Genomic DNA, 62,724 nt, shown 5'->3' with positions numbered 1-62,724 from the left:
AAAAGACGCAAACGAACAAACAAGAAACACAGCTTATCCTCCCTACGACCTAATAAATTCTTGTTAATATTATTAATTGCAGGTGTGTTAAGTGGTTTTTTTCATTTTTGAGGGTGCTTTAAGAACTTGGATATCTCCTTAGTAATGTGGAGCGCAATACTTTAAGAAGCTTTTGTCCTGGCTATAAAACCTTTAATTTTAGGGTGAACTGTCTTGACATTACTTAGAATAAATACAATGCTCCCTAATATTAAAATGTGACTAATTAAATAGTGATCAAGATCAAGATGAAGTCTTCCTCGTTGACGGTTTAATATCTATGGTATTGTTTTTAAGCCAGGACAAAACAGACATGTTTCCAGAATTCAGAAGATCTATAATTCTGCAGGAGAAAAGTAAAAGCTCGCGATCGATGGATTGTGCTTCTTCTTGACAGAAAATACAGCTAGGAGAATCAGTGATGCCGAGGCGATATTAAGTTTCGCGTTTGCACAGAGAAAGCAGTTAAGGATTTTGTACTGGAATTCCCTGATCTTAGAATCTTGAGTAGTATTGCGCATATAGGATTTGCCACGAATTTATGATTTAAAAAAAGATTGATAGTTCCTTCATCGCAGATGACATGAAAATTATGAACGTTGAACCATCTGAAGCTCAGGCATCGTGTTAAGCAGGAAGACATAAAGACCATTGAGCTGAACAAGAAACACTCTAGAAAAGAGCTATCGTGACAAATAGAACTCCATAAAAATGACCTTTGATCACGAGAGTTTCGCCCTTCGTATTTGCTCTTTGCCCTTTACCGGTCGCTCAAGGCCTAGATACATATATCCGGATATTCTTTTTGTGAGAAACGTACTGAATATTGAGAAAAAGTGTAATCTCAGGAGACAATCTGTCTCTCTGTGACCCTTGCAAAGGGACAAATATATAGGCAATGTTAGGGCACGGAAAGTATTTTATTATAGTGCCTTTGTACCACGGAAATACTTGTGTCTTAAGGCAATGTTACGGCTGCTGCATGCAAATATACTTTTTTTTTTATCGGAAAGAATATTTATGGCTGGCAACTCTTCTTTTTCAAGCCAATGAATTTCTTTCATCGCAGTGATAATACCTAGGGCGTGATCGCTAACAGCTGTACGGTGACGCACAGTGAATGTTTGCCGTTGTGGTTGTGCTTTTCTCGTGGCAACCCGCTGCTCACGCCAATTCATATGCCTGCTTTTAAAAAGACGACTTTAAAAGGTCGTCGTTCCAAGATTTGTGCAACATTTATTGTTCAAAGTGTTTTCGACTTTTTTGGTAGCCGGCAAAAGGGACAAAACATGACATTATTTTAGTACCATAAACCCTTGTCATCATTCGACCATTCCGTCTGGAAATTTCGAGTTTTCAAATTCGAATGCTGAGTAAGGGTCTTCATCGTGAAATTCGTTTCCATTTTTCTAAAGTTGCTCGTTCGTTTTATTACTTGTACCTGCAAAACAACTGAAGATTTTCCTTCCCCGAAATTGTTCCAAACAATTACTAGAAATAGCTGTTGACAGATCTAATATTGCGTTCGCTCTATCACCGTATCATCTTTAGAGTAAACATGTTTATAAGAGACACGTTTCCTCAAAAGATGTTTGTAACTGCATTGTTTACATTAGTTTTGTTACCAAACACGTCCACGCCATTGTTCTATATGAATTTATGCGGTTTTATGGCACTCGCATGAAATCCTTATAATTACACTTAAACCCAAGATTGCTCTGACTTGTATTTATTTGCTTTTATTAAGTGCTTCAATTGACAAGCCCTTCGGAAACTTCCTTCCCTTTCACTCTCAGCCGCCAAGGTTGACGCTGTTTATTTGATTGAGTTCGAAACTACCCTGTAAGGTCCTCAGAATAAACGTGTTTCGATCATGATTCGCGTAATGCACGGCAAAATGTCAACAGTTTTCCTAATGAAACCTGTTTCATTCGTGACCAGACTAATCATGTTTCGGCCTAGTGTGAACGCAGCTTAAGTCGCTGTTAATTACATACACATACTTTGTTAAAGCTCCCTAATTGTATTTTTCAGCATCAATGGAAAATATAAGATAATTCAACCCCTATTAATTTGTAATACGCGCAGTGAACACAACTGGTTCATTTTACTGTAACTAAAGACAGTTCTGTTTTTATTTGCCTTATTTCTTTCATTTTTCTCGTCAGTGATTTCGAGTGGTCGTATTGAAGGGGTAAATTTATAAAGCAAATAAAGGTAATTGGGGGACGCCAGGAGGAGGTAATTGGTCGCATTTAAAAGCGACCAACAAAGGACCAATGAAGAGAACGAACAAAAAATTTGATGAAAACAAATGACAACGAATCTCACGGTGAAGACGATACTCAGTCTTCGAATTCGTTGACTCGAAATTTCCTGACGAAATGGTCGAATGATGAGAAGCGGTTATGGTACAAAAATAATGCCATGTTTTGTCGTCTACCACAAAAAACAAAAAACTCTTTCTAAAGGGAAAAAAAAAAAAAAGTAAAAGTATCTTTGCATGCAGCAGTCGCGGTATCTCGAGCCGCACAAAGACACAAATATTTTGATAGTACAATGTACTATTTTCTGTCCTTTGATATTACCTATTTGTCTCTTTGCAAGGGCCACATAGAGACAGATTGTCTCAGCTTGAAGTTAAATTTTGTCTGAAAAGTACCCGGATATTTAGTCCAGGCCTGGAGCGACCCCTAAATGAGAGAAAGCAAATAAGGCTCTCGGAAACACTCGCCTGATTAATGGTTATTTTTATGGAGTTCTGTTTGTCACGGCAGCTCTTTTCTGGAGTATTTTTCGTTCAATTCAATGGTCTTTATGTCTTCCTGTTTAACACGATGCCCGAGTCTCAGCGGGTTTAACTTTCACTTGATTAATTTCTATGACATCCGCGACAAAAGAACTAACAAGGTTTATTTCATGGTTAATTCGCCTGATCACCGGTTGTTTTCAGGGCGTTCTATTTGTCACGACAGTTCTGTTCTAGAATGTTTTTCGTTCAGTTGAATGGTCTTTATATCTTCCTGTGTAACACGATGCCTGAGTCTCGTGGGTTTAACTTTCAATCGACTAAGTTTTAGGGCGTACGTGATGAAGGAACTAACAAGCTTTGTTATATGGGTAACTCCGCAAGAGCGCAAGAAAAGTTAAGTCTTGCGCAATACTACTCTAGATTGTAAGATCAGGGAATCTTCCAATACAAAATTCTAAATTTTATAGTATATACAATCAAGAAAATCTATCGTCTCGGGATAACTGATTTTCCAAGCTGCACTTTCTATCAAAAAGAAGCAGAATCCTTCCAGCATTTACTCTTTGTCTGCAGAATATAAATCTTTCGAAATCTGAAAACATGCTTTGTCCTGTCAAGTGGAGGACTTGATCTTGTTCTTGAACTTGATCTTGATCACTATAATTAATGCCATCTTATTATTAGGGAATATTTACTCTAAGAAATGTTAAAACAGTTTACCCTTCATAGTCAGGACTTAAAACTACTTATAGTATTAAGCTCAATATTGCTAGGAAAGGATATGCAAGCTCTTAAGGTAATTTCAGAAACTGGGATAAACTACTTAATCTTTGCAATTAACAATATTAACAATAATTAATTTTATTGGGTAGTAGGGAGGATAAGCTGAATGTTTGTTTATTTACACCTTCTATTCATGAGGGTTTTTTTATTATTATCACTATAATTATTATGTGTAAGCTTATTTTGCATTGTTTCTTTTGTAATTTTTGTATATTATTAAAGAGAAGTTTCTAATGCTAGAAGTGTATATCTCTGGTATTGGGTCTTGTGCTATCAGATTCAAGAGTAAGCTATCTATAGACAATTTTTTCAGCGAAGCAGGAGCCAATCACGTTGGACCGGACTTGTAATATGGGCTTTGATTGGCTCAAATTCAGAAAGAGAAGCGCGCAAGCGCTCTCACAAATGACGAACTTCTCACATGGGAATTACGCTGTCGTATCTGTCGTTAGCAGTTTAAAATTTAGCTGATAGTTTTGAGACAGAAATTTATGTGCTAAGCCGTGAACATTTTCGAGTGTGTCCCAAGCTGCTCAGGTGTTTCAGCACTTGTTCAATAGATTGGTTTTGATCGCATTTCGAAATATTCTTGCACAGACTACCAAGCCGCGCGCTTTGTTGTATATTCGTCATTGGCCAACATTAACTCATCTTGACCTCACGACAACTCCCTTTGGGCCCGAAAAAAAGCTTGATCAATTTCTTGACGCTTGTTCCCCGGTTAAAGTCAATTGGAGGTTCAGGTCAGATCCCTCACTTCTTAACGTCCATTTGGAATTTTGCTGCCCATGAGTCACTGCATTCCAGTCGTTACAGTTTACATTACTGACAAGTGAAGATATCACCATAATTCATTGCTTTTAAAGGAAGAGAAAACTTTTTATATTGATATCAAATGAGGCTTTCTTCTACTGTTCTGTTGAATCAGCTGCGTGTCTTCTTTTTCCTATTGACGTTTTTGTTATTCCTGACTACAGTATTCAGAAGAGAGAACCAGAATCAAATTAATGAGTACAATTTCACCAGACTGGAGAATTCTCATCCAGCGGAATCAACAACACTCTGCCCCAAAAACAGCAAATGGTACTATTTTTGTCAGAGTGGATAGAAAGGACGTTGATATTCTAAACATGACATCAAAACTACTTTATAAAGAATTCAAATTCAAAAAGCAAACCCCTCCAGCTGCCCAAAACAAACTGCAAAATAAATATTCCGAGCTAGCGGTGGAATGGACAAAGATCTATTCCCCGCCATTTGTTTTCACAATAGAGACAAAGCTGCGGAAATTTCAATATAGGCTTTTGAATGATATCATATTTACAAATGAAAAGCTCTTCACATTTAAAATGATTGTTTCACCTTTATGCATTTTTTGTAAAAAGGAAGTTGAATCCCTCAAACATCTACTTTTTTACTGTGGGTGTACAGATTTTGGCAAGCCCTTACTTCCTGGCTTAGGAAAAAAACACAGAGAGTAGAGGCTCTAACATTAATGACTATCTTATTTGGTGATTTTAGTGAAAGCAAAGATAATATCATTTTAAATCACCTGATACTTATGGCAAAATTTTATGTTCATAAATGCAAATTGGACAATATGGTTTTGGTAGCAAAAGTTAAAATACTTCGGCGCATAGAACGACAAATAGCAGTAAAACATAATAAGATGACTAAATATAACAAAAAATGGGAAAAACTCTTAACGTGTTCACTGTATTGCAAATAAGACTATAAATGGGGGTCAGAATTAGTAATGGTCAATAATAACATCACGTTTGAACCAACCTTGTTAATACGATCACCGGTTATACGATCAAGTTTTTATGCTTCAAAGCCAATCGTATTAATGGGGCTACACTGTATATCTTAAATTACTTTTGTATTTTCCATTGATGCTGAAAACCCAATTAGGGAGCTTCAATAAAGTATGTGTCAATGTGTGTGTTATCAACGGAGACTTAGATCTGTCAATAGCTGTTTCTAACTGATTTATTCGAAAACATTTCGAAGACGTAAATCTCCAGTTATTTTACAGATGTTAGTAATGAATCGAACGACCAAGAACTTAAGGAAAAAATGACGTACTCAGATACTCAGATTTGAAATTCGTAAACTCGAAATTTCCTGACGAAATGGTCCAATGATGCCAACCGATACAAATATAATGCAATGTTTTGTCCGTTTTGCCGGTTATCAATTAAAGAAAAACACTTTTGGAAGCAAAAAGAGCTGCAAAAAAACGGCGACTTTAAGCAGGCGTGCGAACTAGCGCAATAACCCAATTTCCATGTATTAAAATTCAGCTTCAAACAAAAGACAACATTACGAGGTTCTGGGGAATAAACCACAGGAATTATATGGGTTTATTCCCTGGAGCCTTGTTATGATGTATTTTTGTAAGGCTGAATTTTGCTAAGTGCGTGACAGCTGTTAGCGAACACGCCAAAGGTATTATCACTACACTGAAAGCAATTCATTGGCTTGCAAAAGAAGAGTTGCTACCCAAAAGTATTTTTCCGGGTAAAAAAAGGTGAAATTATAATCGCTTGCAGACGCCGCAGCATTGCCTTATATTTTTTTCTTTTTCCATAATTCGGAGCTAAAACAACTATCAACGACAACAACTCTGTTTATGCTGTCAGCCATGTTTATTTATTCAGCAGACCCTGAGAGGTCCTTAAGATTATGATTAGGTTAACAATTACAGATGGTCTTGATTATAAGTCGCATCCTCGCTTAAATAAAAAAAAAAACAACAACAACAGCAACAACAAATCAGCAAAGCGGTTTACAGTATACTGAAATGACCATTGGTAATAAGGTCCGTTTGGATATCTAATAATTACAATTACTAGTATCCATTCTTGACTGCACTGGCTGAGAGCATGACCTAAATAGGAAGAAAGCAATCTGCCAAGCATACGGTTGCCAATATACCACCGCCACAGGCTGCTGTCAGACAGCCTAAGTATGCAGGACCGGCACCTAAGCATCCAAAGGCTGGGAAGCCACATTCTATCAGGAAACAAGCAATGCAATCACCAGGAGCTCTACCCTCTGAAAAAGAAGTCAGTTTGAACTGTCAATGTGATTAACAAACGTATTAACAATTCTAAAACAGGTTCACGCTGTCACTACTTTTAACATAAGACGATTCAAATTCGACGTTGTGTGGGAAAGTGATGACGTGTAGCCGAGTAAGACGACAAACCCAGTCCGGGCCATGAAATCTATTTTAAAACTGCCTTTTTATGGTGTACGTAAGCGTGTACGAAAACGTTGATACTGTACCTTCATACTATGTTACCTATCTTCACTGATTACCCTCAAGACAGTGAACAGTGTCGCTGCCCTTAAGACAGGGACAGTGTTGCTGCTGATTATTCAGATTATTGAAAGTTCCCTTTCCTAATTTCCATATTATATCGCCAAATATAACCAAATACACAACTAAATTGGATCAAAAGATTCTAAAACGCAAACTAGAACGAGTATTTTGAGGAAGAAGCACAGGATTTCAAGGATGGAGGTGGATTACAGCTCATCAAATTTGACTTTGCGACAGGATGTCAAGATATCAAAATTGCCATCCTGTAAAAATTTAGTCATTATTTTATCTGATAGTTCTTCGCTTTTTCAAGTTCTTTTCTCAATTTATTTGGAGCTCCTGGTCATACTTATTAAGACACAATATATCAGTGGCAGCGCTGTCCCTTTCGCTAATGAGAGGTAAAAAATACTTGATTGGTTCTCCGTGTTCGAGTTTTTAAGATACAAACATTTTCACTTTGTAAACGTAAAAACTAACATGTTGTAGAGTAAGCACAAACAAACAAGCAAATTACAAACCAGGGCGGCCCAAAGCCTTGGTATTCTTGGTGGGCTCAGGCTCTTCAGGTTCCTCGGTCTCGTCATTCTTCAACTTGGAGACCAAACCGTTATAAATGGAGCGCTTGAAGTTTTCAGGAATCTCGTTCTCGCCATTCTTCAACTTGGGTAACAAACCATAATTGGGGCGCTTGGGGTCTTCAGGATTCTCGATTTCGTCATTCCTCTTCAACCTGAACATCATCGCTCCGGTCAGGTTAAGGAGAAGAAATAACAACGCCGATCTTACGAACATGACGTCGTCGTTTTTGCTTTTTTCCTGCAAGAGAATAACGTGAAATTTCTAAGTTAGTCGAGGAAAGTGGATTAAATGAGATAAGCAGCCTACAATAAGGAGTCAATTTCTAATTTTCTCGTCGTAAACAAAGACCAAATGCCGTTTTTAACATTTTTTCGACTTTTTTACCAGTTTTTTTATAGCAACAAGGCTCCGAAATTACCTCAAATGCAACTTGAGTTTCTGGTCGGAAATAATGGTAGGGAATTCTTGATTGATTGTTATGCTCACAGTTTAAAGAAAGCCAGAAACCTTACTTTTTGTATTACAATGATAAAACAACACTCCTTACAAGAAACTTTCTTTCATGCTAAAAATTAATTAAATTTACATGACCTAAAACACGATAATTAGATCACTTACAACTATGACGCGTACGCTACTTACATTATGAAGCCGTCAATACTAACAATGTTACATCCACTACAATGAAACCACTACTTAGGAACCACTTCGTTTTTGTCCCAGTGAAACGCCAATAGATTTTGTTATAAGAAACCACACTGTTATCAAGGCGGCCAACGCCCACATTTTGAAATCCCAATGTGTAATCTCTTATAAATACACCCCGTTAACACGACCACGCAAATCTTCTCTCCAGTGGCTTGTTTAGTTCTTGCTTTGATGGGCTCTAAGAAAGAGACCTAAAAGTTCATATTTAACCGAAACTTTCTCGCCTTGGTGGAGTAAAATCTTGCTAAATTGTAAATTTTTGTAAGTTACCGCTTCTCTCAAGTCACCAACAGGTTTCAATTTTTTGAATTGATAAATATCTTACTAACAAGGAGAAGACTTTAAACATTTATTTTTGCTCAAGATTTTGAACAGTTTGTCACAAGATCAGTTGCAAAATATTGCTGCCCCCAGCAGACTACTAATACTGCAAATTATTCTTATTTATCAAGTCGAGTTTTAACAAGTCTTCATTATTCCTTGCCTATTTTTTGGATCGATATTCACTATATTACGGGTGAAAACATGGAAGGAAAGGAATGGGTCATTCGTTCTATTCCAATTCAAACGCTTCACACTGAACAATGGGCGTTGTAAAGGATAATTTGTCTTAGCTTGGACAGAGCGCCTGTAATCGATGACGTCTGCACAAATCATTCGGGAAATGTTTCACGGACTTTCTTGATATTCATTGCTAATTTTCATTCACAAGTCAGTCTTCCACCATATTTCAAGGAAAAAAACTGAATATTCATGTTCTTTCACTATTTTAAGCCAAAGTTCAATATACCTTTACAATTTTAAACTAGCATTCAGTGTAAAGTAATATAACTTGATTACGCTTTCACTTCCAAATGCTTGCCTTCTCGTCAAGTACTTACATAACTCAACAAACAGGTAGAGAGCTTATTATTTCTTTTAGCGGTTTTCATACCTTAGTAATATCGTTGACTGGTGAGTGACAGTGTCGAAAGCTAAGTTCTCTTTCTCAATTTCCATATTATATTTCCAAATGTAACCAAATATACAAATTAATTGGATAAAGAGATTTTAAAGATTAAACAACAAGAAGTATTTTGGCGCAGAAGTTCAGGATTACAAGGGTTGAAGTGGTTTACAGTTCATCAAGCTAGATTTTGTGACAAGACAACAAAATCAGAATTGACGTTCTTATCTTGTTTTCTCTAGTTAGTCGATATTTCTAAGCTTTCACCTCTTTAGGACGTTAGAAAACTCTTAAACGAAAACAACGCCGTAATCTAATATAGCAACAATTATACAAGCGAAAAGTGTAGGGACTAGAAGATGACTAGAGTAAGCTAACCGAATTGCTATTTAGGCTTACTGGAGAGCTATTCTGGCTAACCTGAAGCCAAATTAATTATTGACCAGTGACTTATTCATTCATCGGCTCATGACATCTTGACCCATAGACACATTTGACTTATGAATCAGATCAAGTATCTCAGGTTGCAGCTTTGCCGTATAGTCTGTTTGTTGAAACCCTTTATAGCGCGCAGGGAAGGGGTAGCCTAAATTGCACTTCCGTTATCCTAAATGACATTTCGGTTAGCCCACATAGCCCTCTGGTTAGTCCGCCTATCCCCCAGGTTAGCATGAATAGTGCTGAGGTTAGTCTTAATAATGCTTAGGTTAGATTGTTGTCGGTTTGGTAACACGACAGATGCATGAAAGAAAAATCAACTCGTTAGCAAATGGCCTATGACTAATGACCTATAAAACTCATAAATACATTGGTCTCCTGCTAACCGATCCGAAACTTAAATTGATAACATTTAACCATAATGTACGTATGTAGCACCTACTTTTCAAGGAAAGTGAAAATCCAATAAAACTAAAAAAGTCACTGGTTTACCTTTTGTGTTGACAGTGTACCTCAAGTTTCTAGTTGCTGCCGGCTGACTGCTAAACAGCGAATGATGTGTTTCTAACAGATGCAACAACTTAAGTAGATACAACTTAGAGGCCAATAAAACTATCTCTTGTTATGTTGATCGATAGGGGATGATTGTTGTGACACTTATACTGACCTAGCGAGAGGTGGCCGTGAGGTCAATATGGCTTGATATTGGCTGATGGAATAAGAGTTGATCACCGAGACGTAGAGCAGTGTTTATTGGTTAATATACAAAAAATACAAAAGAAACAATTGCAATGCAAATTAAGTTTGCATGTAATGTAATAGAGCGGTTTTCAATTGAGTGTCGAAGGTAATCAAGCAATTATTTTGGTTTTGGTTTTGGTTTACTACGGTTTGAGATTGGCTGAGTAGTCTAATTGGTAAGTAATTAGTTTGGTTTTGGTTTTACGACACTCAATTGAAAACCGCTCTAATAATAACAATAATACTAATGAAAAAAGGCGCAAACGAACAAACAACAAACACAGCTTATCCTCCCTACGACTTAATAAATTACTGTTAATATTATTAATTGCACGTGTATTAAGCGGTTTTTTTTATTTTTTTATTTTTGAGAGTGCTTTAAGAGCTTGGATATCTCCCTAGTAATATGGAACTCAATACTATAAGAAGTTTTTGGCCTGGATATGAACTTTAGGGTAAACTGTTTTGATATTTCTCGGAATAAATACAATCTTCCCTCGTATTAAAATGTGACTAATTATATAGTGATCAAGATTAAGGTCAAGTCTTCCTCGTTGACGTTTAAATATCTATTGTTTTAAAGCCAGGACAAAACAACCGCGTTTCCAGAATTCAGAAGATTTATATTCTGCAGGAAAAAAGTAAAAGCTCGCGATCGATGGATTGTGCTTCTTCTTGACAGATAGTGCAGCTAGGAGAATCAGTTATGCCGAGACGATATTAAGTTTCGCGTTTGTATGGACGAATCATACGATTTTGTACTGGAATTCCCTGATCTTAGACTCTAGAGTAGTACTGCGCATGAAGTAATGCCTTATATTGCCCTCTCACGGAGTTATGATTTGATAAAGCTTGTTAGTTCCTTCATCACGGATGACATAAAAATTATGAACGTTAAACCCTCTCAAGTTCAGGCATCAAGTTAAGCAGGAAGACATAAAGACCATTGCATTGAACGAAAATTACTCTAGAAAAGAGCTATCGTGACAAATGGAACTCCATAAAAATAACCTTTGATCTGGAGAGTTTTTTCGCCCTCCGTATTTGCTCTTTGCCCTTTACCGGTCGCTCAAGGCCTCGATACAGATGTCTTTTTGAGAAACGTACTAAATATTCAGAAAAAGTGTAATCTCATGAGACAATCTGTCTCTCTGTGACCCTTGCAAAGGGACAAATAGGCAATGTTAAGGCAAACTAAAGTAATTTATTATAGTGGCTTTGTACCACCGAAATATTTGTGTCTTAAGGCAATGTTACGGCTGCTGCGTGCAAATACACTTTTTTTTTTTTTTTTTTATCGGAAAGACTACTAGTTGTGGCAACTCTTCTTTTACAAGCTAATGAATTCCTTTCATCGCAGTGATAATACCTAGGGCGTGATCGCTAACGGCTGTACGGTGACGCACAGGGAATGTTTGCCGTTGTGGTCGTGCTTTTCTCGTGGCCACCCGCTGCTCACGCCAATTCACATGCCTGCTTTTAAAACGACGACTTTAAAAAGTCGTCGTTGTAAAATTTGAGCAACCTTTTTGTTCAAAGTGTTTTTCATTTTTTGGTAGCCGGCAAAAGGGACAAAGCATGGCATTAGCTTTGTACCATAAACCCTTGTCATCATTCGACCATTTCGTCTGGAAATTTCGAGTTTTCAAATTCGAATACTGAATGACAGTCTTCAACGTGAAATTCGTTGTCATTTTTCTCAAGTTGTTGGTCGTTCGTTTCATTACTTATACCTGCAAAATAATTAAAGATTTTCTTCTTCGAAATTGTTCCGAATCAATATGAGAAATAGATTTTGACAGATCTAATACTGCGTTCACTCTATCACCGAAACATGTTTAGAGTAAACATGTTTATAAGAGACGCGTTTCCTCAAAAGTGCATTGTTCAGATTAGTTTTTGTTACCAAACACCTCCACGCCATTGTTCTAAATGAATTTATGCGGTTTTATGACACTCGCATGAAATCGCGATAATTACACTCTACGTACTTAAACTCAAGATTGCTATGACTTGTATTTATTAGCTTTTATTAAGCACTTTGACAACCCCTTCGGAAACTTGCTTCCCTTTAAATCTCAGCCGCCAAGGTTGACGCGTTTTATTTGATTGAGATCGAAACTACCTTGTGAAGTAGTTTCAATCTTGTTCAGAATAAACGTGTTTTGATCATGATTCGCCCAATGCACCGCAAAATGTGAATAGTTTTCGTAGTGAAAACCGTTTCATTTGTGACCAGACTAATCATGTTTCGGCCTAGTATGGACACAGCTTAAATCAACGTTAATTACATACACACATACTTTGTCAAAGCTCCCTAATTGTATTTCTCAGCATCAATGGAAAATACAAAATAATTTAACTCGTATTTGCAATGCGCGCAGTGAACACAACTGATGCATTTTACTATAACTAAAGACAGTTCTGTTTTTATTTGCTTATTTAATTTCTTTCATTTATCTGTCAATCATTTCGAGTGGTCGTATTGAAGGGGTAAATTTCTAAAGAAAATAAAGGTTGGGGAACTTCAGGAGGAGGTCATTGGTCGCACTTACATGCGACCAACGAAAGACCAAGGAAGTGAGCGAACTAAAATTTGAGGAAAACAAATGATAACGAATATCACGGTAAAGACGATACTCAGCCTTCGAATTCGTCGACTCGAAATTTCCTGACGAAATGATCGAATGATGAGAAGCGGTTATGGTACAAAAGTAATACCGTGTTTTGTCGACTACCAAAAACAAACGAAAAACCCTTTCAGAAGCGAGAAAGGCTGCAAATAGTTCAAGGCAGGCATGTGATCTCGCGTGAGCAGCAAGATGCTACGACAGGAGCACAATCACGAGAAATGTTCACTGTACGTGACCACAGCTGTTAGCGAACACGCCCAACGTACTATCACTGCGATGAAAGAGTTCATCGGCTTGAAAAAGAAGAGTTGCCACCCATTAGTATGCTTCCTCGTAAAAAAAGTAAAAGTATCTTTGCATGCAGCGGTCGCAGTATTGCTTTCATATGTTTTCTTTATCTCGAGCGGCACAAAGACACAAATATTTAGATAGTACAATATACTATTTTCTGTCCTTTAATATTGCCTATTTGTCTCTTTGCAAGCGTCACATAGAGACAGATTGTCTCAGCTTGAGGTTACATTTTGTCTGAAAAGTATCCGGATATTTAGTCTAGGCCTAGAGCGACCCCTAAATGAGAAAAAGGAAATAAGGATCTCGAAAATACTCGTCTGATTAATGGTTATTTTTAGGACGTTCTATTTGTCACGATAGTTCTTTCAGTAGAGTGCTTTTCGTTCTATCGAATGGTCTTTATGTCTTCCTGTTTAACACGATGCCTGAGTCAAGAGGGCTTAACTTTCACTTGATTAATTTTTATGGCGTCCGTGATAAAAGAACTAACAAGGTTTATTTTATAGCCATGGTTAACTCGCCTGTTCAACGGTTATTTTCAGGGCGTTCTATTTGTCACGACAGTTTTGGTCTACAGTGTTTTTCGTTCAGTTGAATGGTCTTTATGTCTTCCTGTTTAACACGATGCCTGAGTCAAGAGGGCTTAACTTTCACTTGATTAATTTTTATGGCGTCCGTGATAAAAGAACTAACAAGGTTTATTTTATAGCCATGGTTAACTCGCCTGTTCAACGGTTATTTTCAGGGCGTTCTATTTGTCACGACAGTTTTGGTCTACAGTGCTTTTCGTTCAGTTGAATGGTCTTTATGTCTTCCTGTTTACACGATGCCTGAGTCTCGCGGGTGTAACTTTCAATTGACTAATTTTTATGGCGTACGTAATAAAGGAACTAAAATACTAAATTTTATAGGCTATACAAACAAGAAAACTTATCGTCTCAGGATAACTGACTTTCTAAACTGCACTTTCTATGGAGAAGAAGCGGAATTCTGCGGGCATTTATCCTTTTTTGGCAGGATATAAATCTTTCGAATTATGAAAACATGCTTTGTCCTGTCAAGGGGAGAACTTGATACTGATCTTGAAATTGATCTTGAACTTGATCTTGCATTGATCACTATACATAATCACACCTTATTTTTAGGGAATTGTTTACTTACTGTAAGAAATGTTAAAACAGTTTACCGTTCATAGCCAGGACATACACTACTTATAGTATTGAGCCAGGAGCCATAATCGGGGACGGAGACCGTAAGCGCGTGCCATTTCTAGTATTGGAGTTGTCCCCATGATATGGGACAATAATTCTATTTTTAGAACAAATTGCGCCATCGCCTGCGGCACACGCGCGTACATGCTGCGAGGATTTTTGCGGATGTCGCGCAGGGGGAATGGCGTCCGAAACTCCCGAAATTTTTCATGTTTTTGGCCCACAACTCAGCGCGTTTACGTCTGTTGGAATTTTGCTTACGTATTTTCGTAGTAAGCTGCTCCAGTTTGAGTGAAGTAAGACAGTGTCGAATTTAAGTATGTTCCGCTTTAAGCAGATATATATCGCTGACCAAGTTGTGTTCCAACGGATGCTTCTTTTACATGAGCTGTACATTACTCCACTTTAAATTTCACATATGTTGAAGATTAACAGCTGTCCATTACGCAGCAAAAAACTAGCTGGATATATTTAGATATAGCAGAGCTTCAGGACTTCATAGTTTCCTACTCCTCTTGCCACACGCCTGCGAGAAATTTGCCAGTCTATCACGACCGAAAAGTAAAACAAAATAATTGTTAGTTTGAGTTTCGCCTGAATTGTAAGCAACGCTTGATGTTTCATCAAGGCCCAATAACTTTACGTCCGTAGATACTACTCAGTTTTATTCAGTAAATTCTCTATTGTAGATGAATGAGAGCGCCCGCTGATGCTTGTTTTGTACAGTCAGTAAACATGACAAATTGTACTTCCGCCGCACTTTCGTGTGAAAGCGTACATCGAACTCAAACAATAACTCTGTAGTTTTTGAATATGTTTAAGATTGATAAATGTTTGAGAACATATTAAAAGCTAAGTTGAAAATATGCGAACTGAAAGCAGAAATAATCAGCAAAGTTACGTTGACGCTTTCTTTAATCAACTTCGAATAACGATTTCGATTTTGTTGATCGAGTTATCAAAACTCCTTGTCTATTTTCATTTTCGCAGTGTAAAACTTCGCTATGTTTATGTTGAAGAAACATATATGATGTTAGTAGCCTTTTTTGCGTTCGTGAAATTTGTTGCAGCATCTCAGCACAAAAGATAACGAAAGAAATCTTTGTCAAGATTTGTTGACAATTGAAAACACCGACTCGGACTTGAAAGTGCACGAGCTGCACTATGCAAATGAGCTAATTGTACGCGTCAGACCTTCCTTTCAAAAACTTTTGCAAACTCACCAAACAAGCAGAAACAATCAGAAACCATCAAAACAGGTTTTGGTTATGATTAACCATTGTCTGAGAAATTCACAAATTAACTCGATACCAGAGTAGAGAGTTTTCTTGCTATATTATTTAGTCAGAACAAACGCAAAAACATACGCGTAAGCTTGGCCCAACTAGCGCGAGCAGATCCTATTATTCATTCCCAGCGGGAGATTGAAGTCTTGTTTTCGTCACTGAAAAATCCACCTTTTCCGTTAGCTCAGAGCATAAAACTACATATAAGCGCCCTGGTTCGTATTCCCTGCCTTATTCCCTGCCATCGCTGGGAAAAATACGCAAGATAATCTCTCAAGATCTCTCAACTCTCACCATTTGATCACGCAACGTGACAACATCCACGCGAGAGCCCCCGACATGTGCTAGTCCATGGGCCAGACCCTCTTAGATGTACCACTCAGAGGGACCAGCTGGGAGTGTGACAAATTTGAAGCTAAGTTGGGGGTGATTACAAGATGTTATGATAGCAACCCCAAAAGAGTAGCTTTCTTGTATATTTTATTGGCTGAAATATCACCAAAATTCGCTTTTGCATGAAAACGAGGCTTGTTTTCAAAAGTCATATTAAAAATATTAAGCTGGATCAAAAATAGTCTTCACACATATAAATACAACAAGAAAGAACACAAATCATTTTTTAAGAACCAAATTTCAATTTACCTCTTTAAAAGCGATGATATAGTATGTTATGGATTACTTCAAATGTTGCAATGCATTATGGGGAAATTCAAGATGGCGACCTTCACGGCAGGTAAGTACTTTTGACTTATTCACTGATTTCGATAATCTTTAAGTAGAGATCTGATCAGAAATCAACAATATATACAAAATATTAGCTGTATAACTAAACAATAAGCATTTTTATGACGATATAGTGATATTTTGAACCTCAAATTATATAAAAACTTACAGTCCTTCGAGATCTACATGGACTCGACAGTCCAGCACTGTGTTGCCTTAATCATCAATTCCCATCGTTTGTAAGCCGGTATGTGTTTAAAACTCAATAAAAGCTATAACAAGTAGCTACATAACTAAACAACCAGCATTTTGATGGTTGTCTTGTGAGATTGTGAAATTGTGAAATCGAAGAGGAGAAGTATCGAGTCTGTGGATGATGAAACTGTACCTATCTATAATGCCGGCGAGCGCTGTGGGGCCCATACTAGAGGATATGTGGAGGTCAAGTTAAATCAAATCATGGAATGTGCATGGAGAAAGAACTTGGTATGGGTTTTAGTACGCATTCATGCAAGTCAGAAGCAATCTGTTCCTGGTTGGAGTGGTTTCAATATTTTGGTGCGTAATAACCAAGAAGTTGCCAAGGATAACGTGGGCCATCTTCCAACAATCAATGCCCCAGCGACGAACATGTCAGCTGTGTACCAAGTCCTCATCAAGTCCCTACAGATTAAGGAAACTTTAAACCTCCAAAGCATAGTTGTTGTGTTTGATCAGGCACTGTATGCTAAAGCTACTGAGATAAAGTGGAAACACAGGGCACAGTTTAATGACCTTGTGTTGAGAATGGGTGTGTTCCATACCATTTGCACTTTCTTGTCAGTGATCGGAAAGCGTTTCCAAGATGCTGGTTTACGAGACGTAATAGTCGACTCTGGAGTAATTGCTGAAGGATCTGTGGCTGGTGTTCTAGAAGGCCGTACATATAATCGCGCCGTACGATTTCACAAGCTCATGTATGAAGCTCTTAACAGGCTAGCATGGATGGGATTAAACTCTTGGATTGAGGAACATCATAAAGAGAAGAAGCCTACTGTTGATGCGTTTTTAAAAGGACTGAAAGCGCTCTGTGATAACACATGTGAACAAGAATTCAAAGACACAGTGGAGAGTCCCTCATTTGAAGAAGTATCGCAACTGTTCTGCTTGTATACGAGCTATCTCCGACATGACAATGGGAAGCTATCGAAGTTCTGGATGTCTTATGTTGACATGGTGGAAATATTACTTGGTCTGTTAAGAGGATCTCGGGAGGGAGATTGGGATCTTCACCTGTCATATATTAGTGAAATTGTCCCGTGGTGTTTCGCATATGATAACCTTAACTACGCCAGGTACCTTTCAGCATATCTGCATGAAATGTCACATCTACCAGCAGAGCATCCGGACACCCTGGAATACTTGCGATCCGGAGGATTTTCTGTTCAGATTGCCGAAGACAACCCTTCTGGGAGAATAGCTGTTGATCAGACGTGCGAGGAGACTGTCAACAAATACACTCAAACGTCAGGAGGAACTAAAGGTTTCAGTCTAAGGCCTAATGCAGTAAGCAAATTTTGTAGCTTACAGTTCTTGTTGACGCTACGTCTAGCGATTTCGAACTCACGCTCTGTTGAAGAGACTCGAGGAGTCCGTTGAGAATTGAAAGATAGAGCAAGCGAGGTTCGACTAGAAAAAACAAATAAAAATACATGAGAAGAAGAGCCGAGCGATATGAGAAATACAGGACAGAATATAAAGACATACAAATGTTTCCTGGCTGTAGCGTAGAAGATGAAGCTAGGTAGAATAGATTCCGCAACGATATTAACTTGAAGCTAGAGAAAACGTTGAAAAGATTGGCGCGCTAGGAAACCGTAGCGTTTAAATAGTAGTAATTTGCATACATAAATGGCAAGCAAAACTAAAAATTCGCACGTGAAATCCTACAAATTCTACCTGGTCGCTGAATACCGGAGCACCTTCCTGAGGCAACTCAAAGATATATTGCACATTAGCAGTTCTTGTTCCCAACACAAAGATCTGCAACCAACAAGAATACAAAGAGATGAAGCTGATGTTCAATCCATAGTGTCAATTCTTCAAAACACTTGGCTCAACCCATTCAGCCTTGACCATCAAGACCTCGTCTGTCTTTCCACAGGAAAAGTTGCCACTCCTGATGTAGAGCGCGACTTGCTACAAGCTAAAGATAAAGGAGAGGAAGCCTACGACGCATTCCGAGAGCAACGACTTCAGTCTAATCCACCCAAAGTCAAGTTCCATGATTCAATCACGAAAGCTAAGCTGAAGACTTTTACTCACTTGAACAAGGAGGTATCAGTTAAAGCTGGTAAGAACCAAGAAGTGATCATCAAGGCCGACAGAAGACTGTTTGCTCAAATGATTGTCATCGCAGAGAGCAGAGACTAACAGACGAGAGAAGTGTTATCCCATCCTCTCGACCCACTCCCTTGGTCATTAGCTACCGCAGATGGCACTATTCATAGCATATCGTTTAATTTATATTACTCATATGGTTTGTTAGGCGCATTTGATCATATTCACATGTTAATTTGCGCCTTAGAAATATTAAATATTATTATTTTATTATTAAGACGAACAAAGCGTCCTTGGCTAAAGAACTGCATAAAAATGTCGAAGCAGCAGATGCCATTCCCCAACCCTCAGCATGTGTAATAGATGGGATGGCTCTTGTCCAGTGTTTGAAAGGTGATAAGAAGACATTTGCGGCAGTTGCTGAAACTCTTCTTTGCAGAGTTCTAAACGAAGGTGGAACAAGTGACAGGATTGATGTCGTCTTCGACGATTACAGAGAGGAATCCATAAAGAACGCCGAAAGAGAGAACAGGGGTGACGGTTTAGGAAGCGAATACCGCAATATTCATGATTCAAGCCGAACACAAGGTTAAACAATGGAGAAGATTCCTGTGTAGCTCAAAGAACAAACAAGCTTTCATAGTGTTTGTAACCAGCGAGTGGAAGAAAGAAAAGTACACAGCGAAGCTATCTGGAAAGACTCTGGTTGTTACGTGTGGTGAAACATGTTACCAATTATCGTCTGGAATAATGCAACCTATCAGTGAGCTCGAATCAACCCAAGAGGAGGCTGACACCCGAATCCTCTTACATGCAGCCCATGCAGCTAAATCGAGGTTTGCTGCGGTCGTCATAGTATCAGAAGACACTGATGTGTTGGTACTTCTTTTGGCCTTCAAGAGCTTTATTCCTTCTTCAGTATTCATTAAAAGTGGTTCACAGACCAGAGTCAAGTACATCGATATCTCAAGAGTAGTTGAGAGGGTTGGAGCAAGTGTATGCAGATCACTGCCGGGCTTTCATGCATTCATAGGGTGCGACACTGTTAGTGCTTTTGCCGGACGGGGAAAGGTTGCAGGTTATCGAATTGTAAAGCAAAATGCTGAATTTCAAGAGATGTTCCAGCATTTGGGTATGTTCTGGAATATGTCTGATCACCTGTACCATAGTCTTCAGAAATTTACATGTGCCATGTACTGCAGCAACCCTGGGACAAGCGATATCGACTGTTCTGTTTGAAGAGAGGAGACGTTGATTCCAACCAGCTGCCACCCTGCAATGATACGCTGCACAAACACTCTGAAGCTGTTAACCGGATCCGTGGTCATTAGGCAGTTTAGATGACGTCATTTTATCACATGTTTAGAGCAAGAAAGCTACTGATAGAAGCTTGCTATCATACCTTAAAATAGACTTCAGTTATTGCAGATTGAGAAAATACGTGATAGCACTGGTCCCTCCACATGGTACAAAAAAACCACTTTTGGGGGTCTTGGCCCATGGACTATGCGTGGCTCCGCGCGGATATATGACGTCAGGATGGCGCAATTTGTTCTAAAAATAGAAAAATTGTCCCATATCATAGGTGCACGCGGATCCCAAGACTTACGGTCTCCGTCCCCGATTATGGCTCCTGATTGAGCTCAATATTGTTAGGAATGGACAAACCACTGCATCTTTGCAGTTGAACATTAACAATAATCAATTTTATTGGGTAGTAGGGGCGGGAGGGTAAGCTGTGTTTGTTTGTTCGTTTGCACCTTTTATTCATGAAGATTTTTCATTATCACTATAATTATTATGTGCAACCTTACTTTCCATTGTTTCTTTTGTAATTTTTGTATATTAAGAGAAGTTTATAATACTAGAAATGTACATCTCTGGTTTCGGGTGAGATTAGATTCACGAGTAAGCTATTTAATTCAGAAAGATAAGCACTTAAGTGCTCTCACAAATGGCGAACTTCTCACGCCTACATTACGCTATCTGTCGTTCTGGCAGTTTAAATTTTAGCTGAAAATTTTGAGACAGAAATATATGTGCTAAGCAGTAAACATTTTTAGTTTGTCCCAGGCTGTTCAGGTGTTCCTGTTCAGGTGTTTCAAGACTAGCTTGTTTTATAGATTGGGTTTGATCGCGTAAATATTCTTGCACAGGCTACCAAGCCTCGCGCTTTGTTGTATATTTGTCCTCTATTTGATCAATTTTACCTCTAGCGCACGCTTCTCCACAGTCTACGCAATTTCCACCTCATTTTCCCCCGCGAAATTTAGGTCTAAATGTAACCTACTTGTGAATCTGAAAGCACGCTTCGTCATACGAGATGTACACTTCTAGCATTATAAACTTCTGATATTTAACCAATAGTCACTAGTCTGTGTCTCGGTGATAAATACATAAGAAAAGAACTTGGCCATTCCATTGGCCAATATCAAGCCATCTCGACCAAAAGCTTCGTCAATTTTTATCGTTTCTCGCTTGTTTCCCGTTTAAAGTCAATTGGAGGTTCAGGTCAGATCCCTCACTTCTTCCTCCTTGTTAACTTCCATTTGGAATTTTGCTGCCCATGAGTCACTGTATTCCAGTCGTTACAGTCTATATTACTGACAAGTGAAGATATTAGCATAATTAATTGATTTTAAGCGTAGAGAAAACTTTTTATATTCATATCTAATGAGGCATTCTTCTACTGCTTTGTTGTTTTTCCTACTGACGTTTTCGTTATTTCTGACTACAGTATTCAGAAGACAGAACCAGAATCGTTGGTACAAGTCTGCCATGTTTTCAAACGTCTTTACCTCCTGGTGAGTGGCATTGCACCTCCAACTTCACGTATGCTTTACACTTTCTTTCTTTCTCTTTTTTTTTTTTTTTCTTTTGCTTTACAGTTTCTCTACTCGTAAGTCGTTTTCAACTGTGCAAGTGAAAACTTCCTGTTTTTGTTGTGTGCGTTCTCAACATGAAGTAACTTAAGCAAAATAAATAATTTTGCTTTTGGTCAAAAATGCCTGCACTAACGTCCAGAAATGGACTCGCCTTACCCCCCTCCCACCGTTAACATTAGGCGTTAAGGGGGAGCAAGCTAGTAAACATGTCAACGCACCCTAAGGCGACCAACGACTCCCCCTTGGAGTCCATCAACCTTTATTTTCTTTATAAATTTAGCCCGTCAATACGACCACCCTAAGTGACTGACGAGATTAATGAAAGAAAACAACTAACAACGGAACAAAAATTGTGACCAGTTACAATAAAATGCATTAGATGTGTTCACTGTTTTTTTGTTGTTGTTGTTGTTGTTTTGTTTTGTTTTTGTAATTTTTTATTTATTTACTTATTTATTTATTTTTATTGCACTTATAATACAGCACTGTATAACACACAACTTAACCATACTTAATACTTCGATCTAACGATACTTTACTTACAAATACCGAATTACAGTATGCTCACTGTATTGCAAATAGGAATAAATGTGGGTCAGAATTAGTAATGGTTAATCATAACATCATGTTTGAACCAACCCTGTTAATACGACCACCGGTTATACGATCAAGTTTTTATGGCCTATAACCGGTCGTATTACCGGGGTTACACTGTATATCCTAAATTACTTTTGTATTTCCATTGATGCTGGAAAACCTAATTAAGGAGCTTCAATGAAGTATGTGTCTGTGTGTGTGTATATAACGGAGACTTGAATCTGCCAATAGCTGTTTCTAATATTTATTTGAAAACATTTCGAAGACGTAAATCTCCAGTTATTTTGCAGGTGTTAGTAATGAAGCGAACGACCAAGAACTTAAGGAAAAAATGACAACGAATTCCACGGTGAAGACAATACTCAGCCTTCGAATTCGTAAACTTGAAATGTCTCGTCGAAATGGTCCAAAGATGCCAACCGGCACAAAAAATAATGCCATGTTTTGTCCGTTTTGCTGGCTACCGATCAAAAGAAAAAAAAGAAAACTTTTGGAATCGAAAAAAGCTGCACAAAAACGGCGACTTTAAGAGGCCCTGCGCCTAAGAAACGACCGATGATTTCCGGCTAAAAAATAAACTCGGCCGATTTTTATCTCCCAAGTAGAGGTTACCGAATACTATTTAAAAATGAATTTCTTTTGTTTCAGTTTCGCTTTAAACCAAAAATATCGAGCCGCAAAGTTTTTCCGTCTGAAAGCAGCAAAATCAGGCCGAAAATAAGCCCCCGCAAAAAACTGTTTAGAAATTACTATCGCAACGCAAAATAATGAGAAAACTACACAGCGTTGAAGAAAAAGGCCTTTTAATGCAATATCATTCGATAAACATCAAAAAACTGCCGAAGCGATTAACAAATAAAGTTTCAAATATTGCATACTAAATTAGATGGAGCGTTGGAGCTGATTTTGAAATAATTATTTCTCAAAAGTTCAACGCTTTTGAAAGCAATCACAGTGATGAATGAGACATTGGAGGGATACAAATCACGTTTCTGGAAAAACATTTTTCGGCCAAAGTATATTGACCTTGTACAAAGCGTTCAAAGTTACCGTTTTTACCGTTATCCTGCTACTTCGGCGAAACGCTTCTCTTTTGCCAATACGGCCGTGGATAGCGTGGTAAACGCCACTTTAAACCTTGCTAGGCATTCAGAGACTATCCTGAGTAGAAGGATGTAGAATTGAAAGGGAAAGGAAGATGAAAAATACGCAGAAACACAAAATAACTCGAAATTACCATCTGCTAACGAAAGTTGAATCTGGAAAATGTCGTCGCGTGACAGCGGCTAATGACGTCATTTGTCACGTAAAGGTCGCAAGAGCGTGGGAAAACGAGTCTGCAATGTCCTTTGGGCGGTCAGCGGCTAGAGATCCAGTCGTGACCCATAACTCAGATCACGCTGCGGCCAAAACGGTGTGGCGGTTGGGGAAGTTTTTCTTTTTGAGTGACCATCATTTGTGAAAAATAACATAACATTGTTCCACTAAACGTTTTCTGGCCGGGAAAAATTGTTTTCCTATTTGTGCATTCGTTTGGATTCCACCGCTATTGATACAAATGACGTCAATGGCCGCTGTCACGCGACGACATTTTCCAGATTCAATTTTCGTTAGCAGATGGTAATTTCGAGTTATTTTCTTTTTCTGTGTATTTTTCATCTTCCTTTCTCTTTTAATTCTACTTCCTTCTACTTAGGACGGTCTTTGAATGCCTAGCAAGGTTTAAAGTGGCGTTTAACACGCTATCCACGACCGTATTGGCAAAAGAGAAGTGTTTCGCCGAAGTAGCAGGATAACGGTAAAAACGGTAACTTTGAACGCTTTGTACAAGGTCAATATACTTTGGCCGAAAAATGTTTTTCCAGAAACGTGATTTGTATCCCTCCAATGTCTCATTCATCACTGTGATTGCTTTCAAAAGCGTTGAACTTTTGAGAAATAATTATTTTAAAATCAGCTCCAACGCTCCATCTAATTTAGTATGCAATATTTGAAACTTTATTTGTCAATCGCTTCGGCAGTTTTTTGATGTTTATCGAATGATATTGCATTAAAAGGCCTTTTTCTTCAACACTGTGTAGTTTTCTCATTATTTTGCGTTGCGATAGTAATTTCTGAACAGTTATTTGCGGGGCTTATTTTCGGCCTGATTTTGCTGCTTTCAGACGGAAAAACTTTGCGGCTCGATATTTTTGGTTTAAAGCGAAACTGAAACAAAAGAAATTAATATTTAAATAGTATTCGGTAACCTCTACTCGAGAGATAAAAATCGGCCGAGTTTATTTTTTAGCCGGAAATCATCGGTCGTTTCTTAGGCGCAGGGCCTCTTAAGCAGCCTTGCGAACTCGTCCAATAGACCAATTTCGATGTTTTAAAATTCAGCATTAAACAAAAGACATCACTGCAAGTGAATACATGAAAGATCATATATTTGAACTGCGGAGAAAGATATGAAGACACGACTGATCATCGCAGTTATATAAACAACTTTAGCAGTTGTGAAATTAAAGCCTGAAAAAATATCAGACCTAAACGGGATTCGAACCCATGACCTTTGCGATACCGGTGCAGTGCTCTACCATCTGAGCTATCAAGCCAACTGGGAGCTGATCATGTCGTGAGTTCGTTATATGCCGGTAGATGGTGAAGAATGCAAGTAAATACATGAAAGATCATACATTTGAACTGCGGAGAAAGATATGAAGACATGATTGATCATCGCCCTTATATATACAACTTTAGCAGTTGTGAAATTAAAGCCTGAAAAAAGATCAGACCTAAACGGAGTATATAACGAACTCACAACACGATCAGCTCCCAGTTGGCTTGATAGCTCAGTTGGTAGAGCACTGCACCGGTATCGCAGAGGTCATGGGTTCGAATCCCGTTTTGGTCTGATCTTTTTTCAGGCTTTAGTTTCACAACTGCTAAAGTTGTTTATATAACTGCGATGATCAATCATGTCTTCATAAAAGACATCATTACGAGGTTCTGGGGAATAGACCACAGGAATTATGTGGGTTTATTCCCTGGAGCCTTGTTGTGATGTCTTTTTTTTAAGGCTGAATTTTACTAAGTGCGTGACAGTTGTTAGCAAACGCGCCAAATAAAGGTATTATCACTTGGCTTGCAAAAGAAGAGTTGCTACCCAACAGTATTTTTCCGGGTAAAAAAAGGTGAAATTATATTCGCATGCAGAATCCGCAGCATTGCCTTATATTTTTTTCTTTTTCCATAATTCGACGCTAGCACAACTATCAACGACAACAACTCTGTTTATGCTGTCAGCCATGTTTATTTATTCAGCAGACCCTGAGAGGTCCTTAAGATTATGGTTAGGTTAACAATTACAATATAAGTCGCATCCTCGATTTAATAAAAAACAAAACAACAACAACAAATCAGCAAAGCGGTTTACAGTTTATTGAAATGAGCATTGGTAATAAGGTCCGTTTGGATATCTAATAATTACAATTACTAGTATCCATTCTTGACTGCACTGGCTGAGAGCATGACCTAAATAGGAAGAAAGCAATCTGCCAAGCATACGGTTGCCAATATACCACCGCCACAGGCTGCTGTCAGACAGCCTAAGTATGCAGGACCGGCACCTAAGCATCCAAAGGCTGGGAAGCCACATTCTATCAGGAAACAAGCGATACAATCACCAGGAGCTCTACCCTCTGAAAAAGAAGTCAGTTTGAACAGTCAATATGATTAACAAACGTAATAGCAATGCTAAAACAGGTTCACGCTGTCACTACTTTTAACATAAGACGACTCAAATTCGACGTTGTGTGAGAAAGTGATGACGTGTAGCCGAGTAAGACGACAAACCCAGTCCGGGCCATGAAATCTATTTTAAAACTGCCTTTATATAGTGTATTCAAGCGTGTACGAAAAAGTTGACACTGTACCTTCATACTATGTTACCTATCTTCACTGATTACCCTCAAGACAATGAACAGTGACGCTGCCCTTAAGACAGGGACAGTGTTGCTGCTGATTATTCAGATTATTGAAAGTTTCCTTTCCTAATTTCCATATTATATCGCCAAATATAACCAAATACACAACTAAATTGGATCAAAAGATTCTAAAAAGTAAAATAGAACGAGTGTTTTGAGGAAGAAGCACAGGATTTCAAGGATGGACGTGGTTTACAGTTCATCAAATTTGATTTTGCGACTGGATGTCAAGAAATCAAAATTGCCATTCTGTTAAAATTTAGTCATTATTTTATCTGATAGTTCTTCGCTTTTTCAATTTCCCTTGTTACTTATTTTAAAACCACAATATATCAGTCGGGGCGCTATCCCTTCCGTCAATGAGAGGGAAAAAACACTTGATTGGTTCTCCGTGTTCAAGTTTTCAGATACAGACATTTTCACTTTGTAAACGTAAAAACTAACATGTTGTAGAGTAAGCACAAACAAACAAACAAATTACAAACCAGGGCGGCCCAAAGCCTTGGTATTCTTGGTGGGCTCAGGCTCTTCAGGTTCCTCGGTCTCATCATTCTTCAACTTGGAGACCAAACCATTATAAATGGAGCGCTTGAAGTTTTCAGGAATCTCGTTCTCGCCATTCTTCAACTTGGGTAACAAAACATAATTGGGGCGCTTGGGGTCTTCAGCAGTCTCGACCTCGTCATTCCTCTTCAACCTGAACATCATCACTCCGGTCAGGTTAAGGAGGAGAAATAACAACGGCGACATTACGAACATGACGTCTTCGTTTTTGCTTTTTTTCCTGCAAGGGAATAACGGGAATTTCCTCAGTTAGTCGAGGAAAGTGGATTAAAGGATATAAGCAGCCGACCATAAAGAGTCAATTTCTAACTTTTTCGTCGTAAACAAAGGCCAAATGCCGTTGTTAACGTATTCTTCTCTCCAGCGGCTTGTTTAGTTCTTGCTTTGATGGGCTCTGAGAAACAAACCAAAGCGTTCATATTTAACCGAAACTTTCTCGGCTTGGAGGAGTAAAATTTTGCTAAATTGTAAATTTTTGTAAGTTACCCCTACTCTCAAGTCACCAGCAGGTTGTAATTTTTTGAATTAATTAATGGATAGCTTACTAACAAGGAGAAGACTCCAAATTAAACATTTATGTTTGCTCAATATTTTGAGCAGCTTGTTACAAGAACAATTGCAAAATATTGCTGCCTAACGCAGGCTACTAATGATGCAAATTACTTTTAATTATCAAGTCAGTATCTGGGGATGAAGCGGAATAATTTCACTATGAATATCCATTATTCCTCAGTAGCCGAGTTTCAACGAGTCTTCATTACTCCTTGCCTATTTTTTGGGTAGATATTCACCATATTGCAGCGAAGAAGGAAAGGAATGGGTCATCTGTTCTATCCCAATTTAAACGCTTCTCAGTAAACAATGGATGTTGTAAAGGATAATTTGTCTTGTACAGAGCGCCTGAAATCGATGACGTCTGCACAAATCATTCGGCAAATGTTTCACGGACTTTCTTGATATTCAGTGCTAATTTTCATTCCCAAGGTTTCCACCATATTTCAAGGAAAAAACTGAATATTCATGTTCTTTCACTCTTTTGAGCCACCATTCAATACACCTTTACAATTTTAAGCTAGCATTCTATATAAAGTAATATAAATGAATCACGCTTTAACTTCCAAATGCTTGCCTTCTCGTCAAGTGCTCACATAACTCAACAATTACAAGTACAGAGGTTATTATTTCCATTAGAGCGGTTTTCAATTCAAACCTTACTGATATCGTTAACTGGTGAGTGACAGTGTCGAAAGTTCTCTTTCCTAATTTCCATATTATATTGCCAAATGTAACCAAGTATACAAATGAGCTGAAACAGCAAGAAGTATTTTGGGGTAGAAGTTCAGGATTGCAAGGATTGAAGTGAATTACAGTTCATCAAGCTAAATTTTGTGACAAGACATAGCAAAATCAAAATTGCCATTGTTGAGAACGTCTGATAAAATTTTGGATCCCTTAGCCATTTTTTCTTTTCTAGTTAGTCGATATTTCTAAGCTTTTACCTCTTTAGGACGTTAGAAAACTCTTAAACGAAAACAACGCTGCAGTCTAATAAAGTAACAATTATACAAGCAAAGAGACAGTGTAGGGACTAGATGACTAGCCTAGGCTATTTAGGCTTACTGGAGAAATTGGCCTGTCACTTAATGAATCATCGACTCATGACTCTTGACCCATAGACACATTTGACTTATAAATCAGGGTACCTCAGTTAGCAGCCTTTTCTCGTCGCTACTTTCGGGATATTCGTTACATGTGCCGTACCCGTGTGTTTGTTGAAGCCCTTTATAGCGCGTAGGGAAGGGATAGCCTAACATCGGTTATCTTAAATGACATTTCAGTTAGTTCAAACAGCGCTCTGATTAGTCCGCACAGCGCGCTGGTTAGCATGAATAGTGCTCAGGTTAGCCTTAATAATGCTTAGGTTGGATTGTTGTCGGTTTAGCTTTCAATGATGGCAATGGTAACACGATAGATTCATGAAAGAAAAATCAACTCGTTGGCTATTGACTTACGACTATAACTTATGAAGCTCATAACTACTTTAGTCTCCCGGTAACCGATCCGAAACTTAAATTGATAACATTTACATACCCGAAGTAGCCTTTACACTTTATGAAAACTGTATGTAGCTTCCACTTTTTAACGAAATAAAAATCAAATGAAACTGAAAACTCACTGGTTTACCTTTTGAGTTGACGGTGTACCTCAAGTTTCTAGTTGCTTTCAGCTGGCTGCTAGCGCTAAACAGCGACTGATGTGTTTCTAAAAGATACAACAACTTAAATAGGTACAACTTCGAGGCCAATAAGACCCTCTCTGGTTAGGTGTATCGCTAGAGGAAGATTGTTGTGACACTTATATTGACCTAGCGAAAGGTGGTCGTGAGGTCAAGACGGCTTAATATTAGCTAATGGAATAAGAGTTGATCTGCCAGATGTAGACTGGTGTTTATAGGTTAACATACAAAAAATACAAAAGAAACAATGCAAAGTAAGTTTACACATAATAACTATAGAGCAATAATAATAACAATAATACTAATGAAAAAAAAGCAAACGAACAAACAACGAACACAGTTTATCCTCCCAACGACCTAATATTATTGTTAATATTGTTAATTGCACGTGTATTAAGTGGTTTTTCCCATTTTTGAGGAGTGCTTTAAGAGCTTGGATATCTCCCTAGTAATATGGAGCGCAATACTTTAAGAAGTTTTTGTCCTGGCTATGAAACCTTGAATTTTAGGGTAAACTGTTTTGATATTTCTTAGAATAAATACAGTGTTCCATAATATCAAAATGTGACTAATTATATAGTGACCAAAATCAACATCAAGTCTTCCTCGTTAACGGTTTAATATCTGTTATTGTTTTTAAGCCAGGACAAAACAACCAAATTTCCAGAATTCAGAAGATCTATATTCTGCAGGAAAATAGTAAAAGCTCGCTGGATTGTGTTTCTTCTTGACAGAAAGTGCAGCTTGTAGAATCAGTTATGCCGAGACGATATTAAGTTCTGCGTTTACATAGACAAAGCAGTTTAGGTTTTTGGACTGGAACTCCCTAATTTTAGAATCTAGAGTAGTACCGCGCATGAAGGATTTGCCTTCAGTCTTGCCTTCTCACGGAGTTATGATTTAATAAAGCTTGTTAGTTCATCACGGATGACATAAAAATTGTGAACGTTAAACCCTCTGAAGCTCAGGCATCGTGTTAAGCAGGAAGACATCAAGACCATTGAATTGAACGAAAAACACTCAACTGAATGAGCTATCGTGACAAGCACTGAGAACTCCATAAAAATAACCTTTGAGCAGGAGAGATTATTCGCCCTCTGAATTTACTCTTTGGCCTTTACCGGTCGCTCAAGGCCTAGATACCTATATCCGGATATTCTTTTGACTAGTTAGAAACGTACTGGATATTCAGAAAAAGTCTAATCTCAGGAGACAATCTGCCTCTCTGTGACCCTTGCAAAGGGACAAATAGGCAATGTTAGGGCACAGAAAGTAATTTATTATAGTGCCTTTGTACTACCGAAATATTTGTGTGTCAAGGCAATCCTACGCCTGCTGCATGCGAATGTCCAATTTTTTTTATCGGAAAGAATACTTATGGCTGGCAACTCTTCTTTTTCAAGCAAATGAATTCCTTTTATCGCAGTGATAATACCTTGGGCGTGATCGCTAACAGCTGTACGGTGACGCACAGTGAATGTTTCCCGTTGTGGTTGCGCTTTTCTCGTGGCAATCTGCTTGTCAGGCCAATTCACATGCCTGCTTTTAAAACGACGACTTTAAGAAGTCTTCGTTTTAAAATTTTGAACACCGTTTTTTGGTAGCCGGCAAAAGTGACAAAACATGGCATTATTTTTGTACCATAAACCTTTGCCATCATTCGACCGTTTCGTCTGGAAATTTCGAGTTTTCGAATTCGAACGCTGGGTAAGAGTCTTCACCGTGAAATTCGTTGTCATTTTTCTCAATTGTTGGTCGTTCGTTTCATTACCTATACCTGCAAAATAACTGCAGAATTTCTTCTCCGAAATTGTTCCAAATAAATTTTAGAAATAGCTGTTGACAGATCTAATACTACGTTCACTCTATCACCGAAACATGTTTAGAGTAACAAAATGTTTATAAGAGACACGCTTCCTCAATAAAAAAGTTTGTAGCTGCATTGTTCACATAAGTTTTGTTACCAAAGACATCCACGACATTGTTCTATATGAATTTTATGCAGTTTTATGGCACTTTCATAAAATCGTCAAGTTATAATTACACTTAAACCCAAGATTGCTCTGTTTTTTTGTATTTATTACGAGCTTTGACAAGCCCTTCGGAAGCATGCTTCCCTTTAAGTCTCAGCCGTCAAGGTTGACGCGTTTTATTTGATTGAGATCGAAACTATCTTACAAGGCAATTTCAATCTTCCTCAGATTAAACGTGTTTCGATCATGATTCGCCAAATGCATGGCAAAATGTCAACAGTTTTCGTAGTGAAACCTGTTTCATTCGGGACCAGAATAATCATGTTTCGGCCTAGGGTGACTGACACAGCTTAAGTCGCCGTTAATTACATACACACATACTTTGTTAAAGCTCCCTAATTGTATTTTTCAGCATCAATGGAAAATACAAAATAATTCAAATCCTATTTGCAATGCGCGTAGTGAACATGGTGCATTTTACTGTAACTAAAAACAGTTCTGTTTTTATTTGCTTAATATAATTTCTTCATTTATCTCGTCAGTCATTTCGTGTGGTCGTATTGAAGGGTAAATTTATAAAAAAAAAAAAAAAAAAATAGGAGGACTCCAGAGGGACTCCAGGAGGACGGGTTGGGGGAGTCAACCTTGAGTCCCCCAACCCAGGGTTGGGCGACTCCAGGAGGAGGTCATTGGTCGCATTTAAAAGCGACCGACAAAGGACCAAGGAAGTGGACGAACAAAAATCTTGAGGAAAACAAATGACAACGAATCTTGCTGTGAAGACAATAGTCAGCCTTTGAATTCGTTGATTCAAAATTTCCTGACGAAATGGTCGAATGATAAGAAGCGGTCATAGTACAAAAATATTGCCATGTTTTCTCGATTACCAGAAAAACGAAAAAACTCTTTCTAAAGCGAAAAAGGCTGCAAATATTTCAAAGCAGCCATGTGATCTCGCGTGAGCAGCGAGATGCTGCGACAGGAGTGCAACCACGGGAAACGTTCACTGTACGTAACCACAGCTGTTAGCGAGCTCGCCCGAGGTATTATCAGTGCGATGAAATAGTTCATCGGCTTGAAAAAGAAAAGTTGCCACCCATAAGTATGCTTCCCAATAAAAAAAACAACAACAAAAGTATCTTTGCATGCAGAAGCCACAGTATTGCCTTCATATGTTTTCTTTATCTCGAGCGGCACAAGGACGCAAATATTTGGATAGTACAATATACTATTTTCTGTCCTTTATAATATCGCCTATTTGTCTCTTTGCAAAGGCCACATATATAGGGACAGACTGTCTCAGCTTCAGCTTAAATTTTGTGTTAAAAGTATCCAGATATTTAGTCTAGAACTAGAGCGACCCCTAAATGAGAAAAAGCAAATAAAAATCTCGGAAATACTCGCCTGACTAATGATTATTAGGGCGTTCTATTTGTCACGATAGCTCTTTCCGTTAAATGTTTTTCGTTCAATTCTATGGTCTTTATGTCCTCCTGTTGAACACTATGCCTAAGTCTCAGAGGGTTTAACTTTCACTTGATTAATTTTTATGGCGTCCGCGATAAAAGAACTAACAAGGTTTATTTTATGGTTAACTCGCCTGATCAGCGGGTGTTTTCAGAGCGTTCTATTTGTCACGACAGTTCTGTTCTGGAATGTTTTTCGTTCAGTTGAATGGTCTTTATGTCTTCCTGTTAAACACGATGCCTGAGTCTCGTGGGTTTAACTTTCAATTGACTAATTTTTATGGCGTACGTGATGAAGGAACTAAGAAGTTTTCTTATTTGGGTAACTCCGCAAGAGGACAAGAAAAGTTAAGTCTTGCGCAGTACTACTCTAGATTGTAAGATCAGGGAATCTCCCAATACAAAATCCTAAATTTTAAAGTCTATACTGTTACAATCAAGAAAATCTGTCTTCTGGGGATAACTGATTTTCCAAGCTGCACTTTCTATCAAGAAGAGGCAGAAGCCTTCGAGCATTTACTCTTTTTCTGCAGAATATAAATCTTTCGAAATCTGAAAACATGCTTTGTCCTGTCAATAGGTGAACTTGATCCATTCTTGAACTTGATCTTCATTACTATAATTAATCCCATCTTATTATTAGGGAATTTTTTATTTACTCTAAGAAATGTTAAAACAGTTTACCCTTCATGGTCAGGACTTTAAACTACTTATAGTATTAAGCTCAATATTGCTAGGAAAGGATATGCAAGCTCTTAAGGCAATTTCAGCAACTAGGACAAACTACTTAATCTTTGCAATTAACAATATTAACAATAATTAATTTTATTGGGTAGTAGGGAGGATAAGCTGAATTTGTTTGTTTATTTGCACCTTTTATTCATGAGGGTTTTTTTATTATCACTATAATTATTATGTGTAATTTCTTTTTTGCATTGTTTCTTTTGTAATTTTTGTATATTATTAGAGAAGTTTATAATGCTAGAAGTGTACATCTCTGGTATTGGGTCTTGTGCTATCAGATTCAAGAGTAAACTATTTATAGACAATTTTTCAGCGAACCAGGAGCTAATCACGTTGGACTTGACTTGTAATGTGGGCTTTGATTGACTTAAATTCAGAAAGAGAAGCGCGCAAGTGCTCTCACATGCAAATGACGAACTTCTCACACGTGAATTATCTGTCGTTAGCAGTTTAAATATTAGCTCAAAGTTTTGAGACAGAAATGTATGTGCTAAGCCGTGAAAATTTTTAAGTGTGTCCCAGGCTGCTCAGGTGTTTCAACACTCGTTCAATAGATTGGTTTTGATCACATTTCGAAATATTCTTGCACAGACTACCAAGCCGCGCGCTTTGTTGTATATTCATCATTGGTCAACATCAAGCCATCTTGACTTCACGACAACTCCCTTTTGGCCCGAAAAAAAGCTTGATCAATTTCTTGACGCTTGTTCCCCGGTTAAAGTCAATTGGAGGTTCAGGTCAGATCCCTCACTTCTCCCTCCTTCTTAAAGTCCATTTGGAATTTTGCTGCCCATGAGTCACTGCATTACTGACAAGTGAAGATATCACCATAATTCATTGCTTTTAAAGGTAGAGAAAACTTTTTATATTGATATCAAATGAGGCTTTCTTCTGCTGTTCTGTTGAATCAACTGCGTGTCTTCTTTTTGCTATTGACGTTTTTGTTATTCCTAACTACAGTATTCAGAAGAGAGAACCAGAATCGTTGGTACAACTCTGCCATGTTTTCAAATGTTTTTACCTCCTGGCGAGCGACATTGCACTTCCAACTTCACGTATGCTTTACACTTTCTTTACTCGTAAGTCGTTTTCAACTGTGCAGGTGAAAACTTCTTGTTTGTGTTCTCAACATGAAGTAACTTGAGCAAAATGGATAATTTTGCTTTTGGTAAAAAATGCCTGCACTAACGTCCAAAAATGGGCTCGCCTTACCTCCCTCCCTTCGCTAACATTAGTGAGTTTTAGGAAACCACAACGGCGACGGCTACGGCGACGAGATTGTCACCAATATGGTTTAATGAGCAGAACAATAGCTGTGCACGTGTGTTTTGAATCTTGGTACATTTCTTTGCCGTTCTCCACAAAACAACAACGTGACATGCTAAATTCTACGTATCATGTTTTAGAGAACGCGAACCGCAATGGTTAATTTTTCGTATCTTCTTTGGAATTGAAAGCTGTCGGTGCATGTTTAGCCTAAGCAGGTTTTTAGACCGATAAGCGCACTGAACAGATCTACACAGTTGCGACGTGAATTCATTTTTTACAAGGCGTCGTCCCCACCGTCGCCGTCGTCATTGCTAAAACTCCCTACTAATGGGCGTTAAGGGGGAGCAAGCTAGTGAATATGTCAACGCCCCCTAAGGCGACCAACGACTTCCCCTTGGAGTCCATCAACCTTTATTTTCTTTATAAATTTACCCCGTTATTACGACCACCCTAAGTGACTAACGAGATAAATGAAAGAAAACAAATAAAAACAGAACAAAAAACTGTCCTCAGTTTACAATAAAATGCTCTAGTTGTGTTGATGATAGGGCATGTCCTACGACAAAACAGAAACAGCCATACCAACATAGCCCTATCATGGACACCTGAAGGAAAAAGGAAGACAGGAAGGCCTAAGACCACCTGGCGAAGAACAGTTGAGAGAGAGAGGAACAGCGCAGGATGACGTACATGGGATGAGGCAAGAGCTGCTGCAGCCAACAGAGAAAATTGGAGGCATTCTGTGGAGGCATTATGTGCCACGAGGCACAAAGAAGCTAAGTGAAGTGAAGTGAAGTGTTCACTGTATTCCAAATAGGAATAATTGTGGGCCAGAATTAGTAATGTTTAATCGTAACATTATGTTTGAACCGACCCTGTTAAATACGACCACCGGTTATACGATCACGTTTTTATGGCCCATAACCGGTCGTATTAAAGGGATTACACTGTATATATCCTAAATTACTTTTGTATTTCCATTGATGCTGAAAAACAAAATTGGGGAGCTTTAATAAAGTATGTGTCTGTGTGTGTGTAATTAAGAGTGACTTAGATCTGTCAATAGCTGTTTCTGATATTTATTTAAAAAAATTTTGAAGACGTAAATCTCCAGTTATTTTGCAGGTGTTAGCAATGGAGCGAACGACCAAGAACTTAACGAAAAAATGACAGCGAATTTCACGGTGAAGACGATACTCAGCCTTCGAATTCATAAACTCGAAATTTCCTGACGAAATGGTCCAATGATGCCAACCGGTACAAAAATAATGCCATGTTTTGTCCGTTTTGCCGGCTACCAATAAAAGAAAAACTCTCTTGGAAGCGAAAAAAACTGCACGAAAACGGCGACTGCAGGCGTGTGAACTCGCCTGTGAACTCGGCAGGTGAAAATGGCATCTATCGTTTACGAAACTGACAACTGCACCGCCGAATGACTTTTAACTTATAACCAGAAGGTCAGCTTCAACGATATAAGATTTACTCCTTATTTTGTTCATAAACTTTCTCAAACTCATTAATAATTCATCAAGTTTGAACAAAGGAAATCATGACCGTAGCGGTGTTTGGATATCTGATCTTAATTATCATGGATTTTAACGATTTTATTTCTTCATTTTCTCCCTGATTGAGAAGATATATGAAACACCCAAGACTGTGTTTGACCACATTTCCAAACACCTCGAAATCCGTAAAAAATACTCCGCTGCGCGGCGTATTTTCAACTCTCTTCTCGGTGTTTGGAAATGTGGTCAAACACGGTTTTTCGTGTTCGATACATTACTTAAAAGGTGGCTCTGAATTTCCTTGATTCTAGGTTTAAATCGAATGTTCTCTTTAATCATTGCTACACAAGTTTAAACTAAATGTTCTATACATGGGTGCCAACAGGCAAGCTGCGATAGGATGTCACCGACGGGCAGTAGTAATGTATTTTTAAGCCTAGCCAGGTCCTTACCAAAACTTTTACGTTTTCGGGGACCGCTTTGCAAAGTATTCCAATTTTCTCAGGATTCTGGGGTATACGGTATACAGAAGGTTTTAAATTAGATATACGGTATTTGTATGCTGGAATATAAGTATTTGGTATCGTTCAAAATATATAACTTCAAAATCCCTTCCTTTTATCCTTGATCTAGAACATATACTTTCTCCTGTAGTGATTAAATTTTGGTTATATCGAGTCGCTATTTTAGGTATATGGGTACACCACTACTCCCACCCCACCCCCCAGGACTGGCCGACTCTGATTTCAAGTTGGATTTCAAGGGAAACGGCGGGAAAGTTCCAACACTACATCTCTTGGACGAATTAGATGATTTCCTTTCTAGGCCGCTTGGACATTCAACTTTGAAACTGGGGCCATAGAAGTAATCGTAGCTCATTGAAAACACAGGCTCTAAGTCAAAATGTAGACACTCTGAAAGATAGCGAACAACCCAATGAATACATTTTCATGTAAGATTTTAAAAAGTGAAGAACCGAAAGATTATTTTCCTCGCAAGTAATCCATCTAACATTCATTTCTTCTAGAAAAGCAAACCTCGAGTTGTTTGAAAGAACATAATTGAAGAATAAGATTCAACGACAAATCTAAGCTACCACAACTATCAACGACAACAACTCTGTGTTAATACTACGTCAGCTCTGTTTATTTCTTGAACACCCTAGGGGGTCCTTAACTTTATGATTAGGCTCCTAATTACAGAAGGTCTTGAACATAAATGAGCAGCAACCTCGTTTAAAAATAATGAAAAAACAAAAAACAACAACAACGAAAAAACAAATCAGCAAAACGGTGCAGGATTTCCATACGTCTTACAGTCTTAAGTGAAATGACCATTGGTAATAAGATCCATTTGCCAGCGTTTGGATATTTGACAATTACAATTACTATCCTGATGAGGGCAAACAAGGTACCCAGCATCTGTCTGTGGCTGAGATGCCACAGCCTCTTAGCACACAAACAAAAATATCCACAATAGCACTTCCAACAGATAAGCAGGGTACCCAGCATTGATCTGACGCTGAAACGCCACAGCCTCTTAGCACACACACTATAATATCCGCAGCAGATCTCCCAACTGAAAAAAAAAGTCAGTTTGAACAGTGAATATCATTAACAAATCGTTTTCTGTTAACGGCAAACGGTTCTGTTAACGGTTTTCTGAAGACTGAAGAAGGGTTATACACCCAAAACGTTTGTTTCTTCAAAGACGTTTATGACACTTTTTGATAATTTGTTATAATATTGTCTTATAAGCTATTCAACTACAAGTGTCACGCATCTTTAACGGTTTTTCCGTTCACCACTCATCACTAAAAAATGTTGTTGTCCGCAATGTTGCAGAAGCACAACAAGATTCTACTTCTGCAATATTGCATGCAATATTTGCTATTATTATATGGTTAGCTCCGTGAGCGGGCAAGATGAATCAGATCCTACGTTGTGATTGGCTACCCGAACGGGCAAGATGGAGCTATCTTGCCCACTCGGGATTACCCGCCGTGTCCCGCGAGAAAAATTTCCCCGAAAGCCATACAATAAATCCTTTATTGACCAAGGTAGTTCGGTCAAGATGGCTTGATATTGGCCTCGTTCTTTTTTTGCGAGTTTATGGACCTCGACTCCCTCTCGGTCCATAAACACGCAATAACAGAACTTGGCCAATATGCAGCCATCTTGACCTCACACTTGGTCAATAACCCATATATACTGCGTACAACAACTCCAGGGGTGAACACGGCTAGAAAGTAGAGCTGCCGAGCGCGCTGAATAATAAGTATGGGTTATTGACCAAGTGTGAGGTCAAGATGACTGGATATTGGCCTCGTTCTTTTTTTGTGTGTTTATCCATAAACACGCAAAAAAAGAACGAGGCCAATATCCAGCCATCTTGATCGAACAAGCTTGGTCAATAATGGATTTATTACATGGCTTTCGGGGAAATTTTTCTTGCGGGACAGGACGGGTAGTCCCGAGCGGGCAAGATAGCTCTAGCTTACCCGCTCGGGTAGCCAATCACAGCGTAGGATTTGATTCATCTTGCCCGCTCACGGAGCTGGCCATATAATAAGTATGGTAATCAAATGGTAACGACTGATATTAGGAAATAATTTCCCTCGCCTAAAAGCTGAGAAAATTATTACAATTTTGACAAATTAAAATGCAAGTAAAATCATTTTCTAATTTCACTAGTATAGCATTTGGTTACCTTTTAATATCATGGGTCACAAATTACGCTCACAATCGTGGGTATTTGACTTGTTCATTGTATCGAGAAAATTCGCGCCAAGCGTTGCCATAGCAATTTTGTAGGTTCTCATTTGAAACGATAAATTAACACCAAAATCTCGCGCCAAAATTAAGGAGTAATTTGTCACCCATGATGCATATAACCACTTATCAAACTTTATTTCGTACGTTTTCTCTCAGACATGTTAAAGCAAGGTTCTTTTAGCCACACTGAATTTTTGGAAAAGCTACAGAAAAAGGTCTCAAGAGCGGAAAATCTAATACTTTACGTGGAAAAATAAAAACTTGTAGATTTCCTTCACAACGATATGCAAAATTCCAATGAATACTCAGACCACCATTCGATCTTGTCGCGTAGTCTTGACGCTTTCATCCGACGACGTGAATCTTTTAGTCATTATTTTTGCGTTTTAGTTGTTATTTCTTTGCTTTCACCACTTTTGGCGTTGTTCGTTCTACGGCAAGATAACAAAGCAATTTTGTAGCAAGCTCCTGGCCATACTTAACGAAAACGATATATCAATTGGGACCCTGTCCCTTAAATCTATGCGAGGAAAAAAACTTGCTCAGTTCTCCGTTTTCAGGTTTGTAAGATACAAACATTTGTAAATTAGGGTAAGTACAAACTAACAAAAGACAAACAAACAAACTTTGGTTTGGATTGGGGTTTTCAGGAATCTCGATCTCGTCGATCTCGTCATTCTTCAACTTGTGCAACATCACTCCAGTCAGGTTAAGGAGGAGAAATAACAACGCCGATCTCACGAACATGATGTCGTACGTTTTGGTTTTTCTCTGCAAGGAAATAACGTGAATTTATTCAGTTAGCAGGTTTCATAAGTTAATAAAAGGAGATAAGCACCCGACAATTAAGAGTCATGCAACTTCCAACTTTAGTTGTTAACGAGAAGGTAAATTAATCAACATGACACGAGCGTGGGACAAAGAAAAATTCTGAGTCACGATGACTTCGATAGCGTTGATCCTAGCAGTATGCAGGACACCTGTCATATATGAACTCAGTTAAATGGCCTTGCTCTCTATGAGTTCTCGTAGCTCAGTAGATAGAGCGCCCGCCCGGTGTTTGGGAGGTCATGGGTTCGATTCCTGTCGGGGACTCAGAATTTTTCTTTGTCCCACGCTCGTGTCATGTTGATTAATTCACCTTCACATTTCATTAACGAGCTTAAAATTCACCATCTTTATTAACTTATCACTTTAGTTGTTAACCTTTTTTGCACTTTTTTTGTGCAGTAACGACCGCGCGGAATTAACTCAAACGCAACTTGAGGTAATCCTTTCACTATTTGCAGCCATGGTTCAATATACCTTTAATTAATAAAAGTTAAAGCCAATATTCCATATCCATCATTCCACTTTACGTAATCCCCCAATACAATAATCACGAAGAGAAGGGCTTACTGATTTCCTTTAGGGCGGTTTTCAAACCTTCCTGCAAACGTTGGCTGACACTGCGAAAGAACGTCTAATATTTCAAAGTGACAGTTTCCCGGTTGATTATCGAAAGTTCTCTTTTCTAATTTCCACGTTATATTGCCAAATGTAACCAAATACACAAATAAATTGGATCAAAAGATTCTACAGAGCAAAACAGAACAAGTATTTTTTGGGGGCGGGGGGGGGGGGGGAAGAAGTACAAGAATGGATTACAACAAAGATGGATTACAACTGTATCAAATTTGATTTTGTTACGGGATGTCAAGAAATCAAAATTTCCATTCTAATGAGACCTGCTGAAATTTTGAATATTTCAGTAATCAACGTTTCTAAGCTTTTTACGGATGTTGAAAACTCTTAAACAAAACCAGCGCTACAAACCAATATGGCGGCAATTACAAAAGGAAGAGTGTAGGGACTGGACTAGGCTAACCAAAGTGCTATTTAGGCTGACTGGAGTGCTACATGTATTCAGGCTAATAACCGGCAGCAGTCCAAATTGACCAGTGACTTATTGACTCATTGACTCATGAATCTTGACCCATAGACACATTTGACTTATGAATCAGCGTTCCTCAGTTAGCAGCCTTTTCCTGCCGCTACCTTCGGGTATTCGTTACATGTGCCGTATATAAAAGGTCTTTCCATAGCTTGCGAGTAGGCTCTAGTGTTTGGGTTTCGCGCCCAATCGCTGCTATGGCTTTTTTTTTCCGTTCGCGTTTGCGCAAAACTCCAAATAAGTGAGCCTTCTCGAAGGCTATGGAAAGACCTAGTATATGAGGCACATGTAACGAATACCCGAAGGTATCTCGAATCTCTTTACGGTGGCCAATTCACATTATCAACCCAGTTGATAAAACCAAATTATCCGAAGGTGAACCTGCTCGCACGGTAGTCTTTCCATATCTCACTATAATCGTTTATCCGTACGTTAAAACCCTATCTATAACCATACTCGAAGTAACTTTTACACTTCATAACAACTGTATTTAGCACTCACATCTCGAGAAAAAGAAAGTCAAATAAACTGAAAAGTCACTGGTTTACCTTTAGTGTTGACGGTGTACCTCAAGTTTCTAGTTGCTGCCGGCTGACTGCTAAACAGCGAATGATGTGTTTCTAAAAAATACAATAACTTAAATCGATACAACTTAGAGGCCAATAAAACTATTCTATTTTTATTTTGATGGAGGAGGATTGTTTTGATACACGTATGTGGGTTATGGACCTTAAAGGTGAGGTCAAGATGGCTGGATATTGGCCAATGGAATGGCCAGGTTCTTTTCTCATGGGTTTATAACCGAGACCCAAACCAGTGTTTACTGGTTAATATACAAAAAATCCAACAGAAACAATGCAAAGCAAGGTTACAATAATAACTAAATTAACAATAGTAACAAAACTAAGAAAAAAAGACGCAAGCGAACAAATAAACAAACACAGCTTATCCTCCCTACTGCCTATAATAAACTATTGTTAATATTGTGAATTGCACTTGTATTATGAGGGTGTTCCCATTTTTGAGAGTGAAGCATATCTCCCTAGTAACAGGGGGCTCAATATTATAAATAGTTCTTGTCCTTGCTATACGAAACCGTAAACTGTAGGGTAAACTGTCTTAATATCTCTTAATGCTTCTGGAAGCAAAAAGGTTGCACAAATTGTAAAACGGCTACTTTGAGCAGGTATGTGTACTCGTGTGGGCACTGACAAGGATGCCACAACAGAAGCGCGACGGGAAAAATCCACTGAAATGTGTGATAGCTGTTAGCAAACACGCTCAAGGTATCATCATGGCGACGGCCACAGAGAGCTTTTTACAGAGGGACAGATTGTCTTCTGAGATTAGTATAATCTGAAAATCTAGGACGCTTCTAAATATCTCAAGAAATATCGGAATATTTGTATCTAGGCCTAGAGCGACCGGTAAAGGACAAAAAGCAAATACGGCGGGCGAAAAAAGTCGCCTGACCCAAGGTTATGTTTAAGGAGTTCTACTTGTCACGGTAGCTCCTTTCAAGGGTGTTTTTGGCTTTCTTTTTGTCACGATGCCTGAGATTCACAGGGTTTAACTCTCACTTAGGTGAAACGAACGACCATGAGGGAAAAACAACGAATTTCACGGTGAATACAAGGCCTCTCAAACTCGAAACTCGCAATTTCCAATGATATTAGTCATGATCTAAGCCTAAAGCGACCGGTAAATGACAAAAGGCCAATACGGAGCGCGGAAACCTCGCTTGATCAAAGGATATTTTTATAGCGTTCTATTTGTCAGTAGAGTTCTGTTGTACAGTATTTTTCGTTCAATTCAATGGTCTTTATGGCTTTCTGTTTGTCACGATGTCTGAACTTCAGAGGGTTTAACTTCCACTTAATTTAATTTTTTTATGTCACCCGCATTATTATGCAAGAACGAACAAGCTTTGTTATACTGTAACTCCGTAAGACGGCAAGATAAGGAAAATCCTCCATGCGCAGTGCATGTTTCTCGTTCATTTAAATGGTGAGTTTCAGACGGTTTAATTCATCACTTTATGACGTCAGTGATGAAAGATATAAGAACCTTTATTTTATGGGTAACTTCGCGAGAGGGCAAGATAAGGCAAATCCTGTGCGCTTCTACTCTGGAATCTTTATTAGCTAAATTGTTATTTAATGCAATACATGACACTAAAAGAGTCACGTAAGCGCAACTAAAAGGTTTATTTGCATGACCTTGGTACAGGATTACAAAAGCTTACATACTAGTAACTATGATATCATCGAAACAAAAATGTTGTGTTCTCAGGTAATATCCTCTATCACTCTTTAAAACCGCTTGTCAGTGCCCAGTTCTCCATTTCTCAAGCACTGGTACTCCCTGATTCGAGCAAAAATAATTGGCCTTCAATTATATACTTCATGTATACCACACATTTTGTCCTAGATACACCATACATAAAGTCTTTAGTTTTCCGCTGACCATTACCTGCGTAAGTCACTCTGATCAGTTCAACTTAGTAATTTCCCCCTGTATAGCTCATTTGTTTGTCAGAAATAATTCAGATTCAACCAGAATGAAGGAAGTTACATACTTTACTTTCATTCTATTGCAATGTTTAACTGTCACTCTCCCGTTTACATCATATCTTCTGCGGTATTCTTAATACAGTGCAATCTCGAGTTCTCAAACCTCCAAAGGAAACGAAAATTGGTTACAGAAATCAGGAGGTCGAAATATCGAAGGTGGCATCGATCGAATTACGCAAAAATACGGAAGTATTGTATACAGGCAGAGTCTCCATAATATATGCAGCCATGCCGATCAGATTAACAACTGATGTCGATGTCACTAAGAAAATTTCCCAGTTCACTTAGCCAAAGCTCAGACTTTTACATCACTTGTGTCACTATTTTTCCAAAGTTGCACTATGCTGCACAGGACTTTCCATGGGAAGAAAAATCGTTTTGGGAAGTTCAACTTTCAGGCCCAGTTCTAAGCTCTCTGATCTTCGTGTTTATATCAAATCTGGTTCGCACAAAATTCAAGTGAGTTTTTTTGTTTATCGTTTCCATGGAAATATAGATTGCCCTAAAAATATATTATATCAAACTTCAATCCAGTTCCAAAAGTGGTGTGAATTTCACTTCCATCCGATGAAAGGAAGATGTTAAAAAGCTGATTGACAATGTTAGGTATGGTCCGGGAAAAATTGTATCGAGACACCTTAAAGATAGTTTTGCAATGAAAGCGTACAGTCTCGTTTTAACTTTTCCGCAGATTTGTTCGTACATTTAAGTCATTTTCCCCATGTGTTTGTCTGTAGAAGCTTCCTTGCGGACTTGGAAAGGTTGGACGGTCTGCAACAACAATTGTTTGGTCTTCTTGGTCTATTCTAGCATAAAGCTAAAACTTTTCAGACGCAAAAGGGTCCAAAATCTCTACCTGGGTAGTAGCCGTCGTTTCGTGAGAGTTTGGGCACGTGGTAGGCAAAACAAACAAGCAAGCAAACAGAAACTATGTCAGGTTTTGCGCCGTCTCGCGCCCCAAATCGCCGGTGTTTATTAGTAGCATGAATCTATGAGCCATTGGTCACGAATTCATGAGATCACTGGTCAAATCTCACTCCTAGCCTGAATAGCAGTTCGGTTTGCCTCAATTGCGCTTGGTTGGCCTGAATAGCACTCCGGTGAGCCTGAGTACTCAGGTTTATAGCTTGAATAATGCTCAGGTTAGCTTGTTTACGGTTAGCTCTCAATAATGGTAACATTTGGTAACTCTAATACTAATTCTGTGACTCATTGATTCATTTGACTCATAAAGGCTGGTTTTCTTAATTTTATTCCTAAAAAAATCAAGCCCATAGGTACGAATTTAGTTATGGAGGGGTCCTAAAGCTAACTTTATTTCGTGTACAGGTTCCGGGGGCATCCCCCTGGAAAAATGTGAAAATCTAGACAAGCTCATATTCCATTTTTATGCATTCTTGAGGACTTTGATGCCAGTTTTAAGCCAGTTTTAGCCACATTATGTGTAGCATACAAAACGCAAACCATGAAGGAAACAGTGTCCACCTGCAACTAGTATGACAATAGCAGTAGGCTAAGTAACCAGTGGAAAAAAAATTACAAGCCGAAAACGCCTGAAAGAGACTTTTTTCCTGCAACTTAAAGCCCAAAATAGTGGCTAATACTACTAGGTCTAAAAACAAACGGTTTTAAGTCAAAATTCTCTATTGCTTGGTGCAAATGCTTGTAAGTTCGATACATTTCAAGTAGGCTTTCATGACATACATGTGCATCATTGAGTCAAGAATGACAGGATAGTAATTTATGATTGTAAACTCTTCAAATGTTTATTTATTTAAAAATTGTAATTTCCCACATTTGTTGATGCCGCCAAAACCGCATGGAAATGTTACATTGTTTTCGTAAATGTAAGCTTGTTGTGATGTGTTCAAATAGCGAGGTTTAAAATTTGAAAGAAGAAATATCGTGGCACATAAGAGTATCGTTAGTATACTGGCCCGGGATCCACAGTCTTTCACTCTCCAATGCAATACATACATACATACACGCATACATACATACACAGTTTTATATTTTTATACATACATTTAGTTTTCCGTCAAAGTAGTCGGGGCTCTAGCTCGTAGTAGCCGGGGAAAGTCCCCGGCCGTTAGTGACAGCCCTGCTTTTAAAGTCATAAGAGCGCTTACAACCTAGTGAAAATCGAAAGTCGAAGTTGTAAGCGGAGTCATAAGCTCCACGGAATCGGAGTCGGAGTCGGAAGAATCATAACGTTTCCATTTTCTTCTGATCTCGCTTATGACTCCGTCGCTCATGTTCTAGTGTAAACTAGATAGTCGCAAGCAGAAGCAGAAAAACAAAGTAATTGCAATGCCTGGAACTGAGTATTGTAAGCCAATCTAGGATGTTTCGAAATAAATTAAATAATAAGAACCCCGGATACCGTAATGATTGAATTTCCGCAAGAGCTGATTTACTTTGGGTAGTTATCCGACGGAGGGCGATTATTAGAGGTGCCTGAAGTGGAAAAATCGGAGCAGAGATATGCCAATTTTTTTCTGGGGATATGGGATTGGGGTAGCTGAGACTGGGAATTACAAAAAAAAACTAGGATTTGGGCAAAACATAGCCTAGGACGCCCCTGCCCACTTCCCTTCAGGATCTTCTTATTACGCAGAGCGTTATTTAAGTCTCTTTTGGGGGGGGGGGGGGGTGGGGAGGTGAATATTATACAACACTTCTCTAACATGTCCACTCTGTGGCTGCTTGATTCTTCACTATCTCTCTTTTTGTCGGAGACAGTTGGCCAGCGATCGCAGGATCTCCATTCCCAAGACCTGGCTAACAGCAAACAGAATAATGAACACACAATGCGCCATCGGGTTCTTTAATTTCACCTGACTTACGCCGTTAAATTATGAGCTTGGACTTAAAGACTACTAAAAACAATTAAAAATATTATTAAATAAGTGATGATTGTAGAGCTTTCTCAGTTCTTGTTTGTAAATAGATTGCTTGAAGTTCGTGTGATCGATATTGGCTTTTTGTTACAACAGTTTCTCTTAGTTTTTCATTTGTCGTCAAAGAACATAACTAGGTTGACCTCATTTAAGCTAAGCTGCTCGAGATAATTTGCTTACACTTTCGATAAAAGCATCAGGAGAAGAGTGGCCCGGTTTGTATTGATAAGCACTTGACCATGAGAGACCTTATTGTGATTTTCATTCATGGATGACAGAGCCTTTGAAGCGTCAAGTCAAGTGACAGGTTGATTCTCTCATCAATTAGCAGCGAGAAGAGATCGTCAAAACAAAACAGACACCAGTCTCACTCTAACATTTGGGTCGATGAGCCAATGACGATACTTCATTCTTCGTTTAGCGGAAGAGTTGAGTCAACACATATTTTTGTCTTCTTCACTTCAAATGGTTGATTTTGAGCAATTTTGGATGAAAACTAACAACACCAATAACATGGCTTGACGAAATGACGGTTTTGACTAGCTAAATTCTGTTATTTTGAACATAGTCCGAGAAGGGATTCACGACTGCGAACATGAATAATTATGAATAGGAACAGGTAGGTTATCTGTTTGGTTGGCTGATACGGTTATTTTCACCTAAGAAAAAACATAAAATAATATTTGAACTTCACTAACGACATTTCGATAAATGGGTTTTCCTGTTATGGCTTCGTTTTACACCATTTATTGAAGTAAACAAATTGCATTTCATTCAAATATAAGCGATTCAGAGAAATGAATATGCTGTTTACTTCCTCCGTCGATTACCTAACTTCTACTTAATTGTGTTAGTATCCATTTGGGGAGGAACAAGGGGTTAAACCGCAAAGGCCAGGACGAATTGACAGCGTTTCCATTATTATAGACTCCCAGATGTTCTGTGAAATGTATCGTGCCACATGTAAAGAAAGAAAAAAAGCTTTTGTACATGTACCATCACACCGTGAAGCAAAATTGTTGCCATAGTCTTGGCGAAACTCTAGCTGAAAATGTATATTTTGGTTTCTTTTGTTACGTCTGGTTTATTGATATTTTTTAATAGATTGAGCAAACGTTTTTGTTTTTCAGCCTTCCAAGTCCGATGAACAAATGAGTGGGAAAATTTTGGCCCTGGTGCTTATCACAACCTTGGCGCGTAACGTGTTAATATTAGGTAAGTTTCACTTTGAGAAGTAATGTATGGTTTTAAGGGAAATAGGGTATAGAGAACAAGGTAACCCAAATTTAATAGAAACGAAAAAAAAAATTGCTGTGCATTTTAACACCAACCAAGTTGACCAGATATACCATTTTTGTTTTCCTCTTTTAGGACGAAGACAGGAGACGAAACCCCAACACCATGTGTTTAGGACTAAAAAGAACAAGGTTACTGTTAGACGGACACCAGTTAACTTTCAAGACTGGAAAACTACTGTTGGAATAAAGAAAAAAGATACAGTGCAAAAGAGTGGGCTATTCCATGCTTATAATAACGACGAAATAGCGCAAGATGAGCTGTTGGTTAAAGAGCTGGCTTTGTCTTCTGATATTGGAGAAGTCAAAAAGTCTACGGCGTGGGCAAAAGACAAGAAGCACAAAATCACAAAGATCTATCCAACAGGAAAAACTAAGGAACCGAAAACAAAAGCAAGATATGTAGCACCAGCTGTGCCACTATCAGAAAGAACCCACAAAAGAACATCAATAGCAATGCCCGAACCTGGTAAATCTCTACATGTGCATCCTGTTCCTATTTCACGCACCCTCCTAACCGCAGTGGGTCTGTTACTGGACAGGAGGAATCATTTTGTAAAAGACTCTAATGCATTGTCTTTAGCCAAAGTGCTTCTTGACAATGGCAACAAAACAAATGAAAAACAAACAACTTTCAGTTCTGATCCAACTGACTCTGTTTCTCCGTCTGGATTGCCATCAGGTTTTGGAAGTAATATATTACGCCTCTTAAACGCCTCGACATCGCAGCAGAGTCAGACTGGCGAACGCAAGTCAACCATTCATACTGAACTTATTAACCCAACAGAGTTAGGAGTCTCGATATTAAGATTGTTGTTTGGACACAAGGCTCCCCTTGTTACGAAACCCACCTACACACCTTTGTTTCGCCATAGTCCAACTGTTTCAAGTTCAAGAACAAGACTTGCAGATCAAAGAAAACAGTTTAATACAGTAAAGGCGATTATAAGGTCCAAAAAACACCGCAAGAAGTCGTTTTCCTTTGCACTGGCAAAAGCCGTCAGCGATCTAATCAAGTCTATGGCTAGGGAAGAATTGAGGAATTATTTGCAAAATATTCACCAAGATCCCAAACTTAAGAAGAATATACCCTCTTCAGGGGTGCTCAATAATGTTTGGCCCGCTAAAAAGGTGGTTGACGTCCAAGGGAATCGAAAATCATGGGTTCTTTTGAAAATTCCTAAGTCAGGAGACGAAATAGTTCCTCCGAAAGACTTGTCTGATGACCCGCTCGAAGAAAAAGAAACTGATACAGACAGGCAAGCCGAGTCGGTGAAAGAACATACAGGAATTGTGGACACTTTAGGCAAACTTAACGACGCTCAACCAGTGTCTCAAGAAATGCTTGAAAAAGGGATTGCAGGGCCTTCAAGAAGTGCAGTGACTAATGAAACACGAAGCTTTCCGAGCGACGTGAAAGTGCAACCAACTACCAGAGTTGGATATAGCGTAAGGATTTTACCCTCATTAAAGGGAAGTGCTGTAAAAGAACCCGACAGTTACCATGTGAATAGAAAGCCAGCCAGAAAGCCACAGCCAACCTCACAAAGCACAGCTGCATTCGCAGAAGCCGTTAAGAAGCTATTGCAGGCGGTGCAATCAAGTATTAAAAGTCTGCAGGGAAAACAGTTAATAGGATATCCGACAGATTTAGACTCGTTGGTAGGAAATCAACTTCCAAGCCTTCAAAGCGCCCAGACCACAAACACAGGAAGTGTGAGAGGTATAAAAAATGACCCAACACCCGTAAATTACGTTCAACCAGAAAAAAAGACTCGATTTTTGCAAGATGATAAAAACCAAGAAAAACCACGCTTCGGAGAATTGTCTGCCTTTACCAGAGCAGCTGGACAAGAAGAACCCCCTGAGCTTGCTCATGCAAACGTGCTTTTTGACCCGTTAAAAGATCTGGTAATGTCCCCGTCTGAGCCAATTACAAAATCAGTTTCCCCAACAAAACCCCTTGGTCCATCAGACAATGTATTATTTGAGTCTGCCACAGAGCTCGGAATGCCAAGAGACAGGCAGGAATCAAGCACGGTACAGCACATCAAGGAAGGTAATGTTCGTAAGTTCGCGTAAAACACTCTCCAGTGACGAATTTTGTACGTAGGCGGCGAAGTACACAGTGGATGATATATTGTGCACGTTTAAACTCGTAGACTTTACAGTTAAATACTATCGAAGCTGTTCAAGTTCAGTCAATAGAGTGTTCCTGTAATATATTTAGTGAGGCGTTTTATTATTATATGAGGAGATTTTCCTTTGGTTTGTCTTTGTCCCTTCAGGTGTTTTTATTTGCTTGTTTGAGGGTCGTTTGTTTACCTTTTGTTGTATTGCTCTCCGTTCCCTTAGATCTTGAGACATTCGCTGAGAAGGGCCTTCAAGCTCATAATCACTATCGCCAAGAACATCATTCTTCGAATCTCCGTTGGTCGGATGAGCTTGCTACTCAAGCAGAGAAAATGGCATATGACATGGCCATGAGGGGAACCGTGCAACGATCTGAAGTGGCAACTTCGATGGGCTATGGAGAAAATGTAGCAAAGATAACTGGTGTTCCATTCAACGATGCTGGAACGGTAGCAACTGATATATGGTACAGCGAATCACGTAATTATAGCTATTCGTATCCACGAGTTACACCGCAGACCGACGCATTCACTCAGATGATCTGGAAAGGGAGCAAAGAAATAGGCATGGGATGTGCAAAGGATGTCGCCACAAATGATTTGTATGTGGTGGCATTGTATAGGCCGCCTGGGAATGATCGAAAATTTTTAAGAGAAAATGTCATTAACAAAGGAACCATGACACAGGACGTTTATTCCACAATATTTAAGAGGACACAACTGCTACCAAATTCAACGATTGGTTAACAGACCTTATTCACAGAATGTTTTATTGAGTTAAGCCATAACTCTCGTGTTCTTTTGTTGATAAAGAAGAAAACAGAAACATACCAGTTGTCTTCTTGACACCTGTTGGCGGATTAACGAATTTTATTCGAGTTCGTGTAAATGCATAGTATAATTTGCGATTGGATAATAAAATGAACTTTTTTCATTAAAGTAAGTTATCTTTAAAATGGCCTGTTTTCTTGATCAAAATCAAATCAAGTGGACACCACCACTCGTAGAAGAGCTAATGTGTATACGGGAGTGCAACAGATTAGTGTGCCCTGAATGCAGGGATAGGGACGTTATACTTTTCACACCGTACTATGGCAATACTTTTTTCTGGTAAGGAACACTCGAATACCACAGGAAATGGCCTTTTAACTGTCCTCATCCCGCATCCCTGACTCATCCCACACCACACTGGACGAATGGAGGCTGTAATGCAACGAAAATAAATGAAAACTCCCTGCACAGTGATCTCGAAATTGCTATCGGCAACGTGAAGTTCACCGTTGACGGCTTGCCGTAAAACAACATAATGTAAGAAAATGTTGCAAAAATTGTGTATCTTGCAGCATCAGGGTGCCACACTAAACTTTGAATATTCCCTGCACATTTAGACTTGGAGTTCTGCTCTTCAGTCTCTCGTGGTCTATATAAACAAATGTATTTGTCCGAATAGCTTTACACCTTCGAGCCCAGAAGCCTCAAGCGTTTAACAAAAGATTATTAGTGAACCTCAGAAACACCAGTGAGTCTGAAGGTCAGCTCTTCATTCAAACCGCGAACCGTGGTGTTGTTGACACGTAATTATGTCATGAGTAGAGCACCTGATTAAGATGCATTTCATTATTTATTTAACCCTGTTTTCGTCAAAGAACATGGATTCCTGCTAAGAAAGGAAAAACATATTATATCAACAGCCAGAAATGGGCCTGAAATATAAAAGGTACGTTTACTGTAGGGATCAATTTTTCGTGTTGCTCCTGTGTCTATTGCGCTGAATTTCCAAGAAATCCAATATCGAAATAAACTACTTGTGGCCTGACCTGAAGGGTGGCATGTATTGCTGATCTAGTACTTGTTAACGAATCCCATGTAGAGATCAAAAACGCTGGTGTCGGGCCTTATAAACAAAGTCTAATGATAAAGGAAAAATAAAGCCAGACGTTTCTTGAACCCCAATTATCGTATGGAAGTAAAAAATATATATATATTGTAGCTTAAACTCAAAAGACTGAGAGCCGATACTCTGTACTCAGTTGACATGACATAATTGCATTTATTAGTGTTATTTGTGAAGAAATGAATGTAAGATAAACCAAAAGATTTGATGAAAATGGTTAAAGTTGTCCCTTTCATGACGGAAATTGGCCGAGTTGAAGCGGCTACTGCTCGGTTCAAATTTCTTTTTAACCTAGTGACTGAGAGATAGGAGGGCAGTTCTCGCGAGTCCCATGTTCCAGGCTTCTCCTTGCACGTAGCACTAGAACACTGGCCAGATACAAGATGTTCTGATTTTGTCTATGTAATCCTGCTTCAGTAACTGTAACATATGCTTTTATATTAAATTTCCATTTTCTAGTTGAAATGCTGACATATTACGCTATCCAATTATTTTCAAATGAAGTGCTTAAACAGGAAATTGCAACCATGTTCTTGGTGGAAACAAAAACTAAGAAGCGTAAAGAATGATCACGATAAAACGAGCCCAGCTGCTTATACTGGTGTTGCTGTTCTGGACTAAGGGTGAGTTTTGTTGCATCTCTACATCAAATATTTTATTATACTTTGAAGGAGAAAAATCTAATAAGACTACCACTGTAGGGTCTCTAGGAAAGAAATCTGGAAACAAACATCACAAAAAGAAAACCGCTCTTCCAGACGAGAAAACTGCGCGATCGGCCCTCATTGGAATAAAACCTGAGGAAATTTTAACGGTTAGGAATGGAGGTTAGTGACGCTAACTCACAGTGGCTTGAAATATTATTAAATTGTTTTATATCACTGCTTTTCTGCAAAATCAAAATTCAACTTATATTATATTTGTGTCGTTAGATGCGGGTGGCTCAAGAAAAAGTGATGTTAATTTTCTACAAAAACTACCAGCTATTCAAGGTAACATAATTATTTTGTTCTCCAGGATTTATCATTGCTATACACTGTAGCACATAATTTTCTATCGGGTCAAAGTGCCTTATAGTTGCTGGAGTTTATACCGGTTTACGTAGATTTAAGAGTTTTTTAGTCCCCGCTGGATGTGACACTAGTCGGTTACAGGATTACCTTCAGCATTTAATTCGCAGGTACCCATTTATGCACTTGGGGACAAAGAAGCACTGTGAGAATTAAGTGTCTTACCTAAGAACACAATGCATTGCCCCCGACCATGGCTGAAACCCATACCGCTGGATTTTGAGTCAAGTGCGCTTACTATTACACCACCGCTCTTCTAAAGGAATCATCATTATACTATCACCGTAACTTATTCTGCAATGGCTTACATTCCAAACTAGAACAGGATGTGCCGATGCCACTTTTTTTACAGTTTATTATGGCGACCATCCCGGAAAAACAAGTTAACTAATTGTTCCTTATGCGAGTAATATACGTCTAAGTCTAATCTTTAGTTACCCAGTAGTTCCTAACTTTTTTTCAGACGAACAGCGATTAACAAACAGTGCTCTACTGTATTCGGGACAGCTGTCTCCAATAGATCAGCATTTAGTGAAACAATTCAACAAAGGTAATCTCCCATCTGTCACTTGTATTTAAAACGTCTTAAAAATTGTAGTCTAGCTCCTGTAGTTAGCAGCTACTTATTTTAAACGTTCCCTCTCTGGTAACAGTAGGCCACCGCCATAACATCGATGGCACAAATTTGGAGGAGATTGTGTGCAAGTGAGAGGTTGTTATTTATTGTCAAGCATTAGGACATTTAAGTTTTCGGAAAGCATTTATAACACTCATGAGCTTTTTGTGTGTACTATCGTTAAGCAGAAGTTGATGTAAATCAGGATGACTCAAAGATTGATGGAGATGATCTACTTGATCCTTCTCGTCAGAAGGCAAGAATCAACGGTATGTTATTTAGGAAATTCACTTTATATTAAACGACAGAAAGAGGTATCATCAACCAGCAAAGAAGAGGAATGATGTAATATCCGCGACGAGCATTGAAAGCGGAGATCATTTTTCAGTTACTTTTCAAAGCCTGCCACGAATACTATTATTTTCTCTGGAAACAGATCAACGCTAGACTAGCGAGCCGAATTTAATACATCTTTTCCAGCTAGAGAAACCGAGTAATTTATGATAGTAAAATACCAAGGAACAACTCTCCTTAGATTCTTGAGTTCACTTGCATTGCATCTGTCCCAAACGGATTTTATTCTGAGGCAGCCTGACTATGTGGGTAACGATGACTTTCTTCTCCTCCAGATGATAATAAGGAAAGTAGAAACCCTGTCGCAAAGGTAACAAGAGATGAAATGGGGAGAGCAGAAGATACGAGTAAGCACCCACTATACTTCCGCACGTGCATGCGCCCATAACAATAAATGCACGTTGAAGCAACAGATGAGTCGACCCATCTAGGATCAGTGATGTATGGATGTTGACTCGAGATATTCTTACATGCCCAGTCTCCCTCCCCCTTTCAAACCCATACGAATAGACAAAGCTAAGTTTAACTCCCATCGTTCAAATATGCTGGTATTGAAAAAGCAGAAGGTGATGTTTTAAAGTAAAATTTAGTTTTGGTCTGACATTTCACAAAAAAGTTTGATTTATAGTTTTCCAAACACAACAAAAATAATACTAAAGCAAACTAGTTTGACAAACTTCAAGTCTTAAATAAATTTGAAACAACCAGAAAACTTAGCATGATTTAGAGATATTTTCCTGTTCAAAATTTGTCAATGGTATATTCGTTTGTAGGTACACTTCGTAATGGAGGAATGGATAAAGAATTCTATAGCCAGATTAGCCAGATAGAACAAGAGCAGCCACAGGCAGCTAATGTGGGAAAACTCACAGACATGTATAAAGACAACCCTTTGCCTGAATACAGCTACAAGGAATCAGGTTATGACAAAGTTTCAGATTATCACTCTAATGAGGGAAACAATCCTTTTGAAATGCCTAAAAATTATTACCAGGACCTTGATACCCAGGACAAAGAACTCTTCCAAGGCTTTAATAACTATCCAGAGGAGGCTCAACACATATCTTCCGATAATTCAGACCTTTTTTCTACTATTGGCAAAAAAGTCGTCCTTGACCTGCTGAAACACCGGAATGATTCTGAACACCAGAGCGAGGAGAATCTTAAGCAGGAGTTCCTCAAGAAATTGATGGAAGGGAATCCAGGTCAAAACAATATGGGCATTAACACTTTGCTGGCAGATAAAATGACAACAACGATATCTCCTTTCAAAACTCAAGAGACACCCATGATGGCAACGCAACCAAATGCTATCGACGCCCATGTTCCTACGGTTCCTTCACAAGGAAGGAGTTTAACTTCAGGGAAGATATCCTCTAAAGATGCACTCGGTTTAGGCGCTGAACAAGTGACACAAGCACTGAGTTTACCCCAGGGTTTAAACCTTCATATCCAGGGGCATGCTTTTCAAGGGGATCCACTAACACCCTCTCGCCTGATTAAAGCTCAGTCGCCAAATGTTCCAGAATCTCTCGGTGTCGACGGACCATCGCTGAATAACCTAATTAAAACTCAGTCGCCAATTGTTCCAGAATCTCTCGGTGTTGACAGACCATCGCTGAATAACCTCATTCAATCCAAGGACGAAGACTCACAAAAGGAAAACTTTGTTACGTTAAAAATTTCTGGTGCAGGAAAACCAGTTAGTTTCAAGGCAGGCACTAGCAATGACGGATCGCTAGTGCTTAAGATACCCGGTAACGTCACATTAATGAATTCAGACACAAACAAAGTGATTACCAGTGAAGCTGCTCAAAATACAAAGGACGATAGCAGCTCCAGACATCAAATCGTTACAGATGCCGAACTAATGAACCATTATCTCTGGGAAACCCAGACAGCTCCAATGCAGGAATTTGCTAAGAAAGGAAATATGATTGAAGGTCATGGCGAAACTGGCTCAAACAATGAAATACTAAGCTGGCAGATCCTTGGGAAAACGAATAACAAGTTAAATCAAGAAAACGACGGTACTGCAAATGGCGTTCTTCAAGACGCCTATAACGTTCCGGCCTCTGCGAGGCCAACAAAAGGTCGCAATTTCGATGATATGCAAAGGAGCTCAAGCATGTCCCCAACCAAGTACAACGAGCTCAATCGAGTTTCCTTTGCCGGAATAGGGCAATCACCCCCATCTGATATATTTCCTCCTGGTTTAAAACTAAGAGAAAGTGAGGAAAAGAACAAGATGTTGTCCTTGAAGAGTTTCCTCAGGCCTTCTAAGTTTATAGAGGGCTCTCCTGAAAACAGGGCAAGGCTGATCTTTGGCCCAGATCACGACTTAGGGAGAACAACTACTGATGCGAAGAATGGTTGGTATTTTGGTATTTTGTTACGTTTAGTATTTTCTCAATTTATTTTTGGTCATCTTCATTTGATTTCAACGAAATGGACAATTGCGTTATCCTCGGCTGCACTGGGTCTGTATGGAATGACGCTAATATATTCCAGTGAATCAGTAGATGCAAGTTTTTAAAGGATTTTAATCTTAACTTATCGGAACATTCTCAAGAAACAATGCATCTCGACATCCCCTATGATATGCCACAAATGGGTACACTATGAAACCACCCGATCTGCGACCACAAGGCAGTATTCCAGATAAGTAGGGGGGCTCAGGTCAAAACTCTACAAGGTCAGCTACATGACCCAAAAATTAATAGAAAATTAAAAATGAATTGGTGGGAGCAGTGGAAATCGACCCGCTGTAATTCGTTTTCGACAACCAGCGTTGAAAACTTATCTGGAACCCTGAAAAGGTCACTTTTGTTATAAGTTATGTCACACCCAATGCGTTAAGGTTGACGGTCCATGTAGATCATACCTTTTCGCTACATAAAAGTTAAGATTAAGGGACACCACATGATCACGGAAAGGTAAAGGTAAAGGTAAGGGTAAAGGTAAACTTTATTTAGCCAAGGTGGCCCCGACGAGGCTAATATCCAGAGGGGCCCTGGACTAAAAATATAATAATTAATTAAGCCAGAACCTTCGTTATTGTCCTCAGGGTTAACAGTCATCAACAACACAACTTGAACTTAAAGCTGAGAATACTAAAAGACAAATATTGATTAGCGACGTTACGAGGATTGGCTAAAAGTAGAGTGCAATAGCGACCTACTAGAAGTATGAAAGACGTTCCTGCACCACATGCAGTTGAAACACGAAATAGATAAAATGATCTTAACTTCTCAGTGTGTTTGCCATTGAAGCAACTGCCTTTTGGTCGTCGATGTTTTGGAAAAAAAGAAGTTGTTTAAATCGCTGACACGCTCCTAAGATCGATATTTTAAATTGACTGAATTCCAAGAGAAAATACTATAAATTTCTGTACAACATTCAGATAAACGGAACACATGGTCGCCATGTTCAGTGACTTGTGGTCAAGGCATTCAAGCAAGAGCTCAGTTGTGCGAGGGAACACAATGTAAGGGACATAAGACGGAAAGCAAGGCTTGTTTCATGCAGCCCTGTACTGGTAAGACTTACCAAAAAGTTGCAGTTACTGAATGATAAATTATGAAGGACAAACTGTAAGAATGAAACAAATGAAGGAAGGTTGCATGAATCCTCCCTTTTTTCAAAAGATATACATTTTGCTTTTTATCCCAAAACTCTAAATTCTCCGAAGGATTGTTTTGTCAGTCAGATCTATAGAGACCTTTAGATTGGACTACGAGAGCGAGATTGAGTGCAAGGACGATTCTCAAATATCAAACCAGTGACGTTTCCAGGGCCCCTGTGATAATGTGGATCCTGCAAACTACAATTCAAAAGTCGTTCTCGCACTCTATCTCGTACTCGTACTCGAACTCAAATCGTAAGTAATCTAGTATTGCAGACCTCTGGAGGCAGTTGCAGTACAATCGGTCATCTGCGGAGCAGCCGGCTTTTCTTTATACTATCCTGTCAGTTAAATTGCTGTCATTTAAGCGATCAAGAAAAGGAGTAAATTGTGTGTTGGCGTTGACGGGCAGGTGTCTTAACCCAGTGGAAGATAAACAATGGATTGTTTTAACGTTGAATCACTCATTACAGTATTGAATTCTGTTAATGTCGTTTCTTAACTTCCTTCAGAACAACTTGGAAGAGCAGGACTTCGTCTGCATAACAAATTCAGAACATGGCATAAAAGTCCTCCGCTGAGGTGGTCACAACGTTTGGCTGCTAAGGCGCAAGCAATAGCAAATGAACTGGCCAACAATGCCATCCGCTTGTCGGATTTAAAAGAGGAACATTCAGGTATAAACGTCGCTCGGCTATGGCACAGTTATGACATCGCAGCCGAGAAAGCAACCGCTGACTGGTACAGTGAGGTCAAAAGCTATAACTTCGACGATCCAGTGATCGATGGTTCCACCAAGCACTTTACCCAGCTCATATGGAAGAGCTCCAAATGGCTTGGAATTGGGGAAGCTAAGAGTAGGGACGGAAAACACACATTTGTGGTAGCGCTTTACAGTCCGCCTGGAAACGCAAGGAACGAAGAGAGAATTAACGTCCATACGCCTAAGCCACAAAGTGGAAAATAGTCAGTCAATAGGAAATCGAGATTGTTAGTGATTACAATTATGGGCACATTCCATTCGACGAAAAATTCCGGTTTGATTTTCCGGAAATTTCCAGTGGCGAAGTAACAGCACTTTCCCGAAAAGAGGACAGCCTCGAAAGGTATAATTGGTTCTCCCGTTGGAATGTCCGGAATTTGCGGTTGAATGGTTCGAATTTCGTATATTTAGGAAATTTCTGCACCATTTGCCCCTGCCTTCGGAAGTTTCGGTTTTTGTTAGTTAAATCATAGAAAGCGCCCTATATTTATATTTTATTTATCACCGTTAACAACCTTTTTACGAGTGTTTTTAACTTTTGCAAGCATTATTAGGAACAGGCTTACTCTGGATAGCGATGTAACTAAAATGCCGAAAACGTTGTCAAATTATTTTGACAATCCAGGAATCCAACGTGAGCACAAGGAATAATTGTTATTTATTACTCCGTTCATTGCAACTATGAGCAATTAGAAATCGTCTCGTTACTTTTGATAAATGAAAATGTGCAAAGTGGGCCACAATGCCACAATGGGCGAGTCCAATGAGTTTAACAACTGTAAGTGTTTGTTGTAGATACGATTAAGACAATAAACAAATTGACTAGTTCGATGTATCTCATCATGGTTGCCTGTACGTCTCTTATACATATTATAAATACGAAGAAGTTTCAGTTTCAGTTTCAGAAAAGTGTTCCATAAGACAGTGTGATGTCTTCTGAAATATCGCTGAAATGTAACTTTGACAAAGTATTGAAAATAGGACCCTTGACTTCAAACGTTTATAAAATGAAACTCCAGATTCCCCCTCAGTAGTTGAATTTGAACATTAGTGAGATACCAAAAGTAGGCTTACTATTTCAATAGAACGTGACTATGAACCCTTTTCTGGCATTCTTTTATTCGCCGGGTCGACCAAGTCTGGTCGATCGGAACGAAGTATGCCATGAGTTTTAGAACACCGGGAGGAATGGCGCGACATTTACACTCCTCAGAAATGTGACCGCTACAATGTTGACTATGAACACGTCTTGAGAACGTAGTTGACAATCAGTGACACATTTTGATTTTCGATGGAATTTTTAGTTTAATCGGAGCTTATCAACGAAAAACTTAAAATGAAGGAAAAATTAAATATAATTGGCGGGTAAATTCTTTGACCATGGTAACAGTCAGCCCCATTTTACAGAGTCCCTAGTAAAACGAATGATATTCTTCAGTCAAATTTACTAACACTAAAATGCATGGAACCAACTCGGCACAGTGAAACTCTGATGTAACGAAGTGCCAATGGACTGGGAAAATGTGTTCGTTATGGCATAGACTTCGTCACACCACGACTCGTTGCCCAGAAGTCCTGTTCCACACACTTAAGTGTTAGTAACTTTGGCCGAACTAAACAATAGGTAATATATCTTTTCCTCCAAAGGCACTGTGAGTTTAATGTTCATCGAGTACCAATAACTTAGCTTACATGGGAGAAACAGTCCAAGTTCGTTCTGTTCAGCTTCAAACACGCAGTAAAGAAAGTCGGGAATGGAAACTGTCCCAAAAAGTGTCTTCAGCAACACCAGCAGCGGGTACTAGTTGAGGGACACTACCATGTTGCATTGTGATAGTTGTAAGCTTTTAATTCCAAAGGAATACCAGAATTAATAGAAGTGTTTTCAACTCCGTTCAAATTGTAATCTATTTCCATCTTCCATCAACAGCCTTGCAAGAGGTAAGGCAAGGTTAAAGAAGAGTGCTAGTTGTCTCAGGTAAACATTTGGCGCAAATCACTGAAACACATTCCGCCAACAAAATAATGGCACATTCGACATAACACTTGTTTCATCTCGTTCAACCATAACCAGCCGTAAAAGGAATTCGATGTAAGCAGTTCTTTTTTTCTTTTCTCATTCACATCTATTGAGGAAATCATGCGTTGTAACTGAATCAATCTATAACCCGCAAAAGAACCGTCACAGTTGGGTGATTGAGCAAATTTTGTTAAAATTCATATTTTTGACATTTTACTTGGCTCCTTTACTAGAGAATTTAGAGGTCAGGAATCGAAAGTACAAAAGTGTTCTCACTGTTTATATCCAGTACAAACTGCCTTCATCTAATGGAATAGTAAATGAATAAGAATCTTATCTATTGACGGAATTTATCAACTATTCATTTACGAACATCTTTCGGACGATAGAGCTCCTCTACGAAGCCATCAAATATGGGATAGGAATCTATTTTATAGACTTAAAGGTGAGTAAAATAAATCATGTCAATGGAATCCATATACTTGTGACCAAGCTTGGGCGAAACGATCAAACCCTCTAAAGCAGCATGCTGATTAGAACACATATTTTCATCGAACACGTTTCCCCCGCTAAACAATATTTGGTAATTTAGCCGTTCCGTCCAATCTGGTGTTATATAAATGTTTGATAATTTGTCGAGGCTTTAGAATCTGCTTATCATTCCAACATGAATGCCAGTATATTTAATTTGATGTTATGACTGGAGGACTATAATCTTCAAAATATGATCAGTTGCCAATAATTATTTGGTGAAGTGGATCGAAACAAAAGTGTATGAAACAGCTCATTTACATATTGCGCGGCTGATGCAAAAGCCAGTGAGAAATTTAAGCAGTCGTGAAGCAATTAAGAAGGAGACCCAGAGATGTTTGTGGATTTCTTTCTTTCAACTTCTCTAAATATCACTATTTCACTTTCAAGTATATTATTAAACATCGTAACATGTTGCCAGTCAGTATACACAACCGTTACATGATAAATCTAGTTTCAATCACTGAATCCACAGCATGATTGTTAAGACAATTTTTCAGAGGCGTCAACCTTTTTTAACTGCTAGATGGCACATCCAGACACGTGTTTTCGTACAATTAATTTATGGACCAATTGGTCAAACCTGGGTTTCGGAAAGGGACTGGAAAATTTTAGACATTATCTCACATGAACTACCAGTTAGTACTGAAAGGTTAAGTCTGTATACGAGCCAAGTGACCCATCAGGCCGGTGCGGTGGGATGGTGGGATGGTGGAAGCGGTGGCCTCATGGTTAGTGAGCTCGATTAACATCGGATCGAGCGGTCCGGGTTCAAGTCCTGGCCATGGATACTGTGTTTGTGCTCATTCTTGAGAAGGCACTTTACTCTCACAGTGCCTCTCTCCACCCAGTGTGTATAAATGGGCACTAGTGAATTTAATGCGATAGGTAAACCTGCGATGGACTAGCATCCCATCCAGGGGGGAGTAGAAATACCTCTAGACGCTTCATGCTACTGAAACTAGTGATAAGCGAAACAGTTAGTATTTATTCTTAAAATTTCTCTTATACTCTTCGTGAGTAAATGCAAAGTGTAACATAATTCTATCTGATTTGTTTAGATTCTAAAAGCTGAATGTTTGAGATGGCTTTCGTAACAGTCTTGGTGATATTATTTCTACACACAATCGAACAGAACTGTGTTGAGGGTAAGGGACATCACAACATCGCGTTCATCTTTTAACTAATGCCAACAATGTTATAATGATGATGGCCAGGATAGGATCGCCGTCATAACCAACGTTCTTTAAGTGAGATTTTTTTTTCTACAGGAGTAAGAATCGGCAGGAAAAAGATTGACGTGATTCACAGGGGAAAGCCATTACAAGGTAACTGAAAGTCGTTGGAGGCGTATTGCATACTGGAGTTATTGTACTTTGCTTTAAGTGGCGTTTGCATGAATTTCTGCCCCATTATATTGTGATATTTGTTTTATCAATCTTGTGTATGTTGCATGCAGATCTGGTGATCCTCAACAGTCGCGTAGCTCCGCATGACCTCGACAACTTGAATGCGTTTGTGAAACCAAAACTACTTGAAGACAGTAGAGATGAGGGAAGTAAGTAACAGCAATAAAGCGTGGCTGTTAGCTACGCCAGACAAAATCAAATCTTCTTTTTAAACAAGTGTAATACGTAGGGAACCAGTACAGAATTACATGGCACCTGGAGGGGCGTCTTTTTACATTTGGGGAAAACAAGAGTTAAAAAAAAATTTAAGTAAACTGAAGCCATTTTTTTCATTGCTTTAATTAGTGATGCTTCAAGAAAATGGAATTGAAGACTTTCGTCCGTTAGACGTTTCTCTGGAGGCAGATGGAGACCAGTACGAAGGCGAAAAGTACAAGAACGGAGTGGATCAGATATCACTTTCCGATAGCAGTAAAGATGGAGGATACGATTTACGGGATATGCCGGAATACAACGTGGAAACCAAAGCAGACTTTAAAGGCAATCAAGAAGCTATTGACTGGCTTATAAAAGATCCTAACGACTTTAACGTGAAGTCCTTTGAGGACAGTAGTGTGTTAGGAAATATAGATAGTTTCAGTCACAACACGTACTCCACTCATAAGGAAAATCAAGACAAAACTGAATATAATGCCCATTCTAATTTCCATCACAGAAATGACGGTAGTAGAAGACATCACGGCCCGTCAGTTAAGGACAGCACTTCGTTTGCACACGACAGTAATTTGCACTCTCTCCAAGATTACGATCAAGATGAAGATGATCCAACGAATCACATTAAT

General features: G+C 38.8%; 6 protein-coding genes across 11 annotated transcripts in view; 4 read left to right on the top strand and 2 right to left on the bottom strand.

The window, feature by feature from the left end:
- Positions 1-6,206: 6,206 nt before the first annotated feature.
- LOC110064718 (uncharacterized) lies at positions 6,207-7,664 on the bottom strand. The gene is made up of 2 exons (XM_020771809.2): positions 7,427-7,664; positions 6,207-6,634 (listed from the first exon to the last, which is right to left on the bottom strand). Exons 1-2 carry the CDS (start codon positions 7,647-7,649, stop codon positions 6,468-6,470), a joined length of 390 nt encoding a protein of 129 aa, XP_020627468.2. The 5' UTR covers positions 7,650-7,664; the 3' UTR covers positions 6,207-6,467.
- A 9,229-nt stretch (positions 7,665-16,893) lies between these two features.
- LOC149118080 (uncharacterized) lies at positions 16,894-18,155 on the top strand. The gene has a single exon (XM_089289051.1). The coding sequence runs from the start codon at positions 16,927-16,929 to the stop codon at positions 18,103-18,105; it is 1,179 nt and encodes a 392-aa protein (XP_089145177.1). The 5' UTR covers positions 16,894-16,926; the 3' UTR covers positions 18,106-18,155.
- Positions 18,156-25,543: 7,388 nt separating this feature from the next.
- On the bottom strand, positions 25,544-27,001 carry LOC149118079 (uncharacterized). Its single transcript, XM_089282285.1, has 2 exons — positions 26,722-27,001; positions 25,544-25,951 (listed from the first exon to the last, which is right to left on the bottom strand). Exons 1-2 carry the CDS (start codon positions 26,993-26,995, stop codon positions 25,785-25,787), a joined length of 441 nt encoding a protein of 146 aa, XP_089138411.1. The 5' UTR covers positions 26,996-27,001; the 3' UTR covers positions 25,544-25,784.
- A 19,526-nt stretch (positions 27,002-46,527) lies between these two features.
- On the top strand, positions 46,528-50,556 carry LOC110064743 (uncharacterized). Of its 2 annotated transcripts, XM_020771840.2 has the most exons (4): positions 46,528-46,792; positions 47,304-47,388; positions 47,545-49,527; positions 49,824-50,556. In XM_020771840.2, the coding sequence occupies exons 2-4, from the start codon at positions 47,325-47,327 to the stop codon at positions 50,345-50,347; spliced, it is 2,571 nt and encodes an 856-aa protein (XP_020627499.2). In that variant the 5' UTR covers positions 46,528-46,792; positions 47,304-47,324; the 3' UTR covers positions 50,348-50,556. The 2 variants fall into 2 exon arrangements, with proteins under 2 accessions (XP_020627499.2, XP_089145136.1); XM_089289010.1 differs by lacking the exon at positions 46,528-46,792 and having other exon boundaries at positions 47,379-49,527.
- Positions 50,557-51,137: 581 nt separating this feature from the next.
- Positions 51,138-58,757, top strand: LOC110064740 (uncharacterized). Of its 3 annotated transcripts, XM_089288997.1 has the most exons (10): positions 51,138-51,317; positions 51,999-52,117; positions 52,196-52,321; positions 52,427-52,486; positions 53,028-53,114; positions 53,369-53,449; positions 53,810-53,881; positions 54,308-55,906; positions 56,938-57,072; positions 57,672-58,757. In XM_089288997.1, exons 2-10 carry the CDS (start codon positions 52,060-52,062, stop codon positions 58,124-58,126), a joined length of 2,673 nt encoding a protein of 890 aa, XP_089145123.1. In that variant the 5' UTR covers positions 51,138-51,317; positions 51,999-52,059; the 3' UTR covers positions 58,127-58,757. The 3 variants fall into 3 exon arrangements, with proteins under 3 accessions (XP_089145123.1, XP_089145128.1, XP_020627496.2); XM_089289002.1 differs by lacking the exon at positions 53,810-53,881; XM_020771837.2 differs by having other exon boundaries at positions 51,999-52,321.
- Positions 58,758-59,987: 1,230 nt separating this feature from the next.
- The window catches only part of LOC110064742 (uncharacterized), a 5,908-nt gene continuing 3,171 nt past the window's right edge, over positions 59,988-62,724 (top strand). For 2 of the 3 annotated variants that reach the window (XM_020771839.2, XM_089288981.1), the window contains exons 1-4: positions 59,988-60,387; positions 61,535-61,621; positions 61,745-61,801; positions 62,228-62,724. The exon at positions 62,228-62,724 is cut by the window's right edge and continues 1,603 nt beyond it. In XM_020771839.2, the coding sequence (XP_020627498.2) occupies positions 61,549-61,621; positions 61,745-61,801; positions 62,228-62,724 (627 nt within the window). In that variant the 5' untranslated portion in view covers positions 59,988-60,387; positions 61,535-61,548. Of the gene's footprint in view, positions 60,388-61,534; positions 61,622-61,744; positions 61,802-61,932; positions 62,032-62,227 lie in introns of all 3 variants that reach the window. The other variant, XM_089288969.1, reaches the window with a different exon arrangement.

Source organism: Orbicella faveolata, unplaced genomic scaffold (assembly GCF_042242905.1).
Source record: "Orbicella faveolata isolate gen_17 unplaced genomic scaffold, um_ofav_v1 contig_1, whole genome shotgun sequence".
Taxonomy (NCBI): Eukaryota; Metazoa; Cnidaria; class Anthozoa; order Scleractinia; family Merulinidae; genus Orbicella; species Orbicella faveolata.
Note: the sequence above shows the minus strand (reverse complement) of the source record. Positions and strands in the feature narration are given on the sequence as shown.

Bases quoted from the DNA above. Each gene is read 5' to 3' on its own strand.
- LOC110064718 (XM_020771809.2), bottom strand. From the start codon at position 7,649: ATGATGTTCAGGTTGAAGAGGAATGACGAAATCGAGAATCCTGAAGAC. The intron at 6,635-7,426 runs GTTTGTAATTTG...CTTCTTTTTCAG, and splicing joins CAAGGCTTTGGGCCGCCCTG to AGGGTAGAGCTCCTGGTGAT.
- LOC149118080 (XM_089289051.1), top strand. From the start codon at position 16,927: ATGGAATGTGCATGGAGAAAGAACTTGGTATGGGTTTTAGTACGCATT.
- LOC149118079 (XM_089282285.1), bottom strand. From the start codon at position 26,995: ATGTTCGTAATGTCGCCGTTGTTATTTCTCCTCCTTAACCTGACCGGA. The intron at 25,952-26,721 runs GTTTGTAATTTG...CTTCTTTTTCAG, and splicing joins CAAGGCTTTGGGCCGCCCTG to AGGGTAGAGCTCCTGGTGAT.
- LOC110064743 (XM_089289010.1), top strand. From the start codon at position 47,415: ATGGTTTTAAGGGAAATAGGGTATAGAGAACAAGGTAACCCAAATTTA. The intron at 49,528-49,823 runs GTAATGTTCGTA...CCGTTCCCTTAG, and splicing joins GGTACAGCACATCAAGGAAG to ATCTTGAGACATTCGCTGAG.
- LOC110064740 (XM_020771837.2), top strand. From the start codon at position 52,060: ATGATCACGATAAAACGAGCCCAGCTGCTTATACTGGTGTTGCTGTTC. The intron at 52,322-52,426 runs GTTAGTGACGCT...TTGTGTCGTTAG, and splicing joins TTTAACGGTTAGGAATGGAG to ATGCGGGTGGCTCAAGAAAA. The intron at 57,073-57,671 runs GTAAGACTTACC...AACTTCCTTCAG, and splicing joins TTTCATGCAGCCCTGTACTG to AACAACTTGGAAGAGCAGGA.